This window comes from Pithys albifrons, chromosome 24 (assembly GCF_047495875.1).
Source record: "Pithys albifrons albifrons isolate INPA30051 chromosome 24, PitAlb_v1, whole genome shotgun sequence".
NCBI classification, from domain to species: Eukaryota; Metazoa; Chordata; class Aves; order Passeriformes; family Thamnophilidae; genus Pithys; species Pithys albifrons.
In genome coordinates, this window is record NC_092481.1 from 2578959 (window position 1) to 2649830 (window position 70872).

General features: G+C 51.8%; 1 protein-coding gene across 1 annotated transcript; it reads left to right on the plus strand.

Moving 5' to 3' along the window:
- Nucleotides 1-8209: 8209 nt before the first annotated feature.
- Nucleotides 8210-36498, plus strand: MATN1 (matrilin 1). The gene is made up of 8 exons (XM_071576763.1): nucleotides 8210-8297; nucleotides 14150-14496; nucleotides 25249-25471; nucleotides 26766-26891; nucleotides 27183-27596; nucleotides 31090-31242; nucleotides 33586-33666; nucleotides 36449-36498. Exons 1-8 carry the CDS (start codon nucleotides 8210-8212, stop codon nucleotides 36496-36498), a joined length of 1482 nt encoding a protein of 493 aa, XP_071432864.1.
- Nucleotides 36499-70872: the final 34374 nt, after the last annotated feature.

Below are 70872 nucleotides of genomic sequence, written 5' to 3' on the forward strand. Positions count from 1 at the left end.
GAGAAGCTGAATGGCCCTGGGGCAGGGGAATCCCAGGTGGTGGAAGTGTGGAAGGTCTCCAGGAGCTTCTCACCGCCCTGTCCTGCACCACAAGGACTGGGTTGTGCTTCTTGGGTTGACCTTGCCTTGGTTCCTGCTGCTGGGAATGCCACCTCCAAAATCCAGGATGCAGCCCCTGGAGCCCGGGATGGGCACTGTGGGAATTGCTTAAATCAAATAGCAGAAAGGAGATGGGTTTCACTCTGAGTCGTTACAGGCAGTTCATTAAGATAATTAGTCACTGCTGTCCCAGTGTGCCCAGACTGGCAGTGTGGTCATGCACCAGCTCAAATCCTTCTGCTGCTGTTTGCTTTCCCTCTCCACACTCATCCATCAGAGACTCCAGCTGAGGAACTGTCTCATCCACGTGTTTGCTCTCAGGGATTTTGGAACATTTCTGCCACTGAAAGTTATTTTACAGGGATATTCCTCTTCCTGGATGATCCCAGAGTTCTTGTTACTCCATCTTACTGGGAGTGTCCAAGGTCAGGTTGGAGCAACCTGGGCTGGTGGGAGGTGTCCTTGCCCATGGCAGGGGCTGGCATGGGATGGGCTTTAAGATCCCTTCCAAGCCAAACCATTCCAGGACTCTGATTCCATAATTCCTGCCCTGGTCCTTGACCCAGCAGCTATTTTGGCTCGTTCACCTCAGAGAAAAGGAGCTGCCCCAAGTGCCCTCTTAATAAATGGATACTGTTCCATTCATGGGATCATCAAATTATAGAATATCCTGAGTTGGAATGACCCCCAAGGACCATCCAGCCCAACCCTCAGCCCTGCACAGACACCCCAAGAGTCACCCCTTGTGCCCCAGAGCATCATCCAAACCCTCCTGCTGCTCTGGCAGCCTTGGGGCCGTGCCCACTGCCCTGGGGAGCCTGGTCAGTGCCCACCACCCTCTGGGGGAAGAACCTTTTGCTGAGATCCAACCTGACCCTGCCCTGGCACAGCTCCAGCCATTCCCTGGGTGCTGTCCCTGCCCTGGCACAGCTCCAGCCCTTCCCTGGGTGCTGTCCCTGCCCTGACACAGCTCCAGCCATTCCCTGGGTGCTGTCCCTGCCCTGGCACAGCTCCAGCCATTCCCTGGGTGCTGTCCCTGCCCTGGCACAGCTCCAGCCCTTCCCTGGGTGCTGCCCCTGCCCTGGCACAGCTCCAGCCATTCCCTGGGTGCTGCCCCTGTCCTGGCACAGCTCCAGCCATTCCCTGGGTGTTGCCCCTGCCCTGGCACAGCTCCAGCCATTCCCTGGGTGCTGTCCCTGCCCTGGCACAGCTCCAGCCATTCCCTGGGTGCTGTCCCTGCCCTGGCACAGCTCCAGCCATTCCCTGGGTGCTGTCCCTGCCCTGGCACAGCTCCAGCCCTTCCCTGGGTGCTTGTCCCTGCCCTGGCACAGCTCCAGCCCTTCCCTGGGTGCTGTTCCTGCTCTCAGGGAGCAGAGGTTGGAGCTGCCCCTGCTGAGCTCTGCCCTCAGCCTGCTCTGCCCCAGCTGGACACACCAAGTGCTCTCAGCAGTTGTTCATGTGGCCCCTCCAGACCCTTCACCACCCTTGTAGCCTTCTTTGGTTGCTCTCTGACACCTTTAGAACTTTCTCATTCTGTTGTGCCAAAGTGCTGGAGCCACTCGAGCCATTTGTAGCCCAGAAACAGCCCCAGGAGCTCCTGGGCCAGGCCAGGATTGTGTCACTGCACAGGTGGAGAACTCCAGGCAGGACTTGAAGCTGCCCAGAGTCTTGCAGGTGCTCAGCAGGAGAGCCAGGAATAGTGCCCAGGAGGCATCTCAGTCCCAGGGGATGGATGTGGGCACGGTTAACCTGGTAAATAAAAAAGATCCCTCTGAAAGGAGCGTGACCCATAAAATACATAAACATGCCCCAGCCATAAACAGCATTTACTATTTCCAGCACCAGAGCACGAGGAGATTTGGCAGCTCTTTGCAGCTCAAAGGACAAACAGCAGTTCCTTTGATCCTGGCTGGGTGGAGGGGTTAGATTTAAAAAGCCATTCATGTCTCCCCAGCCCTTCACCCTTTACATCATTTGTTTTCTGCTTTGCACTGACCCCACTGCTGTAAAATATCCCATTCCCAGAAGAGAGAAAATGTCCTTTGTGGGGATCAAACAGTCGGGAGGGACCTCCCCCCCTGTACCAACCAAAATGCAAACACTGTGGGGATGAAATACAAGAAATGGAGCTTTGACTAAAAGGTCCCTTTGGTCACCATTTCTCTGAGGAGGTGGAAAATGGAGCTGGGAATGCAGTTCAGGAACATTCACTTGGGAACATCAAAGGGAGCCTGAAAGAGGCAAAAAATTACTGAGAGTTTTGCTCAACTTTGGAGTTTTCTGCTGGCTGGAGGGCAGGAAATTTGTGTTTACTACAACTGACAGGTTTGTTTGGAATGAAATAGAAGTCAACAGTAAACTGCTCAGAGTTTGGCTGCTTGTCCCTTCCCAACCTTCTTCTTGCTCTGCTGCCTCAACCAGGGGGACTCTCCAGGTCCCTTCTGAGAAGTGATTCTGGTTTAGGGCTACAAAAACTGGGCTTAAAAAAAAATCAAGAAAAATTCAAGGTTTTAACAGGTTGGAAAAGACCTCTAAGATCATCAGGTCCAACCATCCACCACCATGTTCATCACCAAACCATGTCCTGAAGTGCCACATCCACGTGGTTTTGGAACATCTCCAGGGATGGTGAGTCCACCACTGCCCTGGGCACTGTGCCAGGGCTTGACCACCCTGTCCATGAAGACATTTCCCTTAACATCCAACCTGAACCTCCCCTGGCACAACCTGAAGTTATTTCCTCTTGTCCTGCCTTCTGCTTGAGCTTTACTGGATTTGGAAACATCTTGAGATCCTTGAAGTCCAATTTCCTTTCCCCCCCAGAAAACCTTCACATTCTTCTGGATCATTTCCATGGAAGCCCCTCAGACTTTTGCTTTGTTGCAGTGTGAAATTCGTACCAAAATATTAAATGTGATCCCAGGGAGTTTATTGGAAATATGGAAATCCAAAACTAAAACACAGGTTGAAAATAAAACCTGAGCACAACAAACCCCAGGAGTGAAATGACAAATCGAAACAAAGCAAATAAAATGTCATTTCTTCTTGGCTTTTCCCATCTGATCAATATTCCTGTGAAGGGTTTTGATATATTTTATGCCATCAGGGTTGTTTGTCTGATGGCAAATGAGAAGTTGCCACCCCTCCCAGCTTTGGTTCTGCCTGGATTAGTCTGTGCTTGGAGTTTAGGACTCTCAGGACATTCCTAAGCTGGGCTTTGCTCTTCCTGGCCCAGCCCAAGACTGGCAGGTTTGACATTTGTGCTGGTTTAAAGGTGAACCAGGAGGGGAAATGAACTCACCACGACAGAGATTATAAGTCAGAGCTAAAATTTAATAATAATATCACAATAACGACACTGACACACAAGGGAAATTGCTTTCAACTCACAAACCCCAGCAGTATAACCCAGTGTCCTGGGGCACAAACCCAAGGGGGTTTGTTTGCCCTTGTGCTGAGACCCCTGTGGCTCCCCCAAGTCCAGAGCAAAAGGAAGTGAAGAACCTGTTGGTGCAGGCGAGGGCTGTGGTCTGGTCAAGAGTGGTGATCTCCTCCTGTCGAGGTCCTGCTGCTCCTCTGGATCCAAGGAGAAGTTCCTGAGATCTTCTTACCCACCACTTATGTACCCTCAGGGAGCCCCCAGTCCCTCCCCCTGGGCGGGGACTCACACAGTGGGTGATTAACTCTGGGAGCCAGGGGGTGTTGAACTATTGATGGCCCATTAGCAGCTCCGCCCCCTCAGGCTGGGGGTGAAGGTGCCAATGACTCCCTGGGCAGCTGCTGCCAATGGCCCATTGTCCTTGGGGAATGAATAGAGGGGGTGGAATACACAGCTTTGATCACCCCCACACAGGGTTAGCTGGTCCCTCCTGCTCAACTAGGACAGAGAATCACAAAATTGTTAAGGCTGGAAAAGATCTCCAAGATCATCAAGTCCAACCTTTGACCAAATCCCCCCCAAGTGCCAGATCCACTTGTTTTCTGAACATCTCCAAGGGTGGGGACTCCACCACCTCCCTGCTCAGCCTCTTTCAATGCCAGACCACCCTTTCCAGGAAGAAATTCCTCCTGATGTCCAACCTGAACCATCCTCTCCTCCTGCCCCTGTTCCCTGGAGCAGAGCCCGACCTTCCCCTCCCAGCTCCCCACTCCTGGCAGGGATTGCAGAGCCAGCAGGTCCCCCCTGAACCTCCTTTTCTCCAGGCTGAGCCCCCCCAACTCCTCCAGCCCCTTTCCCAGCTCCATTCCCTTCCCTCCCTCCCTCCCTCCCTCCCTCCCTCCCTCCCTCTCCTCCCTTCCTCCCTCTCCTCCCTTCCTCTCCTCCCTTCTCTCCCTCCCTCCCTCTCCTTCCCTCCTCTCCCTCCCTCCCTCTCCTTCCCTCCTCTCCCTCCCTCCTCTCCCTCCATTCTCTCCCTCCCTCCTCTCCCTCCATTCTCTCCCTTCTCTTCCCTCCCTCCTTCCCTCCCTCCCTCCCTCTTCTCCCTTCTCTCCCTCCCTCTCCCTCCCTCCCTCCCTCCCTCCCTCCCTCCCTCCCTCTTCTCCCTTCTCTCCCTCCCTCCTCTCCCTCCATTCTCTCCCTTCTCTTCCCTCCCTCCCTCCCTCTTCTCCCTTCTCTCCCTCTCTCTCAGTGTCTTGCCCTGAGTGGCCCAGAACTGCCCCACAACTCCAAGTGTGGCCCCACCAGTGCCCAGCACAGGGTGAGCCCAAAGCACTCGACCAACAGGAGCAACAGGGGACAAGGATCTTCTGGAAAAAGGAAGCAAAGAGAGGATCTGCTATTTAAAATCATTATTTTTGAAGTCAGGAGACAGAGGGGGGCTGGAGGAGGGGCAAACCCTCCTGGTGCCACGTGAAGGCCCCAAGAGCAGCTCTCAGAGTGGCAGTGCCAGCACAGGCCAGGAAAGGGCTGTGTGTTTATGTTGCAAAGCAGGTTGGGAAGAGCTTTAAATGCATATTTTCCTCTTGAAAAGCTGAATTCAGTGTTTTCATTTTTTAGGGGGCCTGGGGGAAAAATTATGTTTCATATTTTAAAACTAAACACTGTTTTTAGAGGGGCAGAGCCCCAACACACCTTTGCCTCTCCCCCTGCCCTCAAAGCTTTAATGCTGCTCGTGTGCCACGAGCTCTGCTAGTGAAAATATTCACCTGAAAGGTATTTATCTTCCCCTGCTAATTAACAGCAAAATGACACAGAGAAACTTTGTGTTTTCCTCGGCAAGAACAGCCATAGAGGCTTCATTTATGGAGGGCTCTGAATGATGCCCATTCATGGCCAAGGAAGTGGTGTCTGCACCAAGAGGTCCTTGTCTGCAGGGCAGGGGGAGAGGAGACACCTCAGCACACACAGCTCTGGGGCAAAGCTTCCCAAATTTTAGGCTTTTGGTTCACTTTGTTCCCCTGTAGTTGTAGTTCTATATATTTAGGGAGCAAATGTAGCTCTGGGCATAAAAGCACCCAAGGATACAGTGGGTAATAATTATTTAGATTAGCACTTATCTAAATCCATGATTTTATCTCCATATCCATGTAAATCCTGCACAGAGGAGTCGAGTGGGTGCACAGACACACAATTAAATATATAAACACATACATGCAATGAGGTTCATCACAGAATTCCAGAACTGCTTTGGGTTGGAAGGGACTTTCAAAGGCAGGGACACCTCCCACCAGCCCAGGGTGCTCCAAGCCCTGTCCAACCTGGCCTTGGACACTCCCAGGGATGGGGCAGCCACAGCTTCTCTGCCCAACCTGTGCCAGGGCCTGCCCACCCTCCCAGCCAACAATTCCTTCCCAATATCCCATCTTTCCCCACCCTCTGGCAGTGGGAAGCCATTCCCTGTGTCCTGTCCCTCCATCCCTTGTCCCTCTCCAGCTCTCCTGAAGCCCATTTAGGCCCTGGAAGGGGCTCTGAGGTCTCTGGTTCTAAACCCACCCTAGAACATCCTCCAACTCCATGGAATCACAGGATTCCAGAATGGCTTGAGATGGAAGGAAACTTAAGGATCTCACCCCCTGCCATGGGCAGGGACACCTCCCACCAGCCCAGGTTGCTCCAAGCTCTGTCCAACCTGGCCTTGGACACTCCCAGGGATGGGGCAGCCACAGCTTCTCTGGGAATTCCATCCCAGCCCCTCTGGACTCTCCCAGGGAAGAATCCCTTCCCAATATCCCATCTAAACCCACTCCCCATCAGTTTAAATCCATTAAACTGACAGTTTAAATCCAAGTCTTTCAGCTGCCTGTGGGGTGGAGCTGCTGAGGGTCTGAGATCCCCAGTGCTGCTGCTGGGAGAGAGCTGGGGATGAGCAAGAACCCTGGAATGGTTTGGATTGGAAGGGACATTAAAGCCCATCCCATTCCACCCCCTGCCATGGGCAGGGACACCTCCCACCAGCCCAGGCTGCTCCAAGCCCTGTCCAACCTGGCCTTGGGCACTTCCAGGGATGGGGCAGCCACAGCTTCTCTGGGCACCTCTGCCAGGGCCTGCCCACCCTCACAGCCAGGAATTCCTTCCCAATATCCCATCTAACCCTGCCCTATGGCAATGGGGAGCCATTCCCCTTGTCCTGTCCCTCCAGGCCCTCCATCTGTCTCTCTCCATCTTTCTTGTAGCTCCTTCAGGTCCTGGAAGGCCACAATGAGGTCACCTCAAAGCTTCTCCTCTCCAGGCTGAACAATCCCAGCTTTCCCAGCCTTTCCTCACATCCCTCATCTGGAGCATTTGCTCCTTCTGGTTAAAAACTTCCAGCTGGATCCCGAGCTGGTTGAAAGCCTGTGATTGATGGTTTGTACCTGGGAAGACAGTGGGGCAAATCCACGCTGATTTTGCATGAAAACATCACCATCTTTTAGCGTTTTAATTAACACTTTTAATGTTGAAAGACTTCAGAGCAGCCTGGCAGCTTCACTAAGGACAGGTCCTTTTTTGCCCTAATCAAAGAGCTTTTCTCCACAGGAGCTCTCGGGTCTGTTGAGGAGTTTTAGGAGCAAAGAGAGACTTTGGAAAAGGAGGAGAAACTGGGCTTTGAGTTTGCCTGGCACTGCACTAACACAGGGCAGACTAAACGGCTGATTGATCCAAGAGTGGAGAGGTGAGCAAAGACTAATCCATCAGAGGAGAAGGGCTTTAATCAGCTGACAATGGTGTAAACCAGCAGTTAAAGAGCAGCAAACAGATGCACCCTTTGTGACAAACCCGTCATTAGATGCCTCTTCTCCCGCTCCCAGATCTCCCACAAGGAAAACATCTCAGTTGGGCTCCTTTGCAGCAGCACCGGCGCTCTCAGCTGCTCCTTTGGACTGGTGGCTTCTTGTGGCAGGAGCTGCATCTCCCTCAAGTGTCCAGACCTGGATTCTGCACTGGAGACCCAACTCCAGCTGCTGCTGTTTGTCTGTCCCGAGTCCCTGCTCTGGTTTATTTATCTGCGTGAGGCTCCCGAGCCTTGCCCTCCCTGCCCTGGTGCCCAGCCTCACAGAGAGGGCACTGTGCCCCGCAGGAAGGGCTTTATTGCAGCCCACACCTCTCCTGTGCCTGTCCAAGCCTTCCTCTCCTCTTCCTCTTCCTCCACAAGCACAGCCAAGGCAGCAAAGCCCCCGCAATGGCACAGCTGGTGCCCCTCCCTTGGCACACGTGGGCACTGAGGGGTGATTTGTGTGGCTCTGACCCCGTCCCCCCTCCCTGGCCTTTGCCAGGGGAAGGACACGAGCCTGGCACAGCAGAGCCCCGTGGCACAGCCCAGGGTTTGTGGGCAGCAGCTGGTGATTGACAGGTCCCTCCCAGCTCCCCAGGGCTGGTTTCACTGGTGCCACTGTTACTGCCCCAGATTCCCCACATACCATCCCCTCTGCGGGTCTTTTACAGCTCCCCATCCCCTTCCAGCAGCAAAGGGGCCATTGTGGAGACCTGGAGAGCAGCAGGGCTGGACATCCTCCCCCTCCCCACCTTGGGGCAGGATGTGCTGCCCTGTCCCTCTCTCCCCTCGAGCCCCCCCGTTGGCCTCACACGTGCCAGGGGCTGGCTCCGAGCCTGCCCGAGGATGGGCAGGTTAATACCTCTGGGCCAAGGCTCCCTCTCTCCACTCCCCATCCCTCCTCCAGCTCCTGCACAGCCATGGACAGGATTTGCTCTGCCTTGCTGCTCTCTTGGCTGCTCCTCCTGCAGAGCTCGCCCGTGGCGGGGGCTCCTCCACAGCCCAGAGGTGAGTGGGCACTGGGGTCGGTCCTTGGCCACTCTGCCAGTTCTTCTGGCTCTGGGGAGGAGGTGAAGGGAGAGGAAACAGCCAACAGCAGTCAGGGGGCAAAAGAACCTTCCCAAGGGTGTTGCCAAGGTGGCAGGACCTGGAGCTGGGCAGCTTCTGCCCTCTTTGGTCTGCATGGAGGGACAGTTGGGGTGGCACTGGGGCACCCAGAGTCACCTCTCCTGGATGGAGGAGGCCCAGGTGGGACAAGGGCTCTCCTGTGCCTCCCAAAACTGCTCCTGTGTCTCCTAAAACTTCTGTTCCTGTTAGAACTTCTGTGCCCTCCAAAACTTCTGTGCCTTCCAAAACTTCTCCTGTGCCTCCCAGAATTTCTCCTGTGCCTCCCAAAACTTCTTCTGTGTCTCCCAAAACTTCTCCTGTGCCTCCCAAAACTTCTCCTGTGCCTCCCAAAACTCCTGCACCTTCCAAAACTTCTCCAGTGCCTCCCAGAATTTCTCCAGTGCCTCCCAGAATTTCTCCTGTGCCTCCCAAAACTTCTCCTGTGCCTCCCAAAGTTTCTCTTCTGTCTTTCAAAACTTCTCCTCTGCCTCCCAAAACTTCTTCTGTGCCTCCTAAAGCTTCTCTTGTGTCCTCCAAAACTACTCCTGTGCCTCTCAAAACCTTTCCTGTGCCTTCTAAAACTTCTGTGCCTCCCAGAATTTCTCCTCTGCCTCCCAAAACTTCTCCTGTGCCTCCCAAAACTCCTGCACCTTCCAAAACTTCTCCTGTGCCTCCCAAAGTTTCTCTTCTGTCTTCCAAAACTTCTCCTCTGCCTCCCAAAACTTCTCCTCTCTGCAGCTTTGAGAGGGCTGGGCTGGCCAGAGCTGGAGGAGGAGTTGCCAGACCCTGCTGCTCACTCGGGTTCACCTCCCCGGGCAGGAAGGTCTGGGTGGGTGGATGAGGACAGGACTTTCCTATGTTTTTCTTCCTCCATTCCTGAGCAAAGCCCTGCTCTGTTTGGCTTTCCAGGAGGTTGCAGGGCAGCCAGGAGGGAGCTGGGGAGCTCTGCAGCTTGCACAGCTCTCCCTCCCACTCTGCCAAACCCCAAGGGCAGGGCTGGAGGGGCTGGTCCTGAGGAGCATCTTCCAGGGGCTCCAGGAAGCCCTGGGGGGACTCACAGCAAAGTCCAACCTCCCATCTGAGCACTGGAAATGTTCGGATGGTGTTGTGAGGATGCACAAGCCACATTTGTGGGCAGGGTGAGGGTTGCAAAGCAGCAGGGACAGGGACTGCAGCTTATCTGGTGCTCCTGGAGGGCAGTTCTGATCCACTGACCCGTTTCCCCTCAGCAGTTTGGGAAGGGAGAGTTATCTCTGCTGTGCTGCTGAAATCAGGAAACTAAACAGAGCAATGATTCCACTCAGCCCTTCTGCCCCTTGGAAAATAAACACCTTTTAGGTCTGAGTAACTCAGCAGAGTCCCTGCTGTTTTAATGAATATGGCAAAGATGCCCTGAGAGAGATTTTCTGCTAAATCAGGGCATGAAATCAGCTCTCCCTGAATAAAGCCTGGTGTGGACGTTTTTAAAAATAGATGAGGATTTTATTTCTGGTTTAATTCAACTTTTCAATGAGCTGTGCTCAGTCAGGATGTCAATCACAGCAAGTGTCTTGTCTGTCACCTCCTGGAGATAACCAAGGCCTGTCCTGCACTGTGGCTGTGACCAGACAGGCTGAAACCCCAAACCTCCCTCCTGATATCCCTCCTTTTCTCTTCATTTCTCTGAAATACATTTCACTCTCATGAAAAGAGGTTGAAAATGATATTTAGGGCAAAATCACGGAGCTTTCATGCAAAAAGAAATAGATATACTTCAAAATTTCTATTGGATCCAACTGTTCCTGTGGGGGGAAAAACAACTTTTCCTCCTTGGTTTGTCAGTAAATCCAGAGGTGATTCATCAGCCACGTGGGCAAAAGGGAATCTGGGCTTTATTTCTGGGGGAACTGAGTGCAAGACTTTGAGCCTTTCTCTGTACCTTCATTTCTCACCTGTAAAATGGGCACAACCAACCCCTGGGAAAGGGATTTCTGACACTGCCAAGTGAATTTTTCCTTCCTGTGCAAGGAATTACGGTGGCAAAATGAAAGTCATCCATATGGGGAAAGGTTATATTGCATTTTAGTGGAAATCAGAGCCAAAGTGACCACTGCCTGTTTCCCTTCTACCCCCAGCAAGACCTTTCTGGGAGCCAGAGGCAGATTCAGTGTCTCTCAGGAAACAAATCTGATTATATTCTTTATGGATATATCACAGGGTATTTATTTCTATCTGCTTGGAAGACTGAAAGCTCCATTACATCTCACACCCAGGACTTGCCATAATATTTATGTCATCATTTGGAATAGATTTGTTGGCCCAAAAGCTCCCATTTAAAAATCTGTCCACAGAAATTTCCTTTATGAGATAACCCACATAAGTCCCTGGCTGAAGAAATCAAATATTAACAGAGCACTTGATGCCCCGACACAGACAGGCAAAATGATGGAAAAAAAAAATAAAAATTAAAAGAACAGGAGGCTGTAGATCTGGTGGGGAAAATGGGACAATTCATTTAAAAACTCATAAAGAACATCAGCCCTTTTTTATGGTTTGCCACAGTTGAAAATGAAGATGGAAAACAGCTCGGAAATGGGGAATTAAAAAAATAAGCATAAGGATCACTCAGCTTGTTGAACATTAATGCTTCGTGTTCCTCCCACCTCCTTCCCACAGGGGATGCTCGTGGGGTTGGAGACATGACCCATCAATGAGGGGCTTTCACAGCTCTGTGTTGTGTCCTCCCTCCACAGCTCAAAGCTGGGCTGTGGGACAGGAGTTTATTGTTAGTGCCAGTACCTGAAAATGGGAGTTTTTCACGTTGTGCTCTCAGTTCATCTGAGGATTTTCAAGTGTTCTCCCGAGTTCTGTTCATGTATGATGGACACACCAGCTCATTAATTAATATCCGTGTGGATTGTGGTGTCCCAAATGCCACAAGTCCTTGGGACTGTCATGTCCCAAATGCCTCAAGCCCTTGGGACTGTGGTGTTCCAAATGCCACAAGCCCTTGGGACTGTCATGTCCCAAATGCCACCAATCCCCTTGGACTATGGTGTCCCAATTGCCACCAATTCCTTTGGATTATGGTGTCCCAATTGCCACAATTCCTTGGGATTGTAATGACCCAAATGCCACAAGCCCTTGGGACTCTGGTGTCCCAAATGCCACCAATCCCTTTGGACTATGGTGTACCAATTGTCACCAATCCCTTTGGATTATGGTGTCCCAATTGCCACAATTCCTTGGGATTGTAATGACCCAAATGCCACAAGCCCTTGGGATTGTGGTGTCCCAAATGCCACCAATTCCTTTGGATTATGGTGTCCCAATTGCCAAAATTCCTTGGGATTGCAGTGTGCCAAATGCCACAATCCCTTGGGACTGTGGTGTCCCAAATGCCACCAATCCCTTTGGACTATGATGTCCCAAATGTCACAAGCCCTTGGGACTATGGTGTCCCAATTGCCACCAATTCCTTTGGATTATGGTGTCCCAATTGCCACAATTCCTTGGGATTGTAATGACCCAAATGCCACAAACCCTTGGGATTGTGGTGTCCCAAATGCCACCAATTCCTTTGGATTATGGTGTCCCAAATGCCACAATCCCTTGGGACTGTGTTGTCCCAAATGCCACAAGCCCTTGGGATTGTAGTGTCCCAAATGCCACCAATCTCCTTAGACTATGGTGTCCCAAATGCCACAAGCCCTTGGGATTGTAGTGTCCCAAATGCCACCAACCCTTGGGACTGTGATGTCCCAAATGCCACCAATTCCTTTGGATTATGGTGTCCCAATTGCCACAATTCCTTGGGATTGTAATGACCCAAATGCCACAAGCCCTTGGGATTGTGGTGTCCCAAATGCCACCAATTCCTTTGGATTATGGTGTCCCAATTGCCACAATTCCTTGGGATTGCAGTGTGCCAAATGCCACAATCCCTTGGGACTGTGGTGTCCCAAATGCCACCAATCCCTTTGGACTATGATGTCCCAAATGTCACAAGCCCTTGGGACTGTGGTGTCCCAATTGCCACCAATTCCTTTGGATTATGGTGTCCCAATTGCCACAATTCCTTGGGATTGTAATGACCCAAATGCCACAAACCCTTGGGATTGTGGTGTCCCAAATGCCACCAATTCCTTTGGATTATGGTGTCCCAAATGCCACAATCCCTTGGGACTGTGTTGTCCCAAATGCCACAAGCCCTTGGGATTGTAGTGTCCCAAATGCCACCAATCTCCTTGGACTATGGTGTCCCAAATGCCACAAGCCCTTGGGATTGTAGTGTCCCAAATGCCACCAACCCTTGGGACTGTGATGTCCCAACTGCCACCAATTCCTTTGGATTATGGTGTCCCAATTGCCACAATTCCTTGGGATTGCAGTGTGCCAAATGCCACAATCCCTTGGGATTGTAGTGTTCCAAATGCCACCAATCCCTTTGGACTATGGTGTCCCAAATGCCACAGCCCCTTTGGACCGAGGTGTCCCAGATGCCACAACCCCTTCCCAGCCTTTGGTGCACCAGTGGAGGTTGAGGCTTCACCTGGAATGGGCAGCCCAGGATGTTCATCCACACTGGGAATGAGAGGCTGGAAAGCAGTGCCAGGAAAGGGCCCTGGGGGTCCTGCTCAGTGGCCAGTTGGCCACGACTCAGCAGTGCCCTGGGGCCAGGAGGGGCATTCCTGCCCTGGGGGGCATCAGACCCAGCATGGCCAGGCCAGGGAGGGGATTGTGCCCCCCTGCTCTGCTCTGGGGCAGCCTCACCTGCCATGGGGGGCACTCTGGGGGCACACAATGGCAGGAAGGGCTGAAGCCAATGGAGAGTGTCCTCACAGGACTCATGCTCCAGTCCTTTTTCCAGCCTCGTTGCTCTTCTCTGGACCCACCACAGCAAAGCCCATTGAGAAATTTAGATTCAAGTGCTCTCTGAGACAGACTTGACACTCCCAGCTCCTCCCCCTGCCTGAGCCACTGCCCCACTGTGCTGGTTTAAAGGGAAAGCAGCAGGAGAAATGAACCCAACACAAAAAAGATTGTAAGTCAGAGTTACATTTTAATAACAATATTACAATCAATGCAATGGCACAAAGAGAAATTGGGTTTAACCCCCAACCCCAGCAGTCTAACCCAGCCCCCTGGGGCACAAACACAGGGGGGTTTGGTGGCCCCTGTGCTGAGCCCCACGTGGTTCCCCCAAGTCCAAAGGAAAAGGAAGGGACAAACCTGTTGGTGCAGATGATGGCACAGTCTGGGCCAGAGTGGTGGCTCCTCTTGGCCAGAGGCTGCTCCTCCTCTGCATCCAATGAGTGGTCCCAGAAGTCCCCAAAGGCCAAGATTGTGTCCCCTCAGGTTTGGGTGGGAGCCCCCAGTGCCTCCCCCAGGGCAGGGAGTTCCACCCTGGGGGATCTGACTCTGGCAGTCAGGGGGGATTTTGGAATGGTTGCTGGCCCATGGGCAGAGCTGAGCCCTCAGGTGGGTGTGGAGGTGCCAAGGAGTCCCTGCAGGGCAGTTCTCCCAGCTCCTCTGCCAGGCTTCTTTCCCAGCCAGCTCCCAGCCTGAGGGCTCAGCTGTGCCCTGGGCAGCTGCTGCCAATGGGCCCTTGGGAACAGTTGCTGGGCAATGAATGGAGGGTTTGGAATGCACAGCTTTGGGCACACCCACACAGAGGTCTCGGTTGTTGAACCAGGACATCCACCAAACCCACTCTTTCCCTCCCAGGATACTTTTTCTGTTTTCTGAGTTTCCCCTCCCTTTACCCGTGCCAGGCACCCTGTGCAGGACCAAACCCACCGACCTGGTGTTCATCCTGGACAGCTCCCGCAGCGTCCGCCCCCACGAGTTCGAGAAGATCAAGGTGTTCGTGTCACGGGTCATCGAGGGGCTGGACGTGGGGCCCAACACCACCAGGGTGGGGCTCATCAACTATGCCAGTGCTGTGAAGAGCGAGTTCTCCCTCAAGAGCCACCACACCAAGGCTGGGCTCCTGCAGGCCGTGAGGAGGATCGAGCCGCTCTCCACGGGCACCATGACTGGTCTGGCCATCCAGTTTGCCATCAGCAGAGCCTTCAGTGACTCTGAAGGGGGCAGGGGGAGGTCTCCCAATTTTAATAAGGTAAGCAAGTTCAAAATCTTTGTTCATTAATCACATTAATTCAACCAAATTAGATTTCATTTAGTGAGAAATCAGCTGCTTCTTGGAAGGTCCTTTGTTGAGATGGTTTTGAGGGGACTGATGGAATTGAGGAGGGAGAAATAAATGTGAGCTTGAAAAAAAGGATTGGAGAGATTTGTGGGTCTGGTGCTGCAGTGAAAACCTGTGGGGTAGAAACCTGAAAGGTGCTGATCCTTTGGTGTATCTTACCATGGTGTGACTCAGGGGCTCTGAGAGCTACAGGAGTCCTAAAGGAACATTCTACATGACAATGGACCAGGTTAGGGCTGTCCTGACCCACCCCAGGACAGGTGTGGTGGTGGCACTGCAGGAGGAGGCATTTCTCACCTGCACCTTGAGGAGATGAGCTGCACCTCTCTGAGAGCTGGAGCTGCTCTGGTGCTTCCATGTGAGAAGTTTGGGAAATACCAGATGTCAAGCTGAAGAATCAACTCCTCATGGAGTGGTTGGAATAGTCAGGAAAGGAGGAAAGGGGCTTTTCTCTGTGTTTTGATGGTTGGAGGATTCTTTGTCAGAGGTGGGAAACCTCTGGGAGGTGCAAACCTCTTAATCCTTCTCCAAAGCAAAGCTCAATTCTAGCACTTAGAGAAAGAAAATTAAAACAAAATCCCAATGGTTTCAATGTCAGGTGACAAAAATACTTCTCTTCTTGAGCACTGATGGGAAGAAGAGACATTTACCTCTCTCTGCTTCCAACACACCTTGTTAAAAGCTTATTTCTCATCTCACTGCATTAATTGCTGTTCCAATGTCCAAAAGGGCCAGAAGCTCCAAGCAGGAGAGAGATCTCAAGGTGCTTGTCCTCCTTCCAACCATGTCAGCAGTAGCTGCTCACTGTGCAGTAGCAACAGAGAGTTGGATGCTGCTCCTCTTCTTGGAGAAGCTCAGCTCACAACCAGCAGAAGGTTGACAGCTTTCATTTCCATGTCTCAGGGCACCAAATTTCCATCCAAAGCTGTTGAGGACCTTTGGAGATAGTTAAAGGTGCTTGAAGGGTTCCAGTCAGGGCACAAAAGTTTCTTTCCAGAAGTTGTTGTGTGGCTGCACATGGACAGAAATCTCGGGCAGTCACTAATTTGCCACCAAGTGGGACCTGTCAACTCCAGGCAGCCCTTCCCCAGGCTCCATCCCTTCCATCCTCACCCATCCAGAAGATTTGCTTGTAGGGAGACACAGCCATGGACACCAAGGTGGCTTCTCTTTTGGACATTTGGCCCGTGAGCAGAGGAGGGTGGCAGAGACACAGCAAAGGGAGTCAAAACTGCTCCATTGATCTGGCCCAGACAGGAACTCATTCCTGGAAGAGCAATCCCAGTGCCCACCTGGCACCAGTGACCCCACACTGACCATGTCCTAGTGAGGAACTCATTCCTGGAAGAGCAATCCCAGTGCTCTCCATGGCACCAGTGACCCCACACTGACCATGTCCCAGACAGGAACTCACTCCTGGAAGAGCAATCCCGGTGCCCTCCATGGCACCAGTGATGCCACACTGACCATGTCCCAGACAGGAACTCATTCCTGGAAGAGCAATCCCAGTGCCCACCATGGCACCAGTGACCCCACACTGACCATGGCCCAGACAGGAACTCATTCCTGGAAGAGCAATCCCAGTGCCCTCCATGGCACCAGTGATGCCACACTGACCATGTCCCAGACAGGAACTCACTCCTGGAAGAGCAATCCCAGTGCCCTCCATGGCACCAGTGACCCCACACTGACCATGGCCCAGGGAGGAACTCATTCCTGGAAGAGCAATCCCAGTGCCCTCCATGGCACCAGTGACCCCACACTGACCATGGCCCAGGGAGGAATTCATTCCTGGAAGAGCAATCCCAGTGCTCTCCATGGCACCAGTGACTCCACACTGACCATGGCCCAGACAGGAACTCATTCCTGGAAGAGCAATCCCAGTGTCCTCCATGGCACCAGTGACCCCACACTGACCATGGCCCAGGGAGGAATTCATTCCTGAAAGAGCAATCCCAGTGCCCACCATGGCACCAGTGATGCCACACTGACCATGGCCCAGACAGGAAGTCATTCCTGGAATAGAAATCCCAGTGCCCTCCATGGCACCAGTGATCCCACACTGACCATGTCCCAGACAGGAACTCATTCCTGGAAGAGCAATCCCAGTGCCCTCCATGGCACCAGTGACCCCACACTGACCATGTCCTAGTGAAGAACTCATTCCTGGTATAGAAATCCCAGTGCCCACCATGGCACCAGTGATGCCACACTGACCATGGCCCAGACAGGAACTCATTCCTGGAAGAGCAATCCCAGTGTCCTCCATGGCACCAGTGACCCCACACTGACCATGGCCCAGACAGGAACTCATTCCTGGAAGAGCAATCCCAGTGTCCTCCATGGCACCAGTGATGCCACACTGACCATGGCCCAGACAGGAACTCATTCCTGGAAGAGCAATCCCAGTGCCCACCATGGCACCAGTGACCCCACACTGACCATGTCCCAGACAGGAACTCATTCCTGGAAGAGCAATCCCAGTGCCCTCCATGGCACCAGTGACCCCACACTGACCATGGCCCAGACAGGAACTCACTCCTGGAAGAGCAATCCCAGTGCCCTCCATGGCACCAGTGACCCCACACTGACCATGGCCCAGACAGGAACTCACTCCTGAAAGAGCAATCCCGGTGCCCTCCATGGCACCAGTGACCCCACACTGACCATGTCCCAGACAGGAACTCATTCCTGGAAGAGCAATCCCAGTGCCCTCCATGGCACCAGTGACCCCACACTGACCATGGCCCAGACAGGAACTCATTCCTGGAAGAGCAATCCCAGTGCCCTCCATGGCACCAGTGACCCCACACTGACCATGGCCCAGACAGGAACTCATTCCTGGAAGAGCAATCCCAGTGCCCACCATGGCACCAGTGATGCCACACTGACCATGTCCCAGGGAGGAATTCATTCCTGAAAGAGCAATCCCAGTGCCCACCATGGCACCAGTGATGCCACACTGACCATGGCCCAGGGAGGAACTCATTCCTGGAATAGAAATCCCAGTGCCCTCCATGGCACCAGTGACCCCACACTGACCATGTCCTAGTGAAGAACTCATTCCTGGTATAGAAATCCCAGTGCCCACCATGGCACCAGTGACCCCACACTGACCATGGCCCAGACAGGAACTCATTCCTGGAAGAGCAATCCCAGTGCCCACCATGGCACCAGTGACCCCACACTGCCCCAAATCCTGGCATGGCTCCATCAGAGCCCCCAGATCTCCAAGGTGGGAGTCACCCTCACCCCAGAGCTGGGGAGCATCAAGAAACAGGAATCCTGGGGCCACTCACTGCCCCTGGAGTGGCACCTGGAGCACCTGAGGAGGGTGGGACCCCCAGTCTTGTTGGATGAAGGCAACTCCCATTGACCTCTCTGGTTTTCTTATTTGCCTTCCAGATGGAACAAACAATGAGATCTTTTGAGATCCCTTTTCCTCCAGGTCTGCTGTGCAATCCAGTCATGCCCTTCAGAAATCCCACTGTATTCCTTCATATTTTTTATGCATCTTCTGCTGCCTTTCCCTCATTCCCCAGTGCCTGTTTGAAGAGCTTGTGGCCACATTTAGGTCAGGCCTGGCACACAGGTCAGGCCTGGCACACAGGTCAGGCCTGGCACACAGCCCTGATTTCCACACTTGATATATATTCATACTCATTACAACACTCTCAGTCTCTAATTAATCCCTAACACATCCTGACACCTCCCAGCAGTGCTGACCAGCCCTGCAGACTGAAGAGACACTTCCACTGAGCTGTCCATGAGAATGCTGAGGAATCTCTTCCACATCATTAAATAATTTGCATTTTTTTCCTGCTCTGCATCTGTCCTGCCAGACAATTCCCCCAGCACACTCTCCCCATCCTGGCTGTTCCCTGTCATCCCAATTTTGGCTGGGCAGTGGCACAAAGAACTCTGGAGCTGCTGCATCTCCCTGAAATCTTCTTTCCTGGGCACCTGAAAAAGCAGGAAAAAAACAGTGATCTTTTGTTTTCCTTGGACATTAAAAAAGGGGGAAATGTTTTCCCCTCTTTGCTTCCACTTTGGAGCTGATCAAAGAGACAAAGTCAAAGGAAGGTTGGGTTGGAAAGGATCTCTGGAGGTCACACTGGTCAACCCCTGTGCTCAAGTGGTCACACAAGACCATGCCCAGATGGCTTTTGAGTGTCTTCAAGGTGGAAAACTCCACAATCATTTGCACTTCTTGGTACCCTGGTTATTTTTGGCTTTTTTTTATTTTATTCCACATTATGCCTTGAAGTCCAGCAAGTCCTTCCTTTCAGTGCCACTCAAGGTGACCCCACAACCTGCCTGGGAGGATGAGCAGGTCATGCAGAGGTTTAGGCAGGTGAAGCTTCCAGAAACTCCAGACACTGTCCTTGCTCCTTCCCACAGCAGAAATCCAGCAAAACCCTGGTGAAAATCCTTGCTGTTTGTCAACCACGTGGGACCCTGGTCCAACCATCACCCCATCATCTGGTCTTGCTGTGCTTTGTGCAGCAAATGTCACCTCAGGGCAGGGAAAAGCACCTTTTGTTTCTGGGGGGGCTCAGAGGAAAGTGCTTTCATACCTTTCTCCAAAACCACGGGGTGCCCAATTACTTTGGTGGGGGTTTTTTTTTAGGCAGAACAACAAATAGATTGTCAAATTGCTGAGCAAATCTTGGACTTTCTGCCCAGTTCTCCTTTCACTGCGGTTGGAACATGGTGTTAAACACGGGATAATGAGGCATCCCCACCTCATTAGCTGCTGGATTGTCTCCACTCACCAGCCCGAGGTGGGAATACCTGGAGATGCCCAGGAACCCTCTGGTGTCTCAGAGAACCAGGAATAAATTGTGTCATGAGAACATGGGGGAATTCTGTGTGACAGAACAAACCCAGAGGGATCCACAGAGTGAGGAATTCACCGGCTGCTTAAAACCAGGACAAGATTTGACCTTGAAAAGCAGAATTTCTGAGCTTCCCAAGGGTGAAACTGCAGCTCCTGCTCTGCAGAAAAGTTCAGCCTTTCTTAATTCTCCTCACAAGGCTGAGTCCAACTCCAGCAGGGCAGTGCCAACCTCACCAGGATCCAGGGGCTGCTCCTTCCTCCAGCCTGTCTTGCTCTTTCCCAAGCAAGGGACACACCAGGATTCAGCTTTTTCTCAAGGTCATAACACAGAGAATTACAGAGACTGCAAAGAACTTGGAGGTAGGTTTAAAAATAATAATAAAAAAGGGACATTTTTTCACACAGACTCAGGGAGGCAGAGTGAATATCCACAGTGGGAATCCCAGGGAAAAATCAGGATTTCCTGATTATTGAGATAAGCAAAAATGAGATCAAAATCACTTCATAGCTCTTCTATTTCTTACATTCCTTCTGTAAGTCCCTGCTCCTGGTTGGTGCTTGGTCTGACTGTGCTGGTTTAAAGGTGAACCAGCAGGGGAAATGAACTCACCACGAGAGAGATTATAAGTCAGACTTAAAATTTAATAATAATATTACAATAGCAACACTGACACACAAGGGAAATTGCTTTCAACTCACAAACCCAGCAGTATAACCCAGTGTCCTGGGGCACAAACCCAAGGGGGTTTGTTTGCCCTTGTGCTGAGACCCCTGTGGTTCCCCCAAGTCCAGAGCAAAAGGAAATGAAAAACCTGTTGGTGCAGGCGAGGGTTGTGGTCTGGCTGAGAGTGGTGATCTCCTCCTGTCGAGGTCCTGCTGCTCCTCTGGATCCAAAGAGAAGTTCCTGAGGTCTTACCCCCCACTTATGTACCCTCAGGGAGCACCCAGTCCCTCCCCCTGGGCGGGGACTCACACAATGGGTGATTAACTCTGGGAGCCAGGGGGTGTTGAACTGTTGATGGCCCATGAGCAGCTCCGCCCCCTCAGGCTGGGGGTGAAGGTGCCAATGACTCCCTGGGCAGCTGCTGCCAATGGCCCATTGTCCTTGGGGAATGAATAGAGGGGGTGGAATACACAGCTTTGATCACCCACACACAGGGTTAGCTGGTCCCTCCTGCTCAACTAGGACACTGACTAATACTCATTTTCTCCACTGATTATTTCCTGATGCCAAATCCAGGCTCTTTGCACCCAGAAGTTTTGTTTTCTCTGACAGGGACTCATTTTGGGTGCTCTGTAGCAGATTTTCACAGACACATCCCAAAGATCTTCCCCACCACATCCAGGTGTGGGTGCTGTGACCAACCACCTCCTGGGCTCTACCTGGGGCTCAGCTTCAGGTGAAGATGCCACAAAGGAGCTGAGTAAACCTGGAGACTCATTTTATTTAGGCAGAGATATTCCAGGAGGAAACTCCAACAAGGAGCTGATTAAACCTGGAAACCCATTTGATTTAAACAGAGAAATACCAAGGGGACACCCAACAAGGAGCTGATAAAACCTGGAGACCCCTTGATTTCAGCAGAGACATTCCAGGAGGACACACAAAAAGGAGTTGACTAAACCTGGAGACACAATTGGTTTAGACAGAGACATTCCAGGAGGAAACTCCAACAAGGAGTTGATTAAACCTGAGGGCCCATTTGGTTTAGACAGAGACATTCCAGGAGAACACACAACAAGGAGTTGACTAAACCTGGGGGCCCATTTGGTTTAGACAGAGACATTCCAGGAGGAAACTCCAACAAGGAGCTGATATAACCTGGAGACCCATTTTGTTTAGACAGGAACATTCCAGGAGGACACCCCACACTCCCTCCTGTGCCAAAGCCTCGGGTCAGACACAGCTCCTGACAGGAGTGTCCTCTCAGGGCGCTGTTCTCTCAGGAGACACTGGATAATCCATCTTGTTTCCTGACAGATCAGCTTTGCAAAGCTCTGACTGGCAGCGCTGGTGGGTTTTTGCAGGAGGCAGAGCTGTGCCAAGGGCTCTCTCTCCTGGCAGAAAGATCCATTGCATGGCTGACTCTGCTCCTGCTCCAACAACCTTGACAGGTTTGCTTCTCCGTGCAGTTCATACTCACACCTACCACAGGTGAAGCTTTTTCTTCTTTTGGCCAAAATCAGAAGGGAAAAAACTTGAATTTATTTATTTTTTTCCCTCTCGGGAAGCAGCCAGTTGCAGAATTGTGGTGCTGCAGGGAATTTTTAATGGTGCAGACCTTTGGAAGTGCAGCTCAGCAGCTGAAGGACAAATTGGAAAGATCTCAGTTTTTCTGGTTTTCTTGGGTTTTCTTTCTTTCACAGAGGGAAAGCTCTGAGCAGGGCAGGGCATTGCTTTGGCACTGCAGGAGTGCTCTGGGATGGGGACAGTGACAGCACCCAGGGAATGGCTGGAGCTGTGCCAGGGCAGGGACAGCACCCAGGGAAGGGCTGGAGCTGTGCCAGGGCAGGGACAACACCCAGGGAATGGCTGGAGCTGTGCCAGGGCAGGGACAGCACCCAGGGAAGGGCTGGAGCTGTGCCAGGGCAGGGACGGCACCCAGGGAATGGCTGGAGCTGTGCCAGGGCAGGGACAACACCCAGGAAAGGGCTGGGGCTATGCCAGAGCAGGGACAGCACCCAGGGAATGGCTGGAGCTGTGCCAGGGCAGGGACAGCACCCAGAGAATGGCTGGAGCTGTGCCAGGGCAGGGACAGCACCCAGGGAAGGGCTGGAGCTGTGCCAGGGCAGGGACAGCACCCAGGGAATGGCTGGAGCTGTGCCAGGGCAGGGACAGCACCCAGGGAATGGCTGGAGCTGTGCCAGGGCAGGGAAAACACCCAGGGAAGGGCTGGAGCTGTGCCAGGGCAGGGACAGCACCCAGAGAATGGCTGGGGCTGTGCCAGGGCAGGGACAGCACCCAGGGAATGGCTGGAGCTGTGCCAGGGCAGGGGCAGGTGGGGTCTCAGGGAAAGGTCCTTCCCCCAGTGGGTGGGGGCACTTTGGGGCACACAATGGAAGGAAGGGCTGAAGCCATTGGAGTGTCCAAATGAGGGCACAGAGATGGTTCAGGGCCTGGAGGGGCAGCGTGTGAGGGCACTGAGGGCACTTGGGGTGTTCAGCTGCAGAAGGGGAGACTGAGGGGAGACCTCAGTGCAGTTCCAAACTCCTCAGGAGGGGCAGAGGAGGGGCAGGCACTGAGCTCTGCCCTGTGGGGACCAGGGACAGCACCCAGGGAATGGCTGGAGCTGTGCCAGGGCAGGGACAGCACCCAGGGAATGGCTGGAGCTGCGCCAGGGCAGGGACAGCACCCAGGGAATGGCTGGAGCTGTGCCAGGGCAGGGACAGCACCCAGGGAATGGCTGGAGCTGCGCCAGGGCAGGGACAGCACCCAGGGAATGGCTGGAGCTGTGCCAGGGCAGGGTCAGCACCCAGGGAATGGCTGGAGCTGCGCCAGGGCAGGGACAGCACCCAGGGAATGGCTGGAGCTGTGCCAGGGCAGGGACGGCACCCAGGGAATGGCTGGAACTGTGCCAGGGCAGGGGCAGCACCCAGGGAATGGCTGGAGCTGTGCCAGGGCAGGGGCAGCACCCAGGGAATGGCTGGAGCTGTGCCAGGGCAGGGACAACACTCAGGGAAGGGCTGGAGCTGTGCCAGGGCAGGGACAGCACCCAGGGAATGGCTGGAGCTGTGCCAGGGCAGGCTCAGGTTGGATCTCAGCCAAAGGCTCTTTCCCCAGTGGGTGGGGGCACATTGGGGCACACAATGGAAGGAAGGGCTGAAGACATTGGAGTGTCCAAAGGAGGGCACAGAGATGGTTCAGGGCCTGGAGGGGCAGCGTGTGAGGGCACTGAGGGCACTTGGGGTGTTCAGCTGGAGGAGAGGAGACTGAGGGGAGACCTCAGTGAAGTTCCAAACTCCTCAGGAGGGGCAGAGGAGGGGCAGGCACTGAGCTCTGCCCTGTGGGGACCAGGGACAGCAGCCAGGGAATGGCTGGAGCTGTGCCAGGGCAGGGACAGGTTGGATCTCAGCAAAAGGTTCTTCCCCCAGAGGGTGGTGGGCACCGACCAGGCTCCCCGGGGCAGTGGGCACGGCCCCAAGGCTGCCAGAGCTGCAGGAGGGTTTGGATGATGCTCTGGGGCACAGGGGGTGACTCTTGGGGATGTTCCTGTGCAGGGCTGAGGTTGGACTGGATGGTCCTTGGGGGTCCCTTCCAGCTCAGGATAATCAGCTGAAGGACGGGCAGAGAGGGAAGGAGCCTCTTGCCCTTCGTGCCCCACACCCCCTGGACATGTGGTCACTCCTCACCTTCTCCAAGATGACTTTTTTCCACCTCAGGGTCTGAAACCTCCACCACAGTGTCCTCCCTGAGCAGCTGGTGGGTTTGATTTCCCCTTCAGAAGGATGCAGAGCCCACATGGCATGGAGGAGAACAGCAAACACTGCCTGAGTGACCAGCTGATGGCCCAGCCAAGCTCTCTCTTGCTGCCAGAGATATTTTTCCTGCCCTTTTGATGTTTCTTTGCTTTCTGTTATTACTGAGAGTGTTTGTCTGTGCTGGGAAGGGTTTATTCTGCTTCACAGATCACCTGCTCCTGCTGATTCTCTTCCTCCACTCTGTGTTGCAGCCCAAGCAGTTGCTCTGGAGTTGGCAGTGGTGTCACAATAAAACAGTTGTAAGGAAAAGTGGCAGGAGCAGATGAATTGGCAAAGAACAAGAATTAAGGTCTTGTGACAGTGTCACTTTTAGAGGAAAAACAAAGAGGAAAACAGAAAAAAGAGCAGCAGGAACAGGAATCTTGGAGGCTTTCCACTGGTTCAGGGCTCCACTTAACCCAAGGTGAAATCCAGTCCCTGCTTAAACCAGCTGCCACTGTAATGGTGATGGTGACAGGGGTAGGATCTGCTGTGGAAGGAGAATGAGAAGTCCTGGCAGGCCCTGACACACAGCGTGACCTGAGGCTCATCTCTTCCCCTCTCTCTGCTTCAGCTTCTCCATCTGCGAAATGTGGACAAGTCTTCACCTCATGATTTTTCTGTGACGTTCCCTGAGATTCTCTGAAGTCCCACACTGGGTTGGGGCTGTCCTGAGTGTCACCTGGGGGTTCATGAGGACAGAGTTTGGCTTGAGTTTGTGCATGAAGGACATCACCTCTACCTTGGTTTCCTTGGGAATGACATGCACCAGTTGCCCCTTAATTAAACCAGTCCCAGCCCTGGCACTTCACAGGATCCCAGAATGTCCTGAACTGAGAGGGAACCCCAAGGACCAACCAGTCCAACCCTCAGCCCTGCACAGGAACATCCCCAAGAGTCACCCCCTGTGCCCCAGAGCATCATCCAAACCCTCCTGCAGCTCTGGCAGCCTTGGGGACGTGCCCACTGCCCTGGGGAGCCTGGTCAGTGCCCACCACCCTCTGGGGGAAGGACCTTTTGCTGAGATCCAACCTGCCCCTGCCCTGGCACAGCTCCAGCCATTCCCTGGGTGCTGTCCCTGCCCTGCCACAGCTCCAGCCATTCCCTGGGTGCTGTCCCTGCCCTGGCACAGCTCCAGCCATTCCCTGGGTGCTGCCCCTGCCCTGGCACAGCTCCAGCCATTCCCTTGGTTTAACCTTTCCAGATCAGAGAGAAGTGAATCCCACATGGAACAGTGGCTTGTGTGATGCCTGAAGGATGGGAAGACGTGGTGGGATCCCTTTTCCCTTAACTTTAGAAACATGAGCCCCCTTTTCCCAAGCCATCCTGTTCCCCCAGTGATGGTGCCACCTTTTCCTGTGCAGGTGGCGATTGTGGTGACCGATGGCCGTCCCCAGGACGGGGTGCAGGATGTGGCAGCTCGAGCCAGGGCCGCTGGCATCGAGATCTTTGCCATTGGGGTGGGCAGGGTGGACATGCCCACGCTGAGGCAGATTGCCAGCCAGCCCCTGGACGAGCACGTGGACTACGTGGAGAGCTACAGCGTCATTGAGAAGCTGACCCACAAGTTCCAAGAAGCTTTCTGTGGTAAGTCCTCACCCACAAGCCCCAGGTGCCCAGGCAGGAGCTGCACAGGGCTGTGCCAGCTTTCCATGGAGTCATGACATGGTTTGGGTTGGAAGGGACCTTAAAGATCATCCAGATCCAGGTGAAGATCAGCAGGCAGGAATATCTGAGGAGAGTGGATCTGAAAGCTGCAGGTGGGAAGGGAGTTCCAAGGATGAATCCCATCCAGGAGAGACAACTGTACATGGAGCTGAACTCGCTGGTCATGTTTGTACCACAGAGCTGGAAAAAGTGGGTTGGAAACCAAATCTCAACAAGGAGCTTTGGAGAGGGAAGTTTATTGAGATTTGCTCAACAAACAGACGGGTTTAGTCCTCAGTGTGGAGACTCCTTCTAGTCCTGGCTGTGCCTTGGAGTCAGGAGACTTGGGAAAGTGTCTCCTGCCTCTTGTCCAAGAGCAGTGACCTGGGATCTCTGTCTTGGGGGGGAGTGGATTCAGTTATGGGACAATATTGTGTTGTGCATGGGCTAAGCTGGGTCTGGGTGGGCAAAGCCTGGCCTGGGCTCTGATATAGGACAAATATTCCACATTGTCCACAAGTTGAGCTGGGTCTGGGTGGGCAAAGCTTGACCTGGGCTCTGATTTAGGACAAATATCCCACATTGTGCTTGGGCTGAGCTGGGTCTGGGTGGGCAAAGCCTGGCCTGGGCTCTGATTTAGGACAAATATTCCACATTGTCCACAAGTTGAGCCGGGTCTGGGTGGGCAAAGCTTGACCTGGGCTCTGATTTAGGACAATACCCTGTGCTGTGCATGGGCTGAGGTGGGTTTGAGTGAGCAGAGCTTGGCCTGGGCTCTGATTTAGGACATTACCCTGTTGTGTATGGGCTGAGCTGGGTCTGGGTGGGCAAAGCCTGGCCTGGGCTCTGATTTAGGACAATATCCTGTGTTGTGCATGGGCTGAGCTGGGTCTGGGTGGGCAAAGCCTGGCCTGGGCTCTGATTTAGGACAATATCCTGTGTTGTGCATGGGCTGAGCTGGGTCTGGGTGGGCAAAGCCTGGCCTGGGCTCTGATTTAGGACAAATATTCCACATTGTCCACAAGTTGAGCCGGGTCTGGGTGGGCAAAGCCTGGCCTGGGCTCTGATTTAGGACAAATATCCCACATTGTGCTTGGGCTGAGCTGGGTCTGGGTGGGCAAAGCCTGGACTGGGCTCTGATTTAGGACAATACCCTGTTGTGCATGGGCTGAGCTGGGTCTGGGTGGGCAAAACTTGGCCTGGGCTCTGGTTTTAACCCTGACCTTTGTTTCAGTGGTGTCTGACCTGTGTGCCACTGGAGACCACGACTGTGAGCAGGTCTGTGTGAGCAGTCCAGGAACCTACAGATGTGCCTGCAGGGAGGGCTTCACCCTCAACAGCGATGGCAAGACCTGCAGTGGTAGGGGATGGCTCTCATTGGCACTCAGAAGGGCTTGGAACTGCAGTGGGGTGGGGGGGAGAGGCTGAAGGAGAAGCTCTGTCCTTACATGGGTTTACAATTTATCATTTGGAAATAATTCTGAAATAATTCTGAAATAATTTCACAAACGTTGCTGGGAGCTGTTGTTGGGTTTTGATTGATTGAACCTTTTCATGAGCCATAAATGGCACTAAGGTTGTATTTTCCCACAGGATTAATTGAGGTTTCACTTGCTGTCTTCTTCTGCCCTCTGCTCATGTCTTTCCTCAGCTTGCAGTGGTGGGCTGGGATCTGCTCTGGATCTTGTTTTCCTGATTGATGGCTCCAAGAGTGTGAGGCCTGAGAACTTCGAGCTGGTGAAGAAATTCATCAACCAAATCGTGGACTCTCTGGATGTGTCAGACAAACAGGCCCAGGTGGGGCTGGTTCAATACTCCAGCTCTGTCAGGCAGGAGTTCCCTCTGGGGCAGTTCAAGAACAAGAAGGACATCAAAGCAGCAGTGAAGAAAATGACCTACATGGAGAAAGGAACCATGACGGGGCAGGCCCTGAAGTACCTCGTTGACAGCTCCTTTGCCACCATCAATGGAGCCAGGCCTGGGGTGCCCAAGGTGGGCATTGTCTTCACTGATGGGAGGTCACAAGATTACATCACAGATGCTGCTAAGAAAGCCAAAGACTCAGGTAGGTCTCCTGAATTCCTGGTGGGGTGTCTCTCCCTTGGCCCAGGCACTGCCTTGGGTGTGAACCCAGGACTCTTTCCCTGGAGGTGCCTCTTGCTCAGGGTACAAAAAGGTCACTACAGGGAGTGTGGAGATATTGCCTGACTATCCCTGGATGCTCATGAAGAACTTGGGGTTCAGGTGCATCTTGGTTTGCCAGCAGCTGGTTTTAGTCCCCACAGCCCCTCTGGGTCTTTCATTTAAATCTGCTGGAGGTGTTTCTGCTGGACAGGATGGAGTTCCATGCACTTGGGATGGGATGGGATGGGATGGGATGGGATGGGATGGGATGGGATGGGATGGGGTGGGGTGGGATGGGATGGGGTGGGATGGGATGGGGTGGGGTGGGGTGGGATGGGATGGGGTGGGATGGGATGGGATGGGATGGGATGGGGTGGGGTGGGATGGGGTGGGGTGGGATGGGGTGGGATGGGATGGGATGGGATGGGATGCACACCAGTCATACGCTACACAAATGTCAAGGAAACTGCAGGGAGAAACTGTGGCTGCCCCATCCCTGGAAGTGTCCAAGGCCAGGCTGGACAGAGCTTGGAACAACCTGGGCTGGTGGAAGGTGTCCCTGCCCATGGAATGAGATGGTCTTAAGGTCCCTCCCCACCCAAACCAGTCTGGGATTCTGTGATTGGCCTGGGGCTGGCAATAAAAGCTGGCTCAGCATCAGTGGTGAGACAAAGCTGACCATCACAGAGGCCCCTGGAGAATAACAGGAGCTGTAGGACCATCTGTGGCTTGGCTGTATCAGCCTTGGGGCCTGGAAAAGGAAAAGAAGGGATAAAACAAGAAACAAAGCAGAAACAGAGACTGAGCAGTGACTGTGCCCTCCCTGCCCAAACCCCAGACACACTCACAGGAAACTTTCCTAGTCCTCCTGCTGTAGTAAAAGTGCACAGTGGCCACATATTGATATATTAATATGCCTAAACCCCACACAATATCCATACCTTGAGATGTGCCCTCTGCTGACCTGCTGAGCAGGTGCCCACTCTCTGCCATCCCTGGGCTAAATGGCCACAAATGTGAGTTCACTCGGGCCTTGCTAAAGCCTTTCTTTCCTTCCAACTTCGGGTTCCACCACTAGGTGGGACTAAGGGCCAGCACATCATCACAGAGGTCAGGCACGAGCTCTGCAGAGCTCCTGTTTGCAGAGCAAGTTGGGTGTGAAGTGGATGTTCAGCTCTTATAAACTAAAAGGTTCTTATAAGCTGAATTTATAGAATTTATTCCTCTCTGATGATAAAATTTTACACCTTATCTCTTCCTCCTCTCCTGACCATCCAAAGAAATCTCTGTCCCTGAGTTATCTCTGTGGGATAATTAAAGAACCTACAAACTTGTTCTTTGAGTGGAACTTGGAAAAACAACAAGTAGTGGATATAGGCAGAGCTGGAAAAACGGGGGAAAGGAGGAGGAGGGGAAAGCATTGCCAGTGTAGGCATGGACAAGCTCCAGGAATTTTTGGACAACGTTCTGAGGGTCAGGGTGGGATTGTTGGGGTGTCTGTGCAGGGCCAGGGGTTGCACTGGATGGTCCTTGGAGGTCCTTCCAGTTCAGGATATTCTGTGATTCTAAGCAGAGGCAAATATCTTGAGCCTGGGGTTATTCAGCATCATCACCCCAAATGGGGGCACTGCCCTTTGGCTCAGCAGGACCAGGGTTAAGGCAGAGGGGGTGGATCAACCTCTCCCAAAAACACCTCACCTGGACATGTTCCCAGCTCACAGTGTGTGCTGCTTTTGATGGTGGGGTTGCAAGTTTAGGCAGAGACCCAGCAGCAGCTTTGCTGGACCACAAGTCCCCCTTGCACAGGAGACTTTGCCCCTCATGGGCTGGTTATACTTCCATTGTTTCCTCTTGCTGTGTTGTCTCTTCCCCATGAGTTGGATGAAGGATCCTGTCAGGGTGTCACAATCATCTGTCCTTCCTTAGATCTCCAAAACCTTGTTCTTGTGGTCACAGTGGCCACCATGTCCTCACCATCACGAACCCAGCACCTTACAGTGACCACATCCTGCACCACCACTGAACTGCAGCCCCTTCTGCCCACCCTGCCCTTGCCCCTCACCACAGCCCATCTCCTGGGCACCACATCCTCCTCCATGCCCAGGCTGGAGCCACTGGAGATGTTGACAACTGACTGCCACCTTTGGGAAACCCTTTAGGTTGGTCTGTACCTGAGTTGGGCTCAGATGGTCAAGCCAGACTCGTTTTCTGGGAAATTCCAGTAAGACTTTGCCTGTGAAATATTTTTGATCCCTGGCTTGATAGGCTGGAGAGCTGGGCTGATTCCAATGGGATGGAGTTCAACAAGGCCAAGTGCAGGTCCTGCCCTTTGGCCACCCCAACCCCTGCAGCGCTCCAGGCTGGGCACAGAGTGGCTGGAGAGCAGCCAGGCAGAGGGACCTGGGGGGACTGAGGGACAGGAAGCTCAACAGGAGCCACCAGTGTGCCCAGGTGGCCAAGAAGGCCAAGGGGATCCTGGCCTGGATCCAAACTAGCGTGGCCAGCAGGCCCAGGGCAGTGACCCTTCCCCTGGACTCTGCCTTGGGGAGGCCACACCTTGAGTGTTGTGTTGAGTTCTGGGCCCCTCAGTTGAGGCAAGAGATTGAGGGGCTGGAGCGGGGCCAGAGAAGAGCAACGAGGCTGGAGAAGGGACTGGATGTGGCACTGAGTGTCCTCTGAAACACCTCCAGGGACAGAGAATCCAACATGGCTTGATCCAACCCCACTGTGATCACCAGCCCAGGGCACTCTGTGCCCCACTCTGTGCCCTGGGCTGGTGATCCCAGTGGGGTTGGATCAAGGGTTGATGATCTCAGAGGTCTCTTCCAACCCAAGTGAGAAGAGAAGAGCAACGAGGCTGGAGAAGGGACTGGAGCACAAGTGCTGTGGGGAGAGGCTGAGGGAGCTGGGGGTGTTCAGCCTGGAGAAGAGGAGGCTCAGAGGTGACCTCAGCACTGTCTGGAACTGCCTGAAGGGAAGTTCTGGCCAGGTGGGGGTTGGTCTCTTCTCCCAGGCACTCAGCAATAGGACAAGGGGGCACGATGGGCTCGAGCTCTGCCAGGGGAAATTGAAGTTGGAGAGCAGGAAAAACTTCTTTGCAGAGAGAGTGCTCAGGGATTGGAATGGGCTGCCCAGAGAGGGGGTGGATTCCCCATCCCTGGAGGTTTTTCAGCTGAGCTTGGCCGTGGCACTGAGTGCCATGATCTGGTAAAGGGACTGGAGTTGGCCCAAGGGTTGGACTTGATGATCTCAGAGGTCTTTTCCAACTGATTCTATGATTCTATGAAAGGAGCTGGAACAGAAGAGGAGAAGGTGTTACCACCTGCAGAGCTGTGTGGAACTGGGGGTTCAGAAGGGGGCAAGGATGTCCATGCTGGGAAGGGGTGGTGCCACCCCAGCTCCAGGTGCCACTGACAGGACCCTGTTGCCCCCAGGCTTTCGGATGTTCGCTGTGGGAGTCGGCAACGCCGTGGAGGATGAGCTGAGGGAAATCGCCTCAGAGCCAGTGGCTGAGCACTATTTCTACACTGCTGACTTCAGGACCATCAGCAAGATCGGGAAGAAGCTCCAAATGAAGATCTGTGTTGGTGAGAGCTGGGACTGGGGAGTGGGGGCTCAATCCCAGCAGTGGGAGGCTGGAAGCAGAAGGATGGAAATGTCCTTTCAGGTGTTACACAAATCTCTCTGTTCTTGGAGTATTGAGTTGGTAGAGGAAGGGTCAGGAGACATCAGTTTTGGGTGGTTACCTGAAGCAAAGCAATCCCTACACCTCAGCCATCTCCCCCTCTCACAAATTCCCTTCTCCTTCCCTTTTCTTCCACCTTTCTCCCCTTCTCCACCTTTCCCATCAGAAATTATGAACTCAGGCTCTGCCAGGACCTGAGAACAGCCAAAAGTGGCACAAGGAAGAGAACCCAAGAGTTCTCTTCAAAGAGAACCCAAGAGTTGATTTATTTGGCTTAACATGAAGAGATCATCACAAAACTGGACATCTGAGGTGAACCTCCTTGACCACTGAGAACAGGCACCACAGGGGGGGTCACATTTCAGGTGGAAAGGAGCACCTGGTACCTTCTAAATGCCTTGAAGGTGTCTAAAATTGGGCAGCATCAATGCCAAGCTGCTCATGTTTGGACAGCCCAGTGCTCAGAGAGGACTGAGAGGGGGACAGACACAACCAAATTTAAAGGAAGGTGAGCTGGAAACAACCTGAGCCTAAAACTTATTCCAGCAAATCCACCACAGCAATTTTGGATGTTTGTTTTGGAGGAATCCCACCCCTCCAGTGAAATATTGTAACTCTGCTCCCTGAGGGAGCTCAGAGTGAACCCCAAACACTCAGGCTTGGTTGGAGACACTGAGAGAACCTTGCACACATCTGAGAACCTGAAGAACTTGGCACTGTCCAGGTGCTCAAGCTCCTTTAGCCCACCAGGGAGATGGTTCCTCCCAGTTCCCAGCAGGATCCACTGCCCAGAGCTCTGGTGGGACTTGGGGGATGCCAAGAGAGCTCTGCCAAGCTCAGCTCTTCTTTCCAAGTCCTGCCCCATGGTCCTCACTGCTCTCATGGCATGAGATGCTCCCCAGCATCAGCTGGAGCAAATTATACCCTTTGCCAAATTTTAATCTCCTTTTCCCTTTTCCTGGCAATTTCTAACTTGGACCTTTGTGCCAAACTCAGGAGATGCCCATGGACATTTTGGTTGCAGGAGGTGACTCGTCTGGTTTTCTCCCTGAGTGTGAATTAGAGATTAAAAATACTCAGGAATTTGGAGGTTTTGCCTCAGGAAAATCAGATTTGGATCCTTGTGCCCTTCTGGGTCTTGTCCTCCAGATTCCTAAAGATGGGACTTTTCCTTCCTCTTGGGGATGTCTAAGAGGTCCCAGTGGTAAATTGCACCACTCATGATTAATTAAAACAATTAATTAGAAAGTTATAACCTTTCCAACACCCTGCAAGGTGCTGTGTGTGCAGAGCCAGGTTTGCAGCCTCGTTTAGAAAGTAGGAGTCAATCCAAGACCAAGATGATGGGAACTTTCTAAAACCCCTCAACGTGTTGTATTTAAACACCTTTCAAGAAAGGAAATACATTTGGGCTTCAGAAGGAAATGTCAGAAACAGTCCTTGCAAAAAAAAAAAAAAAAAAATTCAGGTTGGGTAAATACAGTAAATAAGAATTGAGTATTAAAAAAAAAAAGGAAAGAAAAGGAAAGAAAATATTTGCATTTGTTTGATTTTTTTCAATGCCAGCTTGTATTTATCAACAGATGGCCACAAATCTTCTGGTAATGCCCAGCTTTGGTTTACTCATGACTGGTTTAATCCCACTGGGGATTTGTGCAATTGATGTCCCTTCCTTTAAAAAGTCCTTCTCTTATTTGCTCCTTCCATCTCCTTTCTTTTCCCATCCATCTCAGTCCCTTCTTTGCTCTTATTCCCGTTAATTTGCTTGAAGAATATGTGCAAATGACTGCCCTTGATTAGCAAACTCATTAGTGCCTGTTGCTCCACCCACTCAAGAACTGGGATATTGAAGCAAAGCTCAGCCAAGTCTTGCCTCAATTTTGATTTGGTGTTTTGGGGGGGGACAGAGTTTGCTTTGAGAACTGTCTTTGGTCAGATCCCAGTTTTGGGGGTGAATTTTCAGCAGCAGGAGCAGAACTCAGTGGGGTTTAGGGAAAGTGGAAATCCAGGAGGGATTTTCCTGCCCAGAGCTTGGCCTATAGAACAAGAAAATGTGACATTTTCTAGTCATCTGAGAGCCAGAAATGATCAGTCAGATAATTGGAAGAGATGATATTTTGATTTCCTTCCTGTTCCTGACAAAGGAGATAAGAATTGTTCCATTTCACTGCTCTCAGAGATTCTGATTAAATTGAGGGTTTTTTTGGTGCCACTGAACTCATCTTCTTGACATTCTGATCCACAGAGGAAGATCCCTGTGAATGTAAATCTATTGTGAAGTTCCAGACCAAGGTTGAAGACCTCATCAACTCATTGCAGCAGAAATATATCCTTTGGGAGCTGTGCTGGGCCAGCACTCCCTGGCTTGGGTGGGGACCAGGAGGGAAATTCTCCTCCTGGGGGAAGGAGGTTGGGGAGGAAGCTGAAACCATGAATTGGTCTGGTTGACAAGGTGGGGATTGGTCAAAGACTGGACTTGATGGTCTTGGAGGTCTTTTCCAACCTTAATGATTCTGATTTTGTGACAAAGGGTCAGGTGTGGGACTGCAAACTGCAGGTCCTGCCTCTGACTGGACAATCTGGATAATTCAGATCCAACAGTCAGGTCCAAATTCTCCCAAGTGGTTAAAACCCAGTTGGGGGAGATAAATCCTCAAGGAGTTGCTGAGTGCAGACACCTCCAGTGGGTTGAGTTGGAGCCCACCTGAACCCAGTTGGTGGGACTTGGGACCTCTCATATTGCACAAAGATGCTCAGTAAGTGGTTGAAAGAGAAACAAAAAAAACAGAAAATAGTTGTTGGAAAGGTTCAAACTCCTCATGGAGAGGGGAATTTGTGAAGCCTCACATAGGGCTGGGGAGACCTTTCACTGTGAGAAGAAGGACAGGAGGTTATTTTAAAAGCAAAGCTCTGGTTTATTCACACATTTCTGTGCTTTGCACAGTTTAATCTCTCCTCAGTTACTCAAACTGAGTGAAATCCATGAGTTGTGTTATGCAGAAGGTCAGAGGAGCTCGGCAGATCTCACCCAGTGTGTCGCTGCTCCAGGCACATGGTGAAAAGCAATTAGTGAAAAGAGCAGAAAATTGCTGTGACACACTTTGCATTCCAAGAAAAGCACTTTGCTCCTCATCTTGGGGGGTCAGGAACTCCCTGTCAGCCAATCCGAACTGGCGCAGGTGTTTTCCTCTTCCTTTCAGAGGGGTGTGTGACACGGGGGTGTGATATGGGGGTGTGTGACACGGGGGTGTGTGACACAGGTGTGTGTGACACGGGGGTGTGTGACATGGGTGTGTGTGACACAGGGGTGTGTGACACAGGGGGGTGTGTGACATGTGTGTGTGACACGGGGGTGTGTGACACGGGTGTGTGTGACACGGGTGTGTGTGACATGGGTGTGTGTGACACAGGGGTGTGTGACACAGGGGGGTGTGACACAGGGGTGTGTGACATGGGTGTGTGTGACACAGGTGTGTGTGACACAGGTGTGTGTGTGACACAGGGGGGTGTGACACAGGGGGGTGTGACACAGGGGGGTGTGACACAGGGTGGTGTGTGACATGGGTGTGTGTGACACAGGGGGGTGTGACTTGGGGGTGTGTGACATGGCTGTGTGTGACATGGGGTGTGTGACATGGGGGTGTGTGTCACAGGTGTGTGTGACATGGGTGTGTGTGACACAGGGGTGTGTGACACAGGGGTGTGTGACATGGGTGTGTGTGACACGGGTGTGTGTGACACAGGGGTGTGTGTGACATGGGGGTGTGTGACACAGGTGTGTGTGACATGGGTGTGTGTGACACGGGTGTGTGTGACACAGGGGTGTGTGACATGGGTGTGTGTGACACGGGTGTGTGTGACACAGGGGTGTGTGTGACATGGGGGTGTGTGACACAGGTGTGTGTGACATGGGTGTGTGTGACACGGGTGTGTGTGACACAGGGGTGTGTGACACAGGGGTGTGTGACTTGGGGGTGTGTGACATGGCTGTGTGTGACACAGGGGTGTGTGACATGGCTGTGTGTGACACAGGTGTGTGACATGGTTGTGTGTGACATGGGTGTGTGTGACACAGGGGTGTGTGACATGGGTGTGTCTGCAGAGACATTTTCCACCTTCAGGGAAAGTCCATCTGCCCAAACAGTTGTGGAAATGCTGGAGCAGATGATGAGACATTCCTTGCTCCAGCTCATCCCACATGGATGCCAGTCATGGAGCAAGGAATTGTGGAATGACAGAGTGGGTTGGATTGAAAGGAACCTTAAAACTTCTCCAGTGCCACCCCCTGCCATGGGCAGGGACACCTTCCACCGGCCCAGGTTGCTCCAAGTCCCATCCAGCTTGGCCTTGGACACATTTCAGTCCAATGCTGAGATCTAAACAGGTTATAAAGTGTAGAAACCTTCAGGTGAGTTGAGGTCAGACTCTTCCAAAGTGCTCTGTGGGAAAGAACAACAAAACTCAGTGTTTGGAAGTTGTAGCAAGAGGAGATTCCATGGCACGTTGGCAGTGGGAATGATAAGCCATTAAAATAAACAGTGGAAGATCATGGAATCCCAGAATCCCAGACTGGTTTGGGTTGGAAGGACCTTAAACCTCATCCAGTGCCACCCCTGCCATGGGCAGGGACACCTCCCACCAGCCCAGGCTGCTCCAAGCCCTGTCTAACCTGGCCTTGGACACTTCCAGGGATGGGGCACCTTAAACCTCATCCAGTCCCACCCCCTGCCATGGGCAGGGACACTTCCCACCAGCTCACGTTGCTCCAAGCCCTGTCCAACCTGGCCTTGGACACTTCCAGGGATGGGGCACCTTAAACCTCATCCAGTCCCACTCCTGCCATGGGCAGGGACACCGACCACCAGCCCAGGCTGCTCCAAACCCTGTCCAACCTGGCCTTGGACACTTCCAGGGATGGGGCAGCCACAGCTGCTCTGCCCAACCTGTGTCAGGACCTGCCCACCCTCACAGGAGGGAAAAATTTCTTCCCAATATCCCATCTAAATCTCTCCTCTTTCACCTAAACCCCTTCCCCTTGTCCTGTCTCTGCCTGTCCATGTACAAAGTCACCCCCTCACTGCCATTTTTCCTCCTTAACTCCTGCCCACTGGAGGCTGTGGCCAAAAGGATCGAAGCCCTGGAGAACAAGATCATTTAAAGCCCCACCACAAAATTGTTTTCACCTCCTTCCTGGAACTCCTCCACTCGTCAGGGGAGGCAGCTCAGCCCCAGAGCTCTGGCCAGCTTGGATTTGTTGAAGAGTTTTAGTCTACCTGCATTTGTTTAAAAGGGAAGAAATATAAGAGTAGAGCAGACATTGTGCAATGGGCAGAGCCTTTGGGTGACCCTGCTAATGTTTGTTGCATCATATAGAGTTCATATATATATATAAAAAACACCCCTGGAAAGATTTGGGTTGGATTTAAAGCTTAATATATATGTGTGTTAATGAGTACTTGGTGCTGAGTTCTGTGAATCCTCTTCTGCAGCTTTTGTTTCTGTGCATGAGATAATTTAATTTCAAGCTCCGAGTGGCTTCAGATGCCGAGTGTAAAATGCCAAAGCTGATCAGCTGGTTCTTGGGAACATGATGAGTTTGGCAGCAAATGGGGGAAGTGCAGCAATGATCCCTGAGTGTGAGCTGCAGATGGCATAGGATAGGCTGGGTTTATCCAGGGCTCTTGGACAACATAGGAAGAGAAAAGCTCGGCTTTTCCAGGTGGAGCACCTGCTCTGGGTGAGTCCTGACAATGTGCAATGACTTGGTGGCCGTGGCTCTGTGTGACACCTCCCAGATGTGCCCCCATCCCAGCACCAGCCCAGATGTCCCTCCATGTCCTCAACTGGAGCTTCAAATCACCATCAGCACCTGGAACACGGGGAACTGCAGCTGGAACCACCCACGGAAGTGGTGCCTCCACTGCTGTGTCAGCCAGAGCCTCACTGGTTCCTCCTCATCCACAGAGTCAGAATCCCAGGATGAGTCAGGCTGGAAGGGACCACAGTGGATGATCTCCTCCCACCTCTCTGCTCCGGCAGGGCCATCCCAGGCATGGACAATTCCCACACTTTTAAGCACCTTCAAAGCCACCAAGTTCATCTCAAGACCTTTCAGACTCTTCTCCTGTCTCTGGATTCCCAGCACCAGCAAGACAAAGCAGCAACATGGACTGGAAGCAGCTCAGACCTGCCTGTCTCCTGCAGCTGTAGCCTGGAATTCAGTCCTGGCAGGAATGGGGGCCTGGTGACCCATGGAATGGTCACACACCATTGGATGTTGGGTTTGGATTGGGGGGAGGGGGGGTTATGGTTTTATTTTTTGTATCAAAATATTTATACTTGAGACCACGTGAAAAGCTTTTCAGAATGACTTGGCCTCTTCAGAAATGTCACCAGAGTGTTCTGGGGGGAATATTAAAAGTTTGCTGTAAATTTTAAACGTGAATTTTCTGCCTCTGTGGAGTTGTTGAGGTGTGACAAAAGCAGCTCTCAGTAGTGGGGAGGAAAACCTCCATCTCTTGTCACAACCTCAATGTAAGAGAAGAAAGGGGGAGAAAGAAAAGAAAGAGAAAGAAAGCAAAGCTTTTTCCTCAAAATAAAAAAGCCTCTTTTATAATCAAAAATAATTTGTTATGCTGTTGGACATGCAGGAGTGAGGCAGGCATTGACTCAAGGACTGCAGCCAGTTCTTGAAAGCAAAACCTCACCCTCTCAGGCCAATCCTGAGCACCCCAAAATCCAGGGGAAGCCCCACCAGCCCCGGAGCTGCCAAAGAGGAGATCTCTGGTGCCTAATTTTGCAGATATCAAATCCAGAGCTCTAAGACTGAGCTGCTCTTGTTAATTTGTGTCTCAGTAGACACAGATACCTCAGAGTGCCCTGGTTAGGATTATCCAAAATGTGCATTTCAGGATAAAGCAACCCCTGAGCCCTCATAGAATCATAGAATCGATTGGGTTGGAAAAGACCTCAGAGATCATTGAGTCCAACCCTTGGTCCAACTCCAGTCCCTTTACCAGATCATGGCACTCAGTGCCACGGCCAAGCTCAGCTGAAAAACCTCCAGGGATGGGGAATCCACCCCCTCTCTGGGCAGCCCATTCCAATGCCTGAGCACTCTCTCTGCAAAGGATTTTTTTCTGCTCTCCAACTTCAATTTCCCCTGGCAGAGCTTGAGCCCATCGTGCCCCCTTGTCCTATTGCTGAGTGCCTGGGAGAAGAGACCAACCCCCACCTGGCCAGAACTTCCCTTCAGGCAGTTCCAGACAGTGCTGAGGTCACCTCTGAGCCTCCTCTTCTCCAGGCTGAACACCCCCAGCTCCCTCAGCCTCTCCCCACAGCACTTGTGCTCCAGTCCCTTCTCCAGCCTCGTTGCTCTTCTCTTCTCACTTGGCTTGGAAGAGACCTCTGAGATCATCAACCCTTGATCCAACCCCACTGGGATCACTCTGGCACTCTGTGCCCTGGGCTGGTGATCACAGTGGGGTTGGATCAAGACATGTTGGATTCTGTGTCCCTGGAGGTGTTTCAGAGGACACTCAGTGCCACATCCAGTCCCTTCTCCAGCCTCGTTGCTCTTCTCTGGCCCCGCTCCAGCCCCTCAATCTCTTTCCTCAACTCAGGGGCCCAGAACTGAACACAACACTCAAGGTGTGGCCTCCCCAAGGCAGAGTCCAGGGGAAGGGTCACTGCCCTGGGCCTGCTGGCCACGCTAGTTTGGATCCAGGCCAGGATCCCATTGGCCTTCTTGGCCACCTGGGCACACTGGTGGCTCCTGTTGAGCTTCCTGTCAATTAGTACTCCAAGGTCCCTCTATCTATATCTATAGATGATATAGATATAGATAGACGAGAGATTATAGAGATATGATATAGAGAGATATAAAGATAGAGATTATAGAGATATAGATAGAGATATATAAAGATATAAAGATATAAGGATAGATATGGAGATGAGATAGATATATAAAGATATAGAGATAGATATAAATATATAAAGATGGAGAGATAGAGATATAGAGAGATATTAAGATATTAAGAAAGATAGAGATGAGATATAGAGATAGAGAGGTAGATAGAGATAGAGATGATAGAGATAGAGATAGAGATAGAGATTGGATTGATATTGAGCTTGAGATAGAGATGAGATAGAGAGATAGATAGAGATAGAGATAGAGATAGAGATAGAGATAGAGATAGAGATAGAGATAGAGATAGAGATAGAGATTGGATTGATATTGAGCTTGAGATAGAGATGAGATAGAGAGATAAAAAGATATAGAGAGCTATAAAGATATCAAGACAGATAGAGAGATATGAGATAGAGGTGAGATATAGAGACAAAAATAGAGATAGAGATAGAGATGATAGAGATGATAGAGATGATAGAGATGATAGAGATGATATAGAGATAGAGATAGAGATAGAGATAGAGATAGAGATAGAGATAGAGATAGAGATAGAGATAGAGATAGAGATAGAGATGAGAGAGAGAGAGAGAGAGATGAGAGAGATGAGAGAGATATATAGAGATGATAGAGATGATAGAGATGATAGAGATGATAGAGATGATAGAGATGATAGGGATATAGATATAGAGGGCCCGTTGCTAGGGCAGTTGCTATGGGGGGCCATTGCTAGGGTGGTTGCTATGGGGGGGTTGTTCCTAAGGCAGTTGCAATAGAGGTAGAGATAGAGATATACACTCTCTATATAGCATATACACCCTATACAAACACTATATTTATAGCACATTTCTCTCTCCTATGGTCATCATTAACCACTGAAAACACCAACCCAACCTTTCACCATCCCCAGTCCCTCCTTCACTCAGTCAAATCCTCCTCATGGCCCGGGACAGCCAGAGGGCCATAAAGAACAAAGAGAAACCAAAGCCCTCCCTCGCAGAGCTCGGCGGTGGCTCCGGGGCCACCATGAATTGTCGGGCACTGAACCGCTTCTGTAACTAAGATTTGGGCTTGTGCTCCAGATAAAGCACAACCAAACCAATTAACAATTAGTTTTCCTCCCCTGGCTTAGAACAACAAAAGAGCTCTTAGTCAATTAGTCACTGGGTTGGAATGCAGGCTCTTGACGTTGTAATTAGACTTCATTAATGGATTGCCCACGGGCAGCAAGATGGAAACCAACACTGTGAGGCTTCCTTTGCATTTTCTTTCAGCTAATTACAGGCTTATCTTGGAAACAAAAGCTGCTGCACACAACAAAAAGCAAACACTTCCATGTCCCAGTGCCTGGAGTGATGTGCTGGTAGGAAACCTCCTGCTGGAGGCTGTGACATGATCCTTCTGCAGACGAGGGAATTCTTCTCCCTCTCTTTGTTTGGAGCATCCTCAGGTTGCCCAGAGAGCTGGGAGGTGCCACATGCCTGGAAACCATCAAGGGCAGCTTGAATGGGGCTCTGAGCAACCTGACCTGGGTGAAGGTGTCCCTGCTCATTGCAGGGGGTTGGATTTGATGACCTTTAAAGGTCCCTTCCAACCCAAACCATCTCATGATCCTACATAGGACCAGCCCTTCTCTCCACGTTGCCACCAAACCCCAAGTTCCTCAAGATCTGGCAAAATAATTTATAAAATGTTGTCTTTTGAATGTGGAAAACATCCTTGCCCACTTTTTCCTCCCCTCATGTGCTGAGTGTGCCATGGAAATCCTAAAGCTCTGCCTTCCAGCAGAAAGTTCTTTCGCCAACACAAGCGCTCTGGGGAAGCAATTTTCTCCTGCAGGGCATTGATATTATAACAGAGGGCCATTATTAATCAAATAAAAAAGTGCTTTCAGTTAAACTGAGGCCTTCTAGCTTGGGAACACTCTCCAATAGCAATCTGTAACCCTAATGTGCTCTAATTGCTGCTAATGAATGGGTAGGTAACAGACCAGTTATTATGATTTTTCTCCAGGCCACACCAGGCACTGAAACCTGTCTCGGGCTCTGTGAATTTCCTGTTCCTGGTAAAAAACAGGGAGTTCCCTCTTCCCAGTCCTCTGAGGTGAACAAACAGTTTAAGGTGCTTTGGTAAATTTATGTTGTGAAAATTATTATTTCTCATTTCATGTCCAGCTTAGGAAGAAGCTCCAACAAGGCAGAGCACCCTCCCCTGTGTAACTCCTTGTTAAGGATCTGAGCTCTGGCAATAAATTGTGAGTGGCTTTGCACTTCAGAGAGTCATTTCAATTTATCTGGTTTTTAATCACCAGTCATGGAAGGAACTGGCTTTTGTGGGGTTTACAGTTGTTGTGGTTTTACTGCTCTGTGGCCTATTCCCACCATTCCACACTGCAGAGACAAGGCTTGAGATACCAAAAAGTGGCCTGTGCTCAGGTGGGGATAAGGTGGATGGAGAAGGTGAACCCTCAGGATGCAGAGCATGAAGTGCTAGGGCTGTGGGGATGGGTGGGAAGGGGAGTCCTGGCTCTCTGGGGCTGTCCTGAGGCAAATGATTGAGCCCACAGGTAATTTTCCAGCTCTAAGTAACGAGGTGTGTTCCTTCTACACCTCCGGGCACACTCTGGTTGTCCATCCTCGATGGTGAGACCTGTCCACAATTCACAACCCACACCCAGCAGGTCTTGGCACAGCCTGAGATGGCAATGATGTCACTGAGGTCACAGCCTGGTCCCTCCCTGCAAGGCTGGTGGGACCTTCTGCTGAAGACAAAGTCCCCCAGTCTGGAGAGAGGGAGAGAAAAGGGTTACAAACCAGTTCTTGCCCTACCAGAGGGCACAGCAAGGGAGGGATCCACAGCCACAGTGTTGGAGTTAGAAAGGGACAACTTCTGCACACGTGGAAACAGGACTTTGGCACCACCTGACATGGGTTGGGGTACAAACAGGGAGCTCCTGGGCCAGAATTCCTGGAGAACTCATGTGCACAAATGAACATTGCAGGGTTACACCTAAATCCTGTGCTCCCTGGGATCTTGTGGCCTCTCTTGCTGGAGCTTCCAGAAAGGCAGGTATAAAATTAATAAATTATGATTAAAAATTTAATAAATCACCTCCACGGGGGAATTCACTCCCTGACCTTTTACCACCTTCAGTGCAATCACCTGACACTTCTGGATTTTATCACTGCACCCATAAATTGGCCACCAGCTAAAAGGAAGAAAGTAATTACTGGAGCTCCATCCAGAGCTGATAGCAAGGGCTGCTTTGGGAAATAAAGGATTCATTTCAAATGTGTGCAGGAGATCTGTAACAGCAGCAGGTGTGAGGGGAAAAGAAAATATAAGGGAGATGTTAAGTGGAGAAGAGAGATACAATAGGAGAAGTGGAAGGATATTTGGGGCTGGAGTGGGAATCTGGTGTTGTCATGGGATGGTTTGGGTTGGAAGGGATGGTAAAGACCATCCAGTCCCACCCCCTGCCATGGGCACTATGAACATCCCTGGGCACCATGAACATCCCTGGGCACCAGGAACATTCTTGAACACCAGGAACATTCCTGAACAACAGGAACATCCCTTGTCACAATTAACATCCCTTGTCACCATGAACATCCCTGGGCACCAGGAACATCCCTTGTCACAATGAACATCCCTTGTCACCATGAACATCCCTGGGCACCATGAACATCCCTGGGCACCAGGAACATCCCTGGGCTCCATGAACATCCCTGGGCACCAGGAACATTCCTGAACACCAGGAACATCCCTTGTCACAATGGACATCCCTTGTGACCATGAACATCCCTGGGCACCATAAACATCCCTGGACTCCATGAACACCCCTGGGCTTCATGAACATCCCTGGACTCCATGAACACCCCTGGGCTTCATGAACATCCCTGGGGACCATGAACATCCTGAGCCCATGAACATCACTGGGCACCATGAACACCCGTGGGCACCATGAACATCCCTGGGCACCATGAACACCCCTGGGCTCCATGAACATCCCTGGGCTCCATGAACATCCCTGGGCTCCATGAACATCCCTTGTCACCATGAACATGCCTGGGCACCAGGAACATCCCTTGTCACCATGAACATCGCTGGGCACCATGAACATCCCTGGGTACCATGAACATCCCTGGGCACCATGAACATCCCTTGTCACCATGAACACCCCTGGGCACCATGAACACCCCTGGGTACCATGAACACCCCTGAGTACCATGAACATCCCTGGGCTCCATGAACATCCCTTGTCACCATGAACATGCCTGGGCACCAGGAACATCCCTTGTCACCATGAACACCCCTGGCCTCCATGAACATCCCTGGGCTCCATGAGCATCCCTGGCCTCCATGAACACCCCTGGGTACCATGAACATCCCTGGGCTCCATGAACGTCCCCTGTCACCATGAACACCCCTGGGCACCATGAACATCCCTTGTCACCATGAACACCCCTGGGTACCATGAACACCCTTGGGTACCATGAACACCCCTGGGTACCATGAACATCCCCAGGCGCCCAGAGGCACCCAATGCTTGTGCCAGGCTCTTCTCTGCGGGCACATCTCCTGCCCCACATCACACCCCGCTGGATGGAGCCTGACAGGGACCCCGTGGTGGTGACGTGGCTTTGGGGAAGCCGTGCCCCATGGCAAGGCACATCAGATCCTGAGAGAAAACCCCACAGTCCTTTCGGAGGTAGCAGGACGTCCCTGTGGACAGCGGGTGAAGGCGAGTGGGGCAGCAGCACCAGCGGTGCCAAAGCTGCTTCCCCCGAGGCCGAGAGGCTGGAAATCAGCCCTTCCAGCGCCGTCGCACAGAGCAGAGATGCTCAGCCTCTGCAACGTGTCCCCGCTGTCACTAGATGTCCCCATCTGAATACAAATCACGCGTGCCAACCTTCCCCCCCCAAACCCAGCCAGCCCCGCACCTCCCCGCGCCTGTTCTCCTTGACACTGACGGTAATTAAAGACAACACCACTTAGCCTTCTGTCATCCGCACGGAATCAGCGAGGTTTGATTTGTTTAACCTTTGCAGCGAATCATGTTGAATAAATAAACAAGCGGCGCTGTGCCAGCGAGGCGCCGTGGGCACTGCGGGGGAGGGGGGCTGCAGGGAGGGTGGGCACTTGGATGCCCCCTGGTCGTATCCTGCATCCTGGGCACTGCGGGGGAGGGAGGCTGCAGGGAGGGTGGGCACTTGGATGCCCCCTGGTCGTACCCTGCATCCTGGGCACTGCGGGGGAGGGAGGCTGCAGGGAGGGTGGGCACTTGGATGCCCCCTGGTCGTATCCTGCATCCTGGGCACTGCGGGAGAGGGAGGCTGCAGGGAGGGTGGGCACTTGGATGCCCCCTGGTCGTATCCTGCATCCTGGGCACCGCCTTCTCATCCCTGTCCCTGCACATGGGAAGGGAATGGGGCTGGTTCTTCCCCGAAGTGGTGCCAGACCCGGCAATAACCGGGGCTCCCACCTCGCTGCTCATTCCTAGGGTATTAATTAACCCCCGGGGGCTCAGGGCTGTCTAATTGCCCTCCAGGGAGCTCCGCAGGAGGCAAAGGATGGCACAAAAGTGATGGGAATTCCGAGTTTAGGGAGCTGTGCCCGAGGTGGAAACGAGGATGGGCAGAGGGAAAGTGAACCTGCCCTGGGGAGGGAGAGAATCCAAACAGCACCAGCTGGGCACAGGGTATGGAGGGATGGGGCATTCCCAGCGTTCAGGGGCTCAGCAGAGGGACTGGGGGCACTTGAATGGGTCAGGTGTCCCTTCTGATGGTTGTGGGTCATTTCTCTGTGATGTGAGAAAGGGCGTCTTGCAGTTCCTGGACTTAGTAAGGGATGAGCCTTGGCACACAGATCCTTCCCAATCACTCCTGGGAGTTCTCTTTGGAGGGAGAAAGAAGGAAAATGCCCCCCTGGGACACTGTGGGAAAGCAGGACAAAATCAGGGCACTGAAGAGGGCACAGCTGATCCTAAAGGTGAACAAACCCTGGACAGAGCCTTGAGCAACCTGCTCTGTGTTTGCTCCTCTCTGAGCAAAGTGCAGAAACAAAAGACTCCAGAGGTTCCCTCCATCCCAACCGGCTTCTCTCAGGCTTTGGGAGGGCTCAGAAAGGTGTGGGGCATGAACAAGATCTCAGGGGCAGGGCAGGTTCTGCTGGGCAGCCTCCTTTCTCCATGGGCATGAGCAGACAAGGGTGTGAGCAGAGCAGTGCCAGGAGGATGGACCTGCAGGGACTGCCAGGCTTTACAGGTGAATCAACTCAATTTTCTGGAAGCAAAGGCATAGATTGAAGGTGTTGGTGGAGCACGAAGGAATGTGAGAAAACAGATCTGTGGAGAAGTTGTTTTGTCCTGGACAGCTTTGCAGGGTAAAGAGGGCTCTGAATGGGGGTGTTTGTGCTGGTACAAAATGTAGTGGGCAAATCCAGACTTGTAACTGGCACTTCTTAATGGAGACCAAAACACTGGGCAGCCAGAACTCCTTGGCCCCTGGTGGGCTGGTTCCTGACAGGATGGGGCTGCAGGAAGCCAGGCTGAGCCCCTCCCTGCTGGCCCTGCTCCTCTGTCCAGCTTCTCTCTGTCTTTTTTTCACCTGCCTGCTTATCTCAGACTTAATATTTCCAGGTCATTTAAGCTGCTTTATTTCCTTAAGGAGAGGCAAGTGGAGACTGTAACCAGAGCTGATAAATCCTTAGACTTTGACCTCCCCATTTATCTGCTTAGGCTGATGCTCTCATTTCTCCAGGCTGTGCAGAGAAGTAGCTCCATTTCACTGGGAGACAGGAGAAGAGACAGAGGGTGACCCCAAGGCAGACCTTCCTCCTCTCCTGCTCCCGCAGGGCCCTCCTTGGGGATGCTGATCTTCAGGCTCAGCCTTTCTTCACCTCGGGATCAGCTGCCCCCTCTTCAGTGACCTGATTTGGTCGTGCTTTCACACAATGTCCCAGAGGGACGTTTTTCTTCTCTCTCCCTCTGAAGAGACATCACAGAAGCGATGGGACTGCGTGACAAGGCTGAGCCCATAATACCACCAGGAACTGCAAGACATCTTTCCTCACATCACAGAGAAACGACCCACAGTCATCAGAAAGGAAAAAAAAAAACAACAAAAAACCAACCAAAGTCTAAAAGCTGCTCTAATAGCAGCCCATTATCCCTGACAACGGTGCTGTTTAACACACGCGAACCCTTCCGATGTGCTTGGAAATCGGAAACGTGAAACGAGAGGTGCTGTCGCTACGGAGAGTTGGGGTTTATTCGGCATTCCCGGCCAAGAGGAGGCTCGGGAAGCTCCACTGGAGATCACAGTGGTCCTGCAGGCTTGGAGGAACGGCTGGAAAAACGCCTTTAGAGAACGGAAACGGCCCCCAAACGTGCTGCAGTTTGGCTCATTTGGGATTCCAGTCATATCGGGGAGGATTTAACTTGCCAATCAACACCTTATTTATTTCCTCCGAACGGGATGTCTTCATTCCACGGCTGTCCCTGCCTCTGAAATCCACGGAGATTGCAGAGTGAAGCAGAGACGCTCTTGCTTTGGGGGTGGGGGTTGTTCTGCTTGGTCCAGAGCAGCTTAAAAAGTAGGGAAATAGAGACGGGAAGGACCCTCCTGGGCAGGGTGGGATGGGAGCAGAGTCACCTCTGGGTCACCCAGCTCAGGTATTGGGGTTACAGGCTGGGGAGGCTGGAGCTCAGCTCAAATTCAGCTCAAGCTCAGACCCAGCTCAGCTCAAACGCAGCCCCAGCTCAGCTCAAACTCATCCCCAGCTCAGCCCCAGCTCAGCTCAAACGCAGCCCCAGCTCAGCCCCAGCTCAGCTCAAATTCATCCCCAGCTCAGCTCAAGCTCAGCTCCAACTCAGCTCAAACTCATCCCCAGCTCAGCTCAAGCTCAGGCCCAGCTCAGCTCAAACGCAGCCCCAGCTCAGCCCCAGCTCAGCTCAAGCTCAGCCACAGCTCAGCTCAAGCTCAGCTCAAGCTTAGCCCCAGCTCAGCCCCAGCTCAGCTCAAGCTCAGCCCCAGCTCAGCCCCAGCTCAGCTCAAGCTCAGCCCCAGCTCAGCCCCAGCTCAGCCGCAGCTCAGCTCAAGCTCAGCTCAAGCTTAGCCCCAGCTCAGCCCCAACTCAGCCCAAACGCAGCCCCAGCTCAGCCCCAGCTCAGCTCAAGCTCAGCTCAAGCTCAACCCCAGCTCAGATCCAGCTCAGCTCAAACACAGCCCCAGCTCAGCTCAAGCTCAGCTCAAGCTCAGCTCAAGCTCAGCCCCAGCTCAGCCCCAGCTCAGCTGAAGCTCAGCCCCAGCTCAGCTCAAATTCAGCTCAGCTCCAGCTCAGTTCCAGCTCAGCCCCAGTTCAGCTCAAATTCAGCTCAGCCCCAGCTCAGCTGAAGCTCAGCCCCAGCTCAGCTCAAATTCAGCTCCAGCTCAGCCCCAGCTCAGCTTCCCAGAGATTTTCTGCTTGATCCTGGGCAGAAATCTCTGCCTAAGCACCTGAGCCTGGGCAAAGAGAGAAGTAAAATGATTTAGAGGGGGACAAAGACTCACAGGGCAAGAAAACTCAGCGTTCCTGCCTTCCATACTCTCCCCAGGGGAAGGAGCAACCCAGAGGGTCCATGTCTGGTGGCCACTGTGACATGAGCCCAGAGCTCAAACAGGGACCTGCTCTCAGGACCTGGAGCTTGGGGGGTTCTTTAAAGCCCAACCTGTGCCCTGCAAGGAGTGTGGAACCCAAGGGAAAGGGGCACCCAATGGAATGTGGCACCCAAGAGGTCCTGGTACCCAAGGAAACATGGCACCCAAGAGGTCCTGGGACCCAAGGAAACATGGCACCCAAGAGGTCCTGGTGCCCAAGGAAACATGGCACCCAAGAGGTCCTGGTGCCCAAGGAAACATGGCACCCAAGAGGTCCTGGTGCCCAAGGAGACATGGCACCCAAGAGGTCCTGGGACCCAAGGAAACATGGCACCCAAGAGGTCCGGGTACCCAAGGAGACATGGCACCCAAGAGGTACTGGGACCCAAGTGACCGTGTGCCCCAAAAGATGCCACCACCCCCAAGGTTTGCAGCCCCCTGGAGATGGAGCAAGAATGTCCCTTCACTCCAAGACCACTTGGATATCTTCATGGAGCATCCCCAAGACCTTCCTGAATTCCTGGAGCTCCCAAAAGTCAGGGGCAATCCTGATAGGTTGCAAAGATGAGGACAAGACAAGGGGAAAGGGCCTCAAGTTGTGCCAGGGGAGGTTCAGGATGGGCATCAGGGAAAATTTCTTCACTGGAAGTGGGAAAACATTGGAACCAGAGCAGTGGTGGAGTCACCATCCCTGGAGCTGTTCAAAGAGGGAGGAGACTCCTTGATACGGTTTATTGGGATGGGGATACTCAGTCAGAGCTTGGACTTGATGATCTTGGAGTTCTTCTCCATCCTTAATGATTCCTGCCCTTTGGCCACCCCAACCCCTGCAGCGCTCCAGGCTGGGCACAGAGTGGCTGGAGAGCAGCCAGGCAGAGGGACCTGGGGGGACTGAGGGACAGGAAGCTCAACAGGAGCCACCAGTGTGCCCAGGTGGCCAAGAAGGCCAAGGGGATCCTGGCCTGGATCCAAACTAGCGTGGCCAGCAGGCCCAGGGCAGTGACCCTTCCCCTGGACTCTGCCTTGGGGAGGCCACACCTTGAGTGTTGTGTTCAGTTCTGGGCCCCTCAGTTGAGGAAAGAGATTGAGGGGCTGGAGCGGGGCCAGAGAAGAGCAATGAGGCTGGAGAAGGGACTGGATGTGGCCCTGAGTGTCCTCTGAAACACCTCCAGGGACAGAGAATCCAACATGTCTTGATCCAACCCCACTGTGATCACCAGCCCAGGGCACAGAGTGCCAGAGTGATCCCAGTGGGGTTGGATCAAGGGCTGGATTTGATGATCTCAGAGGTCTCTTCCAACCCAAGTGAGAAGAGAAGAGCAACGAGGCTGGAGAAGGGACTGGAGCACAAGTGCTGTGGGGAGAGGCTGAGGGAGCTGGGGGTGTTCAGCCTGGAGAAGAGGAGGCTCAGAGGTGACCTCAGCACTGTCTGGAACTGCCTGAAGGGAAGTTCTGGCCAGGTGGGGGTTGGTCTCTTCTCCCAGGCACTCAGCAATAGGACAAGGGGGCACGATGGGCTCAAGCTCTGCCAGGGGAAATTGAAGTTGGAGATGAGAAAGAAATTCTTTGCAGAGAGAGTGCTCAGGGATTGGAATGGGCTGCCCAGAGAGGGGGTGGATTCCCCATCCCTGGAGGTTTTTCAGCTGAGCTTGGCCGTGGCACTGAGTGCCATGATCTGGTAAAGGGACTGGAGTTGGACCAAGGGTTGGACTTGATGATCTGGGAGGTCTTTTCCAACCCAATTGATTCTATGATTCTGTGATTCCCCAACAGTCTTGGGGATGAGTCAAGTCTCATCCAGAGGCTTGGAATTGTTTAAGGGGAGAGCAAAACAAAACAAATCATTTTCCAGCAGAAACAACTGTTTGAGTTTCTCTCTCCTTTTGTTTTATTTTGGGCTTTTTTTTTTTTTTTAAAGCTTTCCCATAACTCCCAGGGTGGGAAAAAAGCCTTGAAATTCTCATTTTCATTCTGCTCAAGAAAGGAACCTTTTCCTCAAAAAGAGAATCTGATTTTTTTTTTCCCCCACTAACCCTCCCTGAATCAAATAAAGAAAAAAGGTCATTTAAATGAAAGCTGCTGCTCCGAAGGTTTAATACATTAAATGAGATGCAGGGAAATAAAACCACACTGGACTTGTTTCTTCAACGAAGTATTTAGATAAAAGAGCTCCCTATTAAAAATGTTTGGCCACTGTTTTCCTCTGAAAATATTTGAACTCCAGCACAAAAGGGAAAAAAAAAAATCAAAACAAACAACTGCTCATTAAAAAAAAAAAAAAAAACAACAAACCAAACCAAAACAAAACAAAACAAAAAAAACAAAAAAAAACGAAAAACAAACAAAAAAAACCAAAAAACAAACAAACAAAAAAAAACCCAAAAAATAAACAAAAAACCCAAAAAAACCAAACAAACAAACAAAAAAAACCCAAAAAACAAAACAAAAATCAGAAAATGACTCTGGTTGCAAATTAATACCATATTATGTTTTGTTGGGGATTTGGGAACTGGAAAAAATACATATTTTTGCAGACAACAGAGTAAACTCAAGACAGTGGGGGAAAGGCCACATGCAGGAACATGAACACAGGAAAATTCTTCTTGTTTCAAACCAAAATTCACAGATTTGGATGACAAGAAACAAAGAAAACCATTTCAATGGGTTGAAACAGCCAAGTTTTTTCCTCTTAGGGCTTTTGTGTTTTGCTTTATTTTCTGAAGTTTCATGTTCCTCAGCCTAAAAAAAAAAAAAAAAAAGAAATTTAGAATAATCAAACAGTCCTTCCCCCTCAGCTGAAACACTCCCAGCCAAAGGTTTTCCTGCCTCTTTTGCTGTGGGGAAGGTGGTGGTTCCCTGAGGAGCTCTGTGATGGTTTGAGCTTCTCCATGGCCCAGGGGCCTCTGCCTTCCACACCTCCTGACCATCACCCTGCTCACCCCTTCGGCAGGGCAGAGGATTTACGGACTCTCCAGGGCAGCTCTTGCCAAGACCAGCTCTGTGAGTGTCTTCTAAATGAAGGTCTCGTGCTGCAGGACACCACAAATGCTGATTGACTTCAGCCCTTCACATTCCATCAGCATTTCAGCCCCTCACACCACCTCACATGGCAACACCTCACATGGCAACACTTTCCCTGGCACCACCTCACATGGCACCACCTCCCCTGGCAACACCTCACATGGCAACACCTTCACTGGCACCACCTCCCCTGGCACCACCTCACATGGCACCACCTCCCCTGGCACCACCTCACATGGCACCACCTCCCCTGGCACCACCTCCCCTGGCACCAGCTCTCCTGCCATGCTGCTCTGCTCTAGATCCCAAAAGATTTGAGATGCCTTTTATAAAATCGTGGAGTCATCGAGGTTGGAAAAGCCCTTCAAGGTCAACAAGTCCACCCTGTGCCCGATGCCCACCTTGGCAAAGCCCTCCCAGCCCTTGGAACCCACCCTGTGCCCAATGCCCACCTTGGCAAAGCCCTCCCAGCCCAGGAAGCCCACTCTGTGCCCGATGCCCACTTTGGAAAGCCCTCCCAGCCCATGGAGCCCACCCTGTGCCCGATGCCCACCCTGGCAAAGCCCTCCCAGTCCCTGGAGCCCACCCTGTGCCCGATGCCCACCTTGGAAAGCCCTCCCAGCCCATGGAGCCCACCCTGTGCCCGATGCCCACCTTGGCAAAGCCCTCCCAGCCCATGGAGCCCACCCTGTGCCCAATGCCCACCTTGGAAAGCCCTCTCAGCCCATGGAGCCCACCCTGTGCCCGATGCCCACCTTGGCAAAGTCCTCCCAGTCCATGGAGCCCACCCTGTGCCCGATGCCCACCTTGGCAAAGCCCTCCCAGCCCATGGAGCCCACCCTGTGCCCGATGCCCACCTTGGCAAAGCCCTCCCAGCCCATGGAGCCCACCCTGTGCCCGATGCCCACCTTGGCAAAGCTCTTCCAGCCCACGGAGGGTGTTGCTTCTTTCTTTCCTTTCACTCTTTTATTGCATCCTTCCCTGGAGGTACCCAAGGAAGGACTGGCCATGGCACTCAGTGCTCTGGGCTGGGTGGCAAGGTGGGCATGGGGTACAGGGTGGACCACAATATGGTCTGGGAGTGCTTTTCCAACCTCATTGATCCTCGAGGCTTCTGTAACCTTGGGGGAGCACTGAGAGGAACTCACAGGAAGCCCTGAAGGAGAAAAATTCTCTACCCTTTTCCTGAGAGGGTGAAAGTTGGCACAGGAAGGTCACAGCTCCAACCCCAGCACCACATGGAAGCTGCAGTGGAACCAGGGGCACCCAGAATGCCCTTCCATCCTCTCTGCAGGGGTGTCAGTGCCACCCACAGCGGGTGTTGCTTCTTTCTTTCCTTTCACTCTTTTATTGCATCCTTCCCTGGAGGTACCCAAGAAAGGACTGGCCATGGCACTCAGTGCTCTGGGCTGGGCAGCAAGGTGGGCATCAGGCACAGGGTGGGCTCCATGGGCTGGGAGGGCTTTGCCAAGGTGGGCATCAGGCACAGGGTGAGCTCCAAGGGCTGGGAGGGCTTTGTCAAGGTGGGCATCAGGCACAAGGTGGGCTCCGTGGGCTGGGAGGGCCTTTCCAAGGTGGACATTGGGCACAGGGTGGGCTCCATGGGCTGGGAGGGCTTTGCCAAGGTGGATATCAGGTACAGGGTGGGCTCCAGGGGCTGGGAGGGCTTTGCCAAGGTGGATATCAGGTACAGGGTGGGCTCCAGGGGCTGGGAGGGCTTTGCCAATCTCATTGATCCTCAAAGCTGCTGTAAAGTTGGGGGAGCACTGAGAGGAACTCACAGGAAGCCCTGAAGGAGAAAAACACTTAACCCTTTTTCTTAGAGGGTGAACGTTGGCACAGGAACATCACGGCTCCAACCCCAGCACCACATGGAAGCTGCAGTGGAACCAGGGGCACCCAGAATGCCCTTCCATCCTCTCTGCAGGGGTGTCAGTGCCACCCACAGCGGGTGTTGCTTCTTTCTTTCCTTTCACTCCTTTGTTTCACCCTTCTGGAAAGAAAAGGCGATAAAATCCCATCCCCTTTTCTGCGTGATAAAATCCCAGCCCCTTTTCCGCACGGGGCCGGGGGAAGGGATCTCGTGGATAATAATAAGTGCTGATGAGGAGGAAGAACATCTGCAGAGGATACTTTGCAAGGCCTCATTGTCTGCTGGGTGTCGCCAGCCCATTTCCTCCCGCCGGAATTCTGCTGGTGGCAGCACTGCCGAGCCAATCGCGGCTCCACATCTGCACCCACAGCGAGCTCCGAGCTCTCCCTCCTGCCTTTCGAGCGCCCGTGATGAGAGCAGAGCGGGGGAGTCCAAATTGCTTCTTTGATTAATTAAATCCCCCCCTCCCAGCTGCTCTTCTTGGATCACCCATCCCGGAGAGCGGCGTGGAAGTGCCAGGGCATCCCTGCCTGGCAGCTGGAAGGGCAGCCAGGGGTACCAGGCCTTTCACAGACAGACCAGTGAGAGATTCACAGACTATTCTGAGCTGGAATGACCCCCGAGGATCATCGAGTCCAACTCCTCAGTCAATGGCCCACACAGGGGATTGAACCCATGCCCTTGGCATTATTACAGCCAAGTTTTAACCAACTGAGCAATTTTTAGCACTCCCAGGGCTCTGGCAGCTCATGGAGGGGTGATCCATCACCCTGAGCTCACCCAACCACCCCTGGAGGGTGTGGAAGATGCCTGGAGAGCTCTCAGGGCATGTGGGGAAGGACAAGGCAAGAGGAGCATTCACCTGTTTAATCATCAGCAATTCCTGAGCCATCACCTCTCCCACCAAAGCTGAGCTGCCCGAGGGCAGAGCACAGCCTGGGGCAGAGTAGGTTGGAAAAGAGGCAGCGTGGAAGTGCCAGGGCATCCCTGCCTGGCAGCTGGAAGAGCAGCCAGGGGTACCAGGCATTTAGTGCTCCCAAGGCTCTGGCAGCTCCATCACCCCGAGCTCACCCAGCTGCCCCTGGAGGGTGTGGAAGATGCCTGGAGAGCTCTCAGGACATGTGGGGAAGGACAAGGCAAGAGGAGCATTCACCTGTTTAATCAACAGCAATTCCTGAGCCATCACCTCTCCCACCAAAGCTGAGCTGCCCGAGGGCAGAGCACAGCCTGGGGCAGAGCAGGCTGGAAAAGAAGGAGCTGCCAGGAGATCCAAGGGAAGAGCAAATCATCCAGGCACGGGCAAGGTCGGGAATCAAAGACCTGCTAATGCTCCCTGGCAGGGCAGAAGGGGCTTCAGTTGTCTGCGGGTGGAGCGGGGGGTGAGGTGGGAATTGCAGGAGCTGGAGCTCAGCTGGGTTTGCTCCTCTTGGTGAGTGGTGCTGGCATCAGGGATCAGTCATTCCCAGGAATTGAGACAACCAGGAATTCCAGTTGAGACCTGTAAGAACCAGTTTCAGATGTTCACGTTCTTGTCAGGAGAGGGCCACGGGCTGGGGATGCAGCACCAGCAGCTCCCACACCTCCCCCTGAGCCCCCTGCATGGGCCAAGGGCAGGGGGAGCTGCCCAGGTTCCTGGGCTGCTTTGGCACCACCCAAAACCTTGGCAGCAGCACCGTGGGGGTGGGATTGGCTCGGCTGCAGCTCAGGCTCTCAGCACAGTGACCTCTGTGACCAGGGAGTGACGTCTGGGACACGGGGCAGTGCCCACCTGCAACCCCCTGGTACCCTCATGCCATCAGCTCCTTTCACGGGTGTCACTGCTGGACACCACCAGCTGTTGCCATCCCTCAGCATTCCCAGGCTTTTTTAAATTTTCCCTCTTTTCAATTTATTTTGGTTTTTTTGAGGTTTCTTTGCCAAGCCATTGGGCTCAGCTGCAAAGCATCAGCTTCTCCCTGGTATAATTTGTCCCCTCAGAAACAAAGCAGCTCAGAGATGATCCAAGAGTGGGCATGTGCCCACTGCAGGGCAAGACACTCAGGGCAGACTCCAGGAGTACTCGGGATCCAGGGATGGGACAAACAGCAGGAATGCACTGCCTTGATCCTGCAACTCATTGTTGTCTCTCCAGGGCTCCTCCTCAGGGGTCTCAAGCTCCTGGGAATCAAGTTTAGGGCTCATGGCATTCTGCAGCCACTGGGTAATCCCTGCTGCTGGTTCTGCACTGGGAGAGAAACTGGGCATCAGACAGAGCTGCTGCCATGGAGGATACTGGGTGGTGAAAATTGTACCTGTGCTGTGGAGCTCTGAACGGTGCAGGTCCTGCTGGCCCTTGGAGGGTGGAGATGCTGCACAGCCCCAGATCTGCACTACCATTCCAATCCCTTGTAAGAGCTGAGTCCTGCTGGGAAGGGGACAAAGAGCTCAGAGGGAAACAGGGTCAGGAAAAAGGGTCAGGGTCAGTTTTACAGGGGAAAACTGCAGTGCAAAGGGCAAGATTCACCCTAAATCCCCACAGGGCTTTAGGAGTCTCTCCACTGTCCTGCAAGACCTTCCTCAGACGCTCCATCAATGTGGACAAAGCCATTCCCAGCTGGATTCGAGGGCAGAAGGATTTGTGTACTCTGGTGCCAGCCAGAACGTGTGACTGCCATTGACAGCAGCAGCAAAGATGAACCTCCACCCTGAGGGGGGAAAAACCCCAGTAAAACCTGAGATAAAAGTGCCCCCACATAAAGGATAACCCAGTTAAAGCTTTTAATCAATCCCATTAAGGAGAAGGGGTATCTACTCTCCTGTAATCAAAGTCCTGCCTGCCTGGCTCAGACAAGCTTGTTCCTTCTTGCAGCCTTTTCCAGACAGAGAGATTGCCTCGTGCTGAGGTGATATTGAATTGATTCAAAACAAATTTGAGGATGTTTCAGGCATTAAAGTTCTTTGGGAAGGTCAGTGGTTATATGGTACAAGCATCTCCTTTTCAATCTCCTCTTTGGTTTCAATTTACAGCCGTGCAGAGGAAGATAAAGTGCTCTGATTGCTGAGGTTTAGAGGGAAGTAAAGCAAACTTGGTGTGAGCGTGGGCAGAAGGCTTGGAATGGAACTGCTGCAGCTCCTCTGGTCATGTCAGGAGCTGGAGCTTGGATCTCAGGAGCTGGAGCTTGGATCTCGAAGCTGGAGCTTGGATCTCAGGAGCTGGAGCTTGGATCTCAGGAGCTGGAGCTTGGATCTCAGAAGCTGGAGCTTGGATTTCAGGAGCTGGAGCTTGGATCTCGGAGCTGGAGCTTGGATCTCAGGAGCTGGAGCTTGGATCTCGGAGCTGGAGCTTGGATCTCAGGAGCTGGAGCTTGGATCTCGGAGCTGGAGCTTGGATCTCAGAAGCTGGAGCTTGGATCTCAGGAGCTGGAACTTGGATCTCGGAGCTGGAGCTTGGATCTCAGAAGCTGGAGCTTGGATCTCAGGAGCTGGAGCTTGGATCTCAGGAACTGGAGCTTGGATCTCGGAGCTGGAGCTTGAATCTCAGGAGCTGGAGCTTGGATCTCGGAGCTGGAGCTTGGATCTCAGGAGCTGGAGCTTGGATCTCAGGAGCTGGAGCTTGGATCTCAGAAGCTGGAGCTTGGATCTCGGAGCTGGAGCTTGGATCTCAGAAGCTGGAGCTTGGATCTCAGAAGCTGGAGCTTGGATCTCAGGAGCTGGAGCTTGGATCTCGGAGCTAGAGCTTGGATCTCAGGAGCTGGAGCTTGGATCTCAGGAGCTGGAGCTTGGATCTCGTGTCTGAGAGTTTGTTCTTTGCTGGTATGAGATTAAAGGAAAGTGGAAGACCAAAGATGTGTTGCTGCACGTGGGTCCTCAAGGTAGAACCTGCTCACTCAGCTCGGGGGCGCGTGAGAGGCCACCAGAGGACCCTGTGAAGTCCAGGGAGAAGGCAGGGGGTAAAAAAGGGAGGGACTGGAGGTGCTCTTGTCTGTGAACAAGGTCATACATTTGTCCTTTCTCATGAGCTGGGAAGAGAATGTGCCAGGAATGATCCAAGGGACGAGCCCACATGAGGAATGTTTGGCTGTTGGAGGTCTCCTGGAGGACCATGTGGTGAGGACCTCAGTGATGGCAGCGTGTTAGTAAAGTGGGTAAAATAATGAGGTGAATGTGCAAGAGGGAAAAAATGGTGATTGAACCTTGCTGGCCTAAGGATTCCATGGAGACTGTGCTGGTTTAAAGGGAAACCAGCAGGAGAAATGAATCCACCACAAAAGAGATTATAAATCAGAGTTACAATTTAATAACAATATTACAATCAATGCAATGGCACAAAGAGAAATTGGGTTTAACCCCCAACCCCAGCAGTCTAACCCAGCCCCCTGGGGCACAAACACAGGGGGGTTTGGTGGCCCCTGTGCTGAGCCCCACGTGGTTCCTCCAAGTCCAAAGGAAAAGGAAGGGACAAACCTGTTGGTGCAGATGATGGCACAGTCTGGGCCAGAGTGGTGGCTCCTCCTGGCCAGGGGCTGCTCCTCCTCTGCATCCAGTGAGTGGTCCCAGAAGTCCCCAAAGGCCAAGATTGTCTCCCCTCAGGTTTGGGTGGGAGCCCCCAGTGCCTCCCCCAGGGCAGGGAGTTCCACCCTGGGGGATCTGACTCTGGCACTCAGGGGGGATTTTGGAATGGTTGCTGGCCCATGGGCAGAGCTGAGCCCTCAGGTGGGTGTGGAGGTGCCAAGGACTCCCTGCAGGGCAGTTCTCCCAGCTCCTCTGCCAGGCTTCTTTCCCAGCCAGCTCCCAGCCTGAGGGCTCAGCTGTGCCCTGGGCAGCTGCTGCCAATGGGCCCTTGGGAACAGTTGCTGGGCAATGAATGGAGGGTTTGGAATGCACAGCTTTGGGCACCCCCACACAGGGACAAACTGGGCCCACCTGCTCAACTGGGACAGAGACAAGCAATACATTTTTCTTATTAGAGCAATGCTCAGCTTTGAGCATCCAGCCCTGCAGAGCTGTGGCAAAGGAGCTGGGGAAGGTTCACAGCCCTGCTTGGATCACGTGTGGCAGAATTCCTGTCTGCTGCTCAGTGCAGGAGGGTGTAAAACTTCTGAATCACGGTGGAATGACTCACATTCGCCTCATTCTCGTGTTTATTTATGTAAACGATGCCAGTGAGCTCAGGACAGATGGAGTAGAGCCCTGCTCTCACACAGAGCACATTTTGGGACCACTGCTCTGTGTTATTGCCCAGCAGTCAGAGATGCATCAGGGCACTGAGGCATTCAGGAGATGTATGGACAGCATGAATCACCCCAGACACCCTCAGGGTGAAAGGCAGCGCTCCCTGTTTATGGGGAAAGGGAAAATTCACTTGATGGGAAGCAAGTTCAGCAGCTTTCCTTGCTGGGGCAGGAGCTGGAGGGAGACGCTGCCACAGTCACCGAGCAGGGGCTGCCCACTTTGGTGGTCAGAAAATCATTAAGGCTGCAAAAAAACACTCTCAGCGTTGATGTCTCCACCACTGCCCCAGGCAGGCTGTTCCAGTGCTCAGCCACTCCAGCAGTGAGGAAATTCTCCCTAATATCCAACCTGAATCTCCCCTGGAGCATTTTGAGGCTGTTTCCCCTTGTCTTGTCATTACCTGGGAGAAGATGCCGAACCCACCTGGCTACAACCTCCTTCCAGGTAGTTCTAGAGAGAAACGAGCCTGCCCTTGAGCCTCCTTTTCTCCAGGCTCAACAAACCCAGTGCCCTCAGCAGAATTTGTGCCAATGTGCCCATAATCTCCCTCCAATAACGAGCAAATTGGATGCATTGGCATCAGCCCCTGGAGGAAGGACCACTGACCCATCCGAGGTGGTCCCTCACTATCTCCTCTGCTCCAGGTTATTCTGGGATGCCTGAATACCTTTTAATTTGAACCCCCAACCTTTCCCTTCCTCTGTCCTCTCTGCCCCGCTTTAGGGACGGTTCCTGCCCACAGGACACATTCATTTCTTTGGCGGCTTGTTGGCTCCCCCTGTGACCCGCTTGGCTTTTCGCTTTCCAACTTTCCGAGCTTGTTTGCAAACCGAATTGCTCCTTTGATGTCCGACCAGAGCTAATGACCCCTCTTAGCGGGGCACTTTGGAACTGTAGCCTGTCTGCGGGTTATTTTGCATTTCAGTGCCAGCACCATTACTTTTTTCATTCATCAGCAGCTTGATTGGTTTCCATGCCCTTTCTCCTTTTTTTATTCCTTTTTATTTTTTTTTTTTAAGATTTACATTATATAAGAAGTTAACACGAAAAATATGAACTCATTATTTGTCCTTTGATAAAAACAGACCAACTAAGCCAAGCCATTATAGGAAGTTTTTTTTCCAGAACAAAGCCACGGTTGCTGAGTGAATTCCTTCCTCTCTGCCCACCCATGGTTGGCTTTAGGTGGCAGTGGGAATTGTTTGCCCTCTCTTCATTAGGACAGAAAAAGGAAGAACAGATTTGATGGAAATGCTTGAGCCTTGAAAGGAGGAACAGACAATTCTGTTCACCTCACTTGTCTTTCCAGAAAGCAGGAGCCATAAATCACATGGAAATGGCTTTAATCTTGCTCTGTGTTGCTGCTGGGAGTGGAGGCACATGGACCTCCACTGCCTCCTGCTGTGCTCATAATTTATCCCCAGCCAATTAACTTCTGCTGCTGCAGAATTAATAAACTATTGTATTATTGATGCCAAAAAGTGGGGATGGGGTTCTCTGTCTTTGTGACACTGGTGTGAAAAGTTGTGTTTGTCACTGGAACAACAGGGAGAGTCTGTCTGAGTTTCCTTTTGTCCCGAGCTGTGGGAGGTGATGGTGGGAATTGGTTCTTATTCCTCAGCCCATTGGTCCCTGGCCACCCTCATGTGGCTTTTGTCCCCATGCTGAAACCTGAAGATGACCCTCAAAGCTCCCAAAGGCAGTGCTGAGGTCAATTAATGAGGTCAAGTGGGGATTTTTCATGTTTGTCTCATCACCAAGGTGCACTTTGGGTATTAAATCAAGACAGGGAGCGCTTCAGCTCAGTGTGGATTCATCTCCCTGGGACAGAAATGGGTGAGGGGTGAAATAACCCCCCCAGACTCCTCTAGGGCTGAAGTGGGACACTGTGAGGAGCAATCCTTCCAACCAGGGTGGACATGGATTCCAAGGTGAGACAAAACACACCCTGGATCCACATCAGAGAGACAGGGAGGGGCAGGTTGGATCTCAGCAAAAGGTTCTTCCCCCAGAGGGTGGTGGGCACTGACCAGGCTCCCCAGGGCAGTGGGCACGGCCCCAAGGCTGCCAGAGCTGCAGGAGGGTTTGGATGATGCTCTGGGGCACAGGGGGTGACTCTTGGGGCTCTTCCTGTGCAGGGCTGAGGGTTGGACTGGATGGTCCTTGGGGGTCCTTTCCAGCTCAGCACATTCTGGGATTCTGGGATTCATCATCCCTTGAAGTGGGTGAGGTGTGGAAGGGAAAGGAGACCTTTCCTGACCAGCTTATCCTGCCAACCTTCCCACCAGTCAGGTTTTGGGAAGGTGAGTCTCAGAACCAGGTTTTCACCCCTGGAAGGACACAGTGATGTGGGGAGGTGATGCTTTGGGATCCCTTTGGTGAAATACCACAGACATCTGACCCCAACAGGCATCTGCCTTTCCTTCCTTATGGCCTGGACAACCCCCCACCCACCACCAGGGACTGCTGAGGGGAACTGGCTCTTCCTTCCAAGTGTTTATGCCCTTTGTGCAACACAAAATGATTTTTTAGTGCAGTAAATGTAAATTATTTCTGTGAAAAAAGCCACCCTGCAGTGCCATGATGACCAACAGCTTTTGTACTCCTCAGGCCATACATCCCCCACCCTGAGAGGAGACTCTGAAACAGTGGATAAAGTTGGGCAAAGCCACAGATCTGCCAAGCAGAGTGTTTAGAAATGTAGGTTTGTTCAAATCCGATTTTTTTTTAGGGGGATGCAACTTTGCAAAAAATGTTGGGACCTACAAAACCTCTTTCATTTTGGCCAGAGGTGGCAAGCACTGCCCCATGTGATCAAAGATCTGTCTTCTTTTTGGCTGTGACTGAAGTCCAAAGGTCACAGACTCCCTCTGCAGTGTCTGCACTGGGACCTGGACCTTCTGTGCTCCAGGGAATTGCTCCTGCTGCCAGCCTGTCACCTGCTGGGACATGTGACCTTGCTGGTGTCCTTCTGGTGGAGCTTTTCCACTCCTTGTCTCTGCTGGACACTCAGACTGTCACTGCCTCTGCCCAGACACAACGCCTGACTTTTCTGGTCTCTCAGTGAGGAAAATAAACCCCACAGGAATGAATGAAATAACACAGATTTGACTCCCACCGTGGCCATTCCATCGGATGGAATTCCTGAAGGAGAAGGGGTGGAGATGTTGGAGTTGAAACCAACCCTTTTCCTTACCAAAGACACACAGACAATGGTCACACCCAGGGGCTGAAACCAACAGGAGTGACCAGGTGTGAGTGTGTCCACAAAACACTGTCAGATGTCACCACCTTCTGGTCCCACCTCCAGGGGCAAACCTGGAGCCCAGGAATGTTCCCAGCACAGGAACCAAGGGAGCAATCAGGTTACTGGAGAGGGAAGAAGCAGCTCCCACCCCGTGTGCAGGAGCTGAGAGCCCCTGGCACGGTTAGGACAGCAGGGTGGAGGGCAGAGCAAAGCCCAGCATGTGCCCAGTGCCACCTGCTGCAGGCAGAACAGCCTCATCTTGGGGAATGTTTGCTTAATTTAAATTTTTCTCCAATTAACACCGACGGCTGATGCCTGATTTGGGTACCGAGAAAAAAACAACAAACAAGACAATTTAAAAACACTTAAGAAAACACATAAAACACATCACCCCCATCCTCCAGGCTCCACTAAACCCACACTTCCTCTCCTCCCACCCCTTCCAAGTCTGCCAGCACTGAGGGGTTGGTGCTGATCTGAGACTGAGGCTGATTTTCCTCCAGTCAGACCTTGGTCAGAGTCCCTCAGGGATGTCCCTGTCCCACTGTGGGCCACCCACCACCACCACAGTCCCTCAGGGATGTCCCTGTCCCACTGTGGGTCACCCACCACCACCACAGTCACTTAGAGATGTCCCTGTCCCAGGGTGGGTCACCAACAACCACCACAGTCACTCAGGGATGTTCCTGTCCCACTGTGGGTCACTCACCACCACCACAGTCATGTAGGGATGTCCCTGTCTCAGGGTGGGTCACCTACCACCATTACAGTCCCTCAGGGATGTCCCTGTCCCAGTGTGGGTCACCCATCACCACCACAGTCCCTCAGGGATGTCCCCGTCCCACTGTGGGTCACCCATCACCACCACAGTTCCTCAGGAATGTCCCTGTCCCATGTGGGTCACCAACAACCACCACAGTCCCTCAGGGATGTCCCTGTCCCATGTGGGTCACCAACAACCACCACAGTCCCTCAGGGATGTCCCTGTCCCATGTGGGTCACCCACCACCACCACAGTCCCTCAGGGATGTCCCTGTCCCATGTGGGTCACCAACCACCACCAGCACAGTCCCTCAGCAATGTCCCCATCCCAGTGTGGGTGTCCCACCACCACCACAGTCCCACAGGGATGTCCCTGTCCCACTGTGGGTCACTCATAGCCACAGTCCCACAGGGAGGTCCTTCTCCCATCACAGGTCACCACAGCCACAGTTCCTCAGGGTTGTCCCTGTCCCAGCACAAGGTCCTCAGGTTGGTCACCCACCACCACAGTCCCTCAGGGATGTCCCTCTCCCACTGTGAGTCACCCATGGCCACAATCCCACAGGAATGTTTCTCTCCCAGCATGGATCACCCATGACCAAGTTCCTCAGGGTTGTCCCTCTCCCATCAGGGTCATTCACAACCTCCCAAGCCTTGGTGGGAGGTTCCAGCATCGCAGTGGATCCCTGGGCTGGAGAAGGGCTATTAATATCCCTCCTGCTGTCACTGCAGTGAAGTGACAATGGGCTGATTGCATTAAGCGCCCTGTCAGCTCCTCATTAGGTGCCTGATTGAAGCCTGTCACTGATGACGTTTCTCCTTAATTAAGACAGAAGGCTTGGCGGGTGGGTGGGAAAGCTGATACGGATCTGGCTGGCACAGCTTGGGCTCCTGCTGGGCTGGGGCACCAAGGGGGACCCTGCACCCCACTCCTCTCTTCCCCCTCTGATCCCAACTTGGGAGACAGCGCTAATTAAAAACTCTGTCAAGGATTCATCTGCTGAGGCTCTTTCTTAATTAGCACACCCTCTTAGCAGTAAAACTGTGGAACCCAAACAAGGTTTCCCATTCCCTTCTCCCCACTTGCTGGATGATCCCAGAGTGTTTCAGCTGAACAGGAGCCAGATTTGGGCTTTCTCTGCCCCTTTCAGAGGAGGGAAATTCCATCTGTGTCAGCAGCCCTGGAAAGGGAGGCCCTGATGGAGTGCTCTGGGTGGCACTTGGCACATGCCAAGCATGTTAACATGGTGAAAACCCTCTCCCAGAGGTGCCCCCAAAGACCAGAACAGCCACAGCAAAGAATAAATACACTGAGTGAGACCAAGGGTTTTGTTGGTGCTGAAGTCCATGATTCCTGTACTCTTCATTTCCAGGGGACACCACCAACCCCTCTGGGAATCAGGACACTTCTTATGGGTGTTCCAGCAGGGATTGGAGGGAGAAACCGAGTTTGGACAATGCTCTGAGAGACATGGTGGGGTTCTTGGGTGTCCTGTGTGAGGCCACGGGTTGGACTTGATGATCCTCTTGTGTCACTCCCAACCAGGACACTCCAGACCTCTCTGCAAAGATCTCCACGGCCCTGGAGAAACCCCCTTGCTGTGCAGTCCCATCAGGATCACCCACCCCATGTTTCTCTGCCCCCCAGTGCCAGGCTGGGGGTCTGTTTGGGGGAGCAGTGGCAGATGGAGCTGTGAACCCTTCCCTACTCCTGCCAGTGGTGCCCTCTGAAGTGCCCAACCCACCCTTCCAGAGCCCTCCAAGAGCAGGGCGTTGATCCACAGCCTCTGGCTTGAGCTGATGGAGGGTGGCAACATCTGAATTCTTCAGAGGAACACACAGCCCTGATACAATATTCAAGCACAGAGTTGCCAAAAACCCTATTAAGAGGCTTCTCTTCATTATTCCTCTGATTTGCATAGTGCTGTCTTAATGCAGACTAAATGTAATTATTCCTCGTTGCTGTTTTGCCTGTATTAGTCCAAGCTAATGCCACAGGGCCTTGTTCAAAAACTGCCTGTATAAATATTGTTAAAAATAAATGCACAACATTAATTCTCCATCGTTCATGTCACTGTTTATTTAATGCTCTAAACAGCTAATTACCACTAATTTTATTCTACATCTTCTTCAGGTCTTACAGTCTCGGCACTATAAGATAAAAGAATTAATTGTTAATTAGCATACCTTTTTTACTTTTTGGAGAACTTTTTTTTTATTTCTCTTTATCAATGATTACAAGAGGAGGAGGAGGAGAAGGGGGGAGGGGAGACAACGAAATCCTCAATTTTTCTTCAGGCTGTGGTGCCAAAATGGGCTTTTTTTCTCAAACATGAACACAGAACTGTTATCTGGCCCTGGGGAGGAGAGGTACAAGCTGTGGTGTGTGAAGCCAATAAAAAGCAGCAGCATTATTATGAGTTTGCCTGGCACTGGATGTCTGAACACATTGTGCCCACCGGTGCCTGCAGCCTCCTGCAGTGGGGAAAGCTGGCACTGGAGTTGCTGGCACTGAAGTTTCAGGCACCCACTGCCAACCACAGCGTGCCCTTTGCTGGGAACCCACCTGGGAGGCAGCACAGACATCCCCTGGCAATGCCAGCACTGTGGGATTGCACCTGCAGGAGCGCTGGGGGGATGCCAGGTACTGCCATGCCCATCCTAATCATAGAATCATAGAATCACAGAATGGATTGGGTTGGAAAAGACCTCCAAGATCATCAAGTCCAACCCTTGGGCCAACTCCAGTCCCTTTACCAGATCATGGCACTCAGTGCCACGGCCAAGCTCAGCTGAAAAACCTCCAGGGTTGGGGAATCCACCCCCTCTCTGGGCAGCCCATTCCAATCCCTGAGCACTCTCTCTGTGAAGAATTTTTTTCTGATCTCCAACTTCAGTTTCCCCTGGCAGAGCTTGAGCCCATCGTGCCCCCTTGTCCTATTGCTGAGTGCCTGGGAGAAGAGACCAACCCCCACCTGGCCACAACTTCCCTTCAGGCAGTTCCAGACAGTGCTGAGGTCACCTCTGAGCCTCCTCTTCTCCAGGCTGAACACCCCCAGCTCCCTCAGCCTCTCCCCACAGCACTTGTGCTCCAGTCCCTTCTCCAGCCTCGTTGCTCTTCTCTGGCCCCGCTCCAGCCCCTCAATCTCTTGCCTCAACTGAGGGGCCCAGAACTGAACACAACACTCAAGGTGTGGCCTCCCCAAGGCAGAGTCCAGGGGAAGGGTCACTGCCCTGGGCCTGCTGGTCACGCTATTTTTGATACAGGACAGGATCCCATTGGCCTTCTTGCCCACCTGGGCACACTGGTGGCTCCTGTTGAGCTTCCTGTCCCTCAGTCCCCCCAGGTCCCTCTGCCTGGCTGCTCTCCAGCCACTCTGTGCCCAGCCTGGAGCGCTGCAGGGGTTGGGGTGGCCAAAGGGCAGGACCTGCACTTGGCCTTGTTGAACTTCATCAATGCCCAGGGGGAGGCAGAGGGATCGCCACGCTGGGCACTGGGGTGGGAGATGAGACAGTGCCAGCCCAAAAGGTCCAAATGCAGCCCAAGCCACCAGGCAGGAGTGGATTTGCACACTCAGCTGGAAGTCTTGCCCTGCTCTGGGATCACTCGGATTGACACCCCCAGACGTGGCTGTGCCACTCAGGGCTGGGCAAGGGGGGCACATCCCATGTGGAAAATGCACAGGCAGAGGGAGAAGGGCAGTGGGTACCACCCCACTGTGCCAGGAGGACTCCTTTGTCCTTTATGTAATATGTAATATATAGTAATATATAATATATAGTAATGTCTAATATATAGTTATATATTATATAATATAAAATATATAGCAATATATAATATATAGTAATGTCTAATATACAGTAATATATAAAATATAAAGTAATATATAATATATAGTAATGTCTAATATACAGTAATATATAATATAAAATATATAGTAATATATAACATATAGTAATGTCTAATATACAGTAATATATAATATAAAATATATAGTAATATATAATATATAGTAACATACAAAATATAATATGTAATAATGTATAATGCATATTAATATATTGCATAATATAAAACATACAATAATATATAATATATAGTAATATTTAAATATAATAATTAATAATGTATAATATATAGTAATATATAATATATAATATGTAGTAATACACAAAAAGGAATGTATAGTAATGTCTAATATATAGTAATATATACAATATAATATATAGTGATGCATAATATATAGTAAAATATTATAGAATATATAATTATATATAATAAATAGCAACATATAATATATAATATATAATAATGTAAGACATATAGTAAATCTAATATGTAATATATATAGCAATATGCAATATAATATATAATGTGTGATCTATAATGTATAATATACTATATATATTCTTGTGCGTGTGTGTACATATCTATATCTGCATATATCTATCTTTTAGATAAATATAAATATAAATATAAATATAAATGTAAATATAAATGTGAATATAAATATAATTATATTATATATATTTATACATATAAATATATATATATATTTATATATATAAATACATATATATATATATATATATATATATATATATATATATAAAAATATATATAAAAAAGGATGGAGAGGGTGACATTAATACCCCCAGAGCCTGTTGGCTCAGCCCACACTGGGCTCACCCCACACATTCCTGCGTGGAGGCACCACAGGCCAATGGAGACCTTTCCATCTTCCCACCCTTTTCTAGGCCTGCCTAGTCCAGAGCTGATGGGATTTCCAGTTAGGGACAATCCAGGGGGTGGTGGGGCCTGTGGGAAGGAGGGTCCTATTCCTGCCCTCATTTCAGGTCTCTGCTTCTTCACTTCAGAGCAGTAGAGGGAACAGCTTGGAGTTATGTCAGGGAGGGGTTGGATCTCAGCAAAAGGCTCTTCCCCCAGAGGGTGGTGGGCACTGACCAGGCTCCCCAGGGCAGTGGGCACGGCCCCAAGGCTGCCAGAGCTGCAGGAGGGTTTGGATGATGCTCTGGGGCACAGGGGGTGACTCTTGGGGATGGTCCTGTGCAGGGCTGAGGGTTGGACTGGATGGTCCTTGGGGGTCCTTCCAGCTCAGGAAATGCTGTAACTCCAAGACCTTTGAGGTGGGGATGTTACAGCCACCTCAACTTTGACAGAGGCATCTTTGTAGGTCCAAGAAAAGGGCATTTCACCAACACAGAGACACTCTCAGACCCCTCCCTGACAACAGACCAACGCTCCTCTCCTCAGTTTAAGCCTCAGATCAGCCAAGAGGGGGCAAAGCTGAGCTGAGTTTAACCCTGGTGGTCCTTTCCTCGCCCTTGTGCCGTTTTCAGCCATGCCTTGACTCAAACCCTCCATTCCCTTCCCATCACTGCTCCAAGGACCTCTTGCAGCTCCACCATTGGGTGTCGTGGTGGGAACTGTTTGAGCCAAAAGAGACTTGCTGGCTTTGTGGTGTATTTATAGTTGCCTTTTCTCTCCAGCTAATTGGAAATGTTAGGGAAGTTTTAATTTGTAACAATGAAGTGAAACTCTCCCTCCTCCGTATTTACATAAATTAGGGCGAGTTTGCACACAGACATTTCCTAGAAGAAAAGACAAAAAAAGAGACAATTTCAGGATGAGTTTCCTACTTGAAATATTCATGAAGGCAGGCAGAAAAATAAAGGGACTGGGTAGACAGACTCGTCTAAAATAAGAACTAAGGGCAGATTTGTGGGGACAGTTTATAAGCACATCCTGGTTGGACTTATGGGTAAGGCTGGGAGAGCTTGAGGTGGTCACCTGGAGAAGCTCCGGAGATGCTGCAGGGCTGGAGCCCCTTTGGGAGAGCTGGGGGGTCTCACCTGGAGAAGAGAAGGCTCCAGGGACACCTGAGAGCCCCTTCCAGTGCCTGAAGGGGCTCCAGGAGAGCTGGAGAGGGACTGGGGACAAGGCATGGAGGGACAGGACACAGGGAATGGCTTCCCAGTGCCAGAGGACAGGGTTAGATGGGATATTGGGAAGGAATTGTTGGCTGGGAGGCTTGTGAGGCCCTGGCACAGGTTGGGCAGAGCAGCTGTGGCTGCCCCATCCCTGGGGGTGTCCAAGGCCAGGTTGGACAGGGCTTGGAGCCACCTGGGCTGGTGGGAGGTGTCCCTGCCCATGGCAGGGGTAGGGATGAGATGGACTTTAAAGTCCCTTCCAACCCAACCCATTCCATGACTCTTGCCCATCCCACTGATTTTGGTGGACTCTCCTGCCCTGGGTTTGGCACAGCAGAAGGGGACAGTCCTTGCCCCATGTCCCTGCCTCCAACACACCACAGCCAGGCTGGGTCAGGGCTGAAGGAGACAGAAGATCTGGGGGTGGAAAATGAACATTTAGTGAGCAGCAGGAACCAATGAACTCTGTTGCTTCTCAGCAGGATGGGAGAGCCTGGAAAATTCCATGATTATGGGCTGTCCTTGCCTTAACTGTCCATATCCATGACCTGTTATCTGCTCCCTGTAAATATTTAAATCTCACTTCAGCATTCTGGGCTATTTTTATTGCACCTGCAGTCAGGGGTCAGTGATTCAGCTGCTGGCACCATTCACAGCCTGAATTCTCCTACGAGTCTACTACGAACCCGAATTATCCCATGAATTCAATATTTATCTCTGGTGCTGCTAATGGAGTGTTTGATTTAACAGTACATGAATATTGCAACCCGCAGCAGGGAAAGGGGAAAAAAAAAGGTGAAATTAGAACTGAAAACCAGAGCAGGGTAATTGCAGATTTAACACACTTGCAAAGTTGTTAAGCAGAAATTCTGCTGGGCTTACCCCGAGCTCGGGGGTGGCGTTTCGGTGCAGTTGGCACAGCTGGAGCATTTGGGGATTCCTTCCAAGGGGCAAATGCCAGGGAGGGTGTTGGACCCCTGAGAAGTTCAACTCTGCTGCCCCTTTCCTGTGGTTTGCTGCACACTTCTCACCCCAGGCTTTATAAATGAATTTTTTGGGGGAAATTCAGACTTCTCATCCCAGGCTTTTGATTTTTTTTTTCATTTTTTCTTTTTCTTTTTTTTTTTTTTTTTTTTTTTGTGAAAATTCAGACTTCTTATCCCAGGCTTTTTAAATTAATTTTTTGGGGAAATTCAGACTTCTCATCCCAGGCTTTTGATTTTTTTTTTCATTTTTTCTTTTCTTTTTTCTTTTTTTTTTTTTTTTTTGTGGAAATTCAGACTTCTTATCCCAGGCTTTGTAAATTAATTTTTTGTGGAAATTCAGACTTCTCATCCCAGGCTTTTGATTTTTTTTTCTTTTTTTCTTTTTTTATTTTTCTTTTTCTTTTTTTTTCTTTTTTTTTTTTTTTTGGTGGAAATTCAGACTTCTCATCCCAAGCTTTTGATTTTTTTTCTTTTTTTCTTTTTTTCTTTTTCTTTTTCTTTTTTTTTCTTTTTTTTTTTTGGTGGAAATTCAGACTTCTCATCCCAGGCTTTTGAGTTTTTTTGGTTTTTTTTTCTTTTTTTTCTTTTTCTTTTTCTTTTTTTTTCTTTTTTTTTTTTTTGGTGGAAATTCAGACTTCTCAGACCAGGCTTTTTAAATTATTTTTTTTTGTGGAAGTTCAGACTTCTCATCCAAGGCTTTTAACTTGTTTTTTGTGGAAATTCACACTTCTCATCCCAGGCTTTTTAAATGATTTTTTTGGTAGAAATTCAGACCTCTCCTACCAGGCATTTTTTATTATTTTTGGTGGAAATTCACACTTTTCATCCCAGGCTTTTTTTAATTATATTTTTGTCGAAATTCACACCTCTCATACCAGTTTTTTTTTATTATTTTTGGTGGAAATTGAGACTTCTCACACCAGGTTTTATTGATTATATTTTAGTGGAAATTCACATTTCCTATCTTAGGCTTCTTTTATTGGTTTTTTTTGGTGGAAATTCACACTTCTCATCCCAGATTTCTTTTATTATTTGTGGTGGAAATTCACATTCTCACAGCAGGTTTTTCTGACTATTTTTGATGGAAACTCAGACTTGCAGTCTCCAAACCTTCTCCTGTTCTTCTCTGAGCATTTGGAGGTGCCACCAAGCAAAGCTGGCAGGGGTGGCTGATGCCAGTGCTGGGCAGGGATGGGTGATGCCAGTGCTGGTCAGGGGTGGCTGATGCCAGTGCTGGGCAGGAATGGGTGATGCCAGTGCTGGGCAGGGATGGGTGATGCCAGTGCTGGGCAGGGACGGCTGATGCCAGTGCTGGTCAGGGGTGGGTGATGCCAGTGCTGGTCAGGGATGGGTGATGCCAGTGCTGGGCAGAGATGGGTGATGCCAGTGCTGGTCAGAGATGGGTGATGTCAGTGCTGGGCAGGGATGGGTGATGCCAGTGCTGGTCAGGGATGGCTGATGCCAGTGATAGCAGGGATGGGTGATGCCAGTGCTGGGCAGGGATGGGTGATGTCAGTGCTGGGCAGGGGTGGCTGATGTCAGTGCTGGGCAGAGATGGGTGATGCCGGTGCTGGGCAGGGATGGGTGATGCCAGTGATGGCAGGGATGGGTGATGCCAGTGCTGGGCAGGAATGGGTGATGCCAGTGCTGGGCAGGGGTGGCTGATGTCAGTGCTGGGCAGAGATGGGTGATGCCGGTGCTGGGCAGGGATGGGTGATGCCAGTGCTGGGCAGGGATGGGTGATGCCAGTTCTGGGCAGGGATGGGTGATCCCAGTGCTGGGCAGGAATGGGTGATCCCAGTGCTGGGCAGGGATGGCTGATGCCAGTGCTGGTCAGGGATGGGTGATACCAGTGGTGGTCAGGGATGGGTGATACCAGTGCTGGGCAGGGATGGGTGATGCCAGTGCTGGGCAGGGATGGGTGATGCCAGTGCT

Excerpts from the sequence above, each read along its gene's own strand:
- MATN1 (XM_071576763.1), top strand. The coding sequence starts at position 8,210 with ATGGACAGGATTTGCTCTGCCTTGCTGCTCTCTTGGCTGCTCCTCCTG. Across the intron at positions 8,298-14,149 it reads GGCTCCTCCACAGCCCAGAG|GCACCCTGTGCAGGACCAAA; the intron begins GTGAGTGGGCAC and ends TACCCGTGCCAG. Across the intron at positions 33,667-36,448 it reads CAACTCATTGCAGCAGAAAT|TGGAGGCTGTGGCCAAAAGG; the intron begins ATATCCTTTGGG and ends ACTCCTGCCCAC.